Raw genomic sequence first — 72,089 nt, forward strand, 5'->3', positions numbered from 1 at the left:
CTACAATGAATAAAAGTACAATCAGAAAATATTGATAATTTTGTGCGTTTTGGGGTCAAATGTTTATGTCATCTCGAGACATGAGATACCGACATGTACCGCCCGTGATCATATCACTTTTATTCGATCATTCAATAAGATGATTATGTCTGGAAACGAAGAGCCAGGTATATGAATGAGTGAGTGAGCATGGCTTTACGCCGCTTTTAGCAATATTCCAGGAATGCAACGGCTGTCGACACCAGAATTGGGGCTGACACATTGAACCGATGTGAGGAATCGAATCCGGATCATCAGCGTGGCGAGCAAACGCTTTAACCACTAGGCTACCCAAAAGCCCAATCTTACGTTATTATGTTGTGTTGCCAAGTTGAGTAGTCATGTGAGGAATCGAACCCGGGTCTTCAGTGTGCCTAGCGGACGCTGTAAACATACCCCTACCCTCCGCCCCTTTCAATATGACATACCGAGGATGAGTGATATATCCAGCTTATAAGGGACCGTTCATAATTTATGGCTAGGGGGGCGATGATGATTTTTATGGAGAAGCATGTACAATGTGAATTACCCCCCCCCCTAAAATATATGTACAAAATACAAGTGACTCCCCTGCATGTCATGTACAAAATGAATGACCCCCCTCGCCTTCCCATAATTTCTAAGCATATTTTTAAACATATTTTTATGTACAAAATTGCTGACCCCCCAGTACATGTGTACAAAACTGGTGCCCCCTCACCCCCCAACTGGCTCCCCAGAACAAAATCGGTGATCCCCCTTAAAATCAACATCACACCCCTAGCCATAAATTATGAACGGTCCCTAAAGCCGTGTAAGAGACAAGATCATGGGGACACCTTAGCATGAAATAGTAACATGGTCGCAGTATGAAACGAATTCGACGACAGCGGGCGAAAGGAAGATGACGTGCAGCATGCAGACAATACACGTCCGCCACATGATCGATTGGAACCCTCTCAACACCGAATTGCTGTCAAGTTAACGGAAATACCACGGTACTATTACAGATTTTCCGCGGTCTATCTGCGGACATACTGCAGAAACTTTATGGAATTGTCGTGGTAAGTTTGCGGACGTACTGCTCTTTGTTTGCGGATTAAAAGTAGCACATTCGACACATCTTTGCACGTCTGCGGAATTGTCGCTGCACACTTGATGAAATGCTGCAGAACTTTTACAGAAATACCCTCACTTTTACGAGTGAGTGAGTGAGTTCAAAATTTAAAGTCACGTCGGCAATATTTCAGCCATATCGTGACTAAAACTAATTCTAAATTCATAATGCTCACTTTTACGGAATATCATCACTGCATTGCTAATTTGTCTGCAAAACAAATCGCAAAAATGGGACTTCATTGACATTTTAGTCATTGAAATATAGTTCTCTAATTTCAATTAAATTGAAAAGCAGCCCAGGACAATATTATAGTTCAGAACTTCGCATTTCATTTTAATATACTGAGGAAAACAAATAAGGGAACACCACTTCATGGCAATGATCCTCTATTTATTCTCATATTTCCTCCGTCAACGCTATTCAAAGCTGGTGATGAAAACTGGAATATATTAAAGAAACACTCGAATTTTCCTGTGTTCCTTTATTTGTTTCTCTCAGCAGATATTCTCTATTGTCTTGGAGACAGACTAAGCAGTAGGTAATTCATATGCTCCTAATCTGTAGTAATGTGATTCACATTATGAGCCAAATTATCCAACAAGAGAGACATTCTTCAACTGACAACCATTCCTCTGTATTGCAATGATATCTCTGAGCACTTCATTTTCAATCAATTTTGCAAAAGTATCTCGAAAGTATGCAGTCTTTCTGAGAATAATTCAAATGTGTAATGGAGAAATATTTTGACTTTATAATGTGACGAGTCTTCGCTGCAAAATTCAGTGAACTGGTTCCCGTCACATAACTGAAATCGAGTTGGAGTGAGTGAGTTTAGATTTACGCCGCACTCAGCAATATCCCAGCTATATGGCGGCGGTCTGTAAATAATCGAGTCTGGACCAGACAATCCAGTGATCAACAGCATGAGCATCGATCTGCGCAATTGGGAACCGATGACATGTGTCAACCAAGTCAGCGAAACTGACCACCCGATCCCGTTAGTCGCCTTTTACGACAAGCACATCGGTTGCTGAAGACCTATTCTTTCCCGGATCTTCACGGGTCGAAATCGAGGTGGAATCACGTTGTCAAAATGCATGGGAAGACTGTCTTCCACATGCAATAGGCTGTTGTCTTTGGGCGTTTGTATCAAACATGGTGCTGGTGTGTTTCAGCACCCTTGTTTTTAGGCGCACAAAAAGTTGCATTTACCTTCGGGTATAAATGAACTCACCACGTTTAAGTTTATATATGCTGACTATCAAATTTCAGGGTGTTCCCGTACTTTTTGTTTGTAGTATATTTATATACATACTATTTTCAAATATTCGACAGCATGTTACCCTTTTCCGTATTTTCACAATTTGCTGAAATAATTCAAATTGTCAAGCTATCAAATACAAGTCGAATGAAAAAGGGCACAATGTGTTAAACCCAGTTCTGGTGTCCCCCGCCGTGATATTGATGGAATATTGCTAAAAGCGGCGTAAAACTAAACTCAGTCAGTCAGTCGAATGAAAAAAAATAAGAGTGAGTGAGTGAGTTAAGATTTTAAGTCACATTGGCAAAATTGCAGCCATATCGTGACTATAACTAGTTCTAAATTCATGATAAATGCATATCATTTATAAAACCCTGTCAACGAAGGACAGTCAAAATACTGGATTATCACAGATCTGTTAAAACTAGAACAAAGACAACTATAATCACATACTAACACTTAACGATACGAGATTACACTTGGCAAGAGATCGCTAGTAACGGAAGTTAGGTCACCATAATAGGGAAATTAATTTAGGAAAATTACACACATTTTAAGAAATTGCCACGCTTGATGACATCACACAAATCAGTATTTATGAATTAATCAAGAGGTTTAATAAAACTGATAAAATAATATAACAAACAAATTGTTACTGCTAGCATTCCTGATAGATCAGGTGGATCCTGAGTTACCAATTTCAATAAATAGGCAACATCGATCTACATTACTCAGAAATGTGCCAGTTAGATCTACACGTGATCCATAAATGGTTTAACGCGGTGACACGTGATTTTGTGTAAGGTGCATTGGTCGCAATTCAAGTAATGTTAAGATACAGGTTCTTCTGTTGAGACAGTGCTCGACAGCTTAACTCTCAGAGTTTCTTGGTCTTCGGTCCTACCATACACTGAAACACATGGCAAGTCACTCTGTTCCTAATGCTCACCAGCAATGAATGGGTACCCGGTAGGATTAGATTTGAATGTGACTGATCACTGTATGGCGCTTCGCTTGAATTTTACAGTCCCGAGGGAGTTGAGAATGAAATTCAGTGACTGGGTAATATAAAAAAGGGCTATAGGTCGCCAACAACTGAAGGCAGGTCACGACAATAGGGACCATGGGGACTTACAGTACCGTTGCTACCTACATGAACCCTAGTTGGATTTACATCATCCCTCCAGCAGCCGGTGATTGTAGTCAACATTTAGCCATAATTAAAATCACAAAGATTCTACGCTTAAAATTCGGGTAAGTTTGAAATTTACTTGGAGAGTTTTTGGACTTGCGTACCCTCTAAGGAGGACAATAATTTTACAGGACTTTAACCCCCCTTGAGGGTACTGCCACTAACAACCTCAGTTACTTATTTAAATTTCCAATCAATTATATTTATCTATTTACAAATCATTTAACAAATCAAATTATGTTCAAAATGAAATAATTAAATCATAACTTATATTATGAAAAAGATCATTCATAGTTCGTGATTTGAAACAGATATCCCTTGTGATGGAATACTCAACACAGTCAAGCAAGACATGCTTGACTGTGATTCTTTCATCACAAGGGATACAAAACGGAGGATCCTCACCTTTTAACAGGTATTCATGAGTATATCTAGTATGACCAATACGACATCGTCGCGTGATGACCTCTTCAAATCTGACTGACAACCCAAGTAGGTGTAACCAATATTTATTTCATGTAATTTATTAATACCTACTTGAGTGTCCCTCTGCTACTGCATCAGATCACGGATGTAGGTTCTAATGCTAGCCTTGTAATCAGAGTATGGGATAAGAAGTGGTGTCACAGATTTGTTGAGTGCTGCCTTGGCAGCAAGATCGGCCAAAGTATTCCCAGAAATGCCAACGTGGCTGGGTAACCAACAAAAGACGAATTCGCAATGGCCAGTAGGAAGCTCATTATACAATTCAATAATTTCTAATAAAAGTGGATGTTTACAAGAAAGATTTTTAATAGCCTGAAGACACGAAAGAGAATCGGAAAAGATTATGTATTGTTTATATTACGTTGTTTATTAATATATTTAAGAGCTGTTAATATGGCGTTAGCTTCTGCTGTGAAAATAGAGCTGTTATTTGGTAGTCGAGAAGATATTGTTCTGGATCCAATGACAGTGGCACATGCCACCGGGCCACAATCCTACGACCCATCTGTAAGTAAGGATTTGTATGTATCATATTTATTTTATAATTGATTATATGCTTGTTTATAGTGTAATTCAGTAGTTTCTGATTTCTTAAACTTTGTCTGAGTTAGGTCAACTTCAGGCCTCACCAGTTTCCAAGGAGGAGAAGAAAGAAGACAGGAAGGAGATATATTTTCCAGCTCAATGCCGGCAGCAGAAAGGAATGGTTTGACTCTTAATCCCAGAGGCAGAACAAGAGAAGACTTTTTGTAGTACAGATCCTCATAAAGAGGGTTGAAGACACAGTTATATGCAGGGTTAGACTCGTTAGAATAAAGTTTTGTTATATACTGCAAGGATAATTTGATACGGCGTTGTGTAAGAGATGGATCATTGGCCTCAACACATAGACTGTCACAGGAGAAGTTCTAAAGGATCCAAGACATAGTCTTAGACCTTGATGGTGGACAGAATCAAGAATTTTAAGGTTACCTTTGCAGGCTCCACCATATACGATGGAGCCGTAATCAAACTTCGAACGGACCAGTGATCGATATAGATGTAGGAGGGTAGTTTGATCCCCTTCCCCCTTAGAATTGGAAACGACTTTCAACAAGTCAAGTGCCTTCAGGCATTTATTTTTGAGATATTTGATATGCGGAAGAAAAGTTAAATGGGAGTCGAAAATATGGCCCAAGAACTTGGCCTCCTTTGAGGGGAGTGCCAATTAAAGATAGTTCTGGGTCCTTATGAGGCTTAGATTTTCTACAAAAGTGTAGACAATTAGTTTTGGACTTAGAAAAATTTAAAGCCGGTTTCAAGACACCATTTATTCATTTTGTTTAAACGCAACTGCAGTTGCCTTTCAATAGTATGCATATTCTTACAGCGACAATAATATTAAAATCATCCACAAAAAAGTGATCCATCGATTGAATCGTTTAAAACCTTGGATAAGCTGTTGATCTTAATGCTAAATAAAGTGACAGACAAAATACTTCCTTGTGGGACACCCTGATCCTGTTTGTAATGGTCAGACACGGTTGAACCCACTCGGACTTGAAATTGCCTGTCTGATAAAAACTGTAATATAAAAAGAGGCAAATGACCCCTCAAACAAAAATCATGCCATGCTTCCAGGTGGTTCCGTACGTTTTCTCGAGATCAATTTTATCGATACAGCATGTTGTTTATTTACTATAGCATTTTTAACAAAGGATTCTAAACGTACCAAATGATCAATGGTACTACAATTTTTCCTGAAACCACATTGGATATTGGTTATAAGGTTATTGGTTTCAAGATACCATGTTAATCTATTGTTTACCATTCGTTCCATGGTTTATAGACACAACTCGTTAAAGAGATTGGTCTGTAATTAGACGGATCAGTATGATCCGGGCCAGGTTTTGGAATAGGAACAACAATGGCATCACACCACGAAGTTGGGAAATTCCCTGAAGTCCACATTTGATCAAAAATTTCTAAAAAGATTTCTAAACATGATTCGGGCAAATGCTTCAAGAGCTGATAGTGAATATTATCAGCTCCTGTTGCTGTACATATCATGAGCTTGCTCAAGGGCGGTATGGAGCTCATGTAACGAAAATAATTCGTTATAATCTTCACTATTGTCTGAGTTAAAATGGATTCTTTTCTTTTCCTGTTGTTTCTGTTACTTTTGAAACTCAGGGACATAATTTGATGAAGATGAATGCTTGGCTAGAGTTGCACCAAGTTTATTTACAATGTCAGGTTTATTAGTTAATATAGTATCACCGTCCTTCAGATGATGAACAGTAGATTTGGAACCTTTGCCCTTTATTCTTTGGATCAAGTTCCACACCTTTATAGGTGTACGTAAATTTATGTTGGAAGCATAGTTCCTCCAAGACTGACGCTTATTTTGTTTAAATGCGCGTCGAGCCTTGGCATTTAAAATTTTTACTTTGTCTAAATTATGGACAGTAGGATGTTTGCGAAAATATTTTTCCGCTTTCTTCCTGCACTTTCTGGCCTGTTTACATTCATTATTAAACCATGGTTTACGAATGTGTGGAGTTGCAGAGGACTGTGGAATAGTTTTGTCAGTAATGTCATTTCAAATATCTGAAAAAGACTTTATAGGATCTTCACTGTTCCTGAAAAGGTCATGCTTTAAGCGTTCAACACACAGAGCGTCATATTATGACCAATCAGACCTGGCGAAGTTCCTTCTCGATAAAGATGAATCATCACCAGGGTTGATTGTTTTGAGAATGGTTGGGAAGTGATCACTCCCACATAGGTCATCATGGACCATCCATTTAAATTCATCATACAAGACGGAGTCAGCGAGTGACAAATCCAAGGAAGAATATGTTCCCGGGTGAATCATCATTGAAAATACATAAATTATTATCGGAAATGAATTTCTCAAGAATTTTGCCTTTATTATTAGTGTGGGCACTCCCCAAACCGGGTTGTGTCCGTTGAGGTCGCCCATAATGAGACACGGCTTTGGAAGCTGATCATAGAGATTTTGAAGATCCGATTGTCGGATGCCCGAAGAAGGAGGGATATATAAGCTGCACAAAGTCAAGGCAATATGCAGGGTCAGACGAACAGCTACGGTTTGAAGATTGGTATTAAGAGATACAGGGCTATGAATTATACCCTGGCGCACCAAAATGGTAGCACCCCCAGTTGCTTTATCTCCCGGAGGAGAAAGGTAGTGATAATCGGTATACTGCCGCAGATTAAAGTTATCAGTATTTTTTAGATAATTATCTTGAAGACATAATGCTGACGGTTTACAATCTTGTATCAATAAGTGGATCTCATTGAAGTTATTTTTCAATCCTCTGCAATTCCACTGCATTAAAGTCGACAATTGAGTCATAGTGCCTCAACTGGCGATCGTTTTCGTGAATGTGAGGAGGAGCTATTTCTCCGTCTGTCTTGTGTAGACAGGGTAACGTCCATATCTAGAGGCCCAAAAGAGTTTTCCAGAGGAACCTCTGGAGATGAAGGAATGATAGGGATTGGTTTTCTGTTTAGTGTGTTTCCTTTCTTTTTGACTGATTGACTGTCAGGCTGTTTGCCAGACGTTTGTGATTTTGGCTCAGGATGTTTCTCGGTTCGACATCCAGTTGTAGCCTGAATTACTGGGGAAGTCGCTGATGCAACTGAAGCTGAATTAATGGGATTCAAGTCTGTCTGACAGGTTACAGAAGATGTCGCTACAGAGCGAGTTACTGCAACAGAGTATGTTTTATTTGATGAAGTTGAGGTCTCAGTTATGAATAGCTTTTTTGCGTCAAGATAGAATATATCCTTTTCGCATTTCAGTTTCAATATTTTTTACTCTTTTTGCCAAACAGGACAGGATTTGGATGTAGCAGCATGTGGTCCAGAACAGTTTGCACACTTAAACTCATTGTCACATTCTGTATTTTCGTGGCAGTCACCACAACGATGACATGCAAAAGAGCCACGACAGGAGTTGGACCGCTGACCGAACTTCTGACACTTAAAGCAACGAAGTGGACCGGGGACATACACGTCCACTCCAATATTGAAATAACCTGCTTTAATGGATGGTGGTATGGATGCACGGGCAAACGTCAAGAGATAGGTGTTGGTTTTGACAATAGTACCCACTCTCTTGATGGTGAAACGTTTTACAGCAGTTACACCCTGATCGTGAAGCACCATAGCAATATCCTCTTCCGTCATGTCGGATAAACAGCGAGCTCTGTCTCTGATAATACTTCGACAGGAATTTAATGTTCTGTGCACGGACACAGCAACCCCACTAGGTAATTTCATAGATACAATTATATATAGAATTTGAATTTGAACAGCCAAGACCAAATAGTAATATGTTACATATTTGCAAAAATATTCTCCATGCACAGGGCCTGGCGTGACCAGCCGATTGATAGAACAGGGCCCATTCTACCACCCGTCTAGGTGACGTAAGGGGCGAAGTGGTCTGTTGGGCACTGAAACGCTGTTCTTGGAACCAGTGCCCTCAACCACCAGACTCCCCTCCTCCACCGACACAGGGGCGTTACCCAGCACCCACCACGAGGAGGTGGCTCTTCACGGGTGCCGAGTTTCGCTGTAGATGTCGAGCTTAGTTGTAGATATTGCCGCAAGACTTCTCGTTCTTCTCTAAGCTTTCGTGAATGACAAGTTACACAAAATACTGCTCTTCCTGACTTGAGATGTAATGTGACATGAGAGGCAATATATCTCTGATGATTCAGGAATAATATCTTTCAAGATCATTTTGTCTATATCTGATATAAAGGTTAAACATAGTACACCAATGTCCCTTATCGAATCCACACACTAAGCATTTCTACTTGTTCGTTACATGAGTGACTGGTGACGCCTCCTCTTTACGTTTACGAAAACTGTTAAAGAAGTGACATATGCTGCTGTTTTGTTTTAGGAATTGGCAGGTATTGCTGGTGAAGTTAGTTTTCAATGTTACATTCACGTTGGGGGCATGGAGGGGGGACTGTCTAAGGCGACAGGCTAGTGATCCAGCGAGTTTAAGGTGCCGGGATCGAGCCCAACTGGGACCGGGTTTGGAAACGTTGGAGTCGACTTTGTGATGGTTGCAACATGAATATGTGCAAACACCTAGTTGCGGGTACAGCAACGAGCAGTAAAACTTGAATATAAAGTACTGTGACTATGTGTCCCAGTCCACCCAGCTGTGAATGGGTACCTCGAAAGGATGGGAAAGCCACGAGAACTTGGTCTGCCTTGTGACTGCACGAGTTGTATTATCCCCAGGGAGTTTTGATTGAAAAATACGATGTGCCGTAGATGTTGACATCCAATGATCCAGGGAAAAACAAAGCACTTTGAGCATGCTTGTACATGGGGTGGACTATAGCGCTGTATAATACCATGTAATATAATAATAATAGCACTGTCAAACCAGTAATGTGGCTTGCAGCGTGATTTCACTGCCCTACTGTGTTTTCGGACCGCCTCCGTGGTGTAGTGGTTAGAGCGTCCGCTCATAAAGCGGAAGGTCGCCGGTTCGATCCAAACAGTCATACCAAAATACGTTACAATATGGTACGTGTTGCTCCCTGCATGGCGCTTGACATTAATGGGTACAGCAAGGATTGATTGGCTCGGAGTCAGTATAATGAATCTGACTGGGGTATTCATGCTTAACTGCGGCATGGTATCTCAGTCTGGGCTAGTACAAGCAGTCAAACATACACACGCATGAACGTCGTCATATGAGCGAATATTCTTAAGTACGACGTTAAACCCCATTTCACCTCACCTCACATCACCTCACCTCATTGCAATACTTTGTCTTCGATTTAAATGTAATATTCCACTGACAATGTTTAATAAAATGGATGATCAGTTCTGACCGCAGACATAATGTTTCTCATTATTGTTTCCTATGTCAGTCAGTCCTACTTAAAGTAGCACAGAAAGTTCTTACTGCAATGAAACGTTTTTCTCCAAGTGGGGAGAGTCTTAAGAGTCTGTGTTACAGTGAGTGAGTTTTAGTTTTACGCCGCACTCTGCAATATTCCAGCTATATGGCAGCGGTCTGTAACTAATCGAGTGTGTACCAGACAACCCAGTGATCAACAGCATGAGCATCGGTCTACGCAATTGGGATACGATGACATGTTTCAACCAGGTCAGCAAGCCTGACCACCCGATCCCGTTAGTCGCCCCTTACGACAAGCATGGGTTACTGAAGATCAATTCTAACCCGGATCTTCACGGGGTCTGCGTTATACATTGTATGATGTGCAACAATGTTTCAACTGTTATACACTGTTTGCTGTAGCTTCGGTTAGGGACAGTGGTATGACTTTGTGAAGATTTAAACAGAATGATATGTTTAAAAGAAATGCATTCACGATCACTCCGCCTTAGAAAAGCTATATACAGGGAGTTAACTCTCTCATGTCACATTCAACTTCAAGGGACGAGAAGACGAACATGGATACTCTCAGCCAAGCCCTTATTTCCAAGTTGGAGTCTATTTCTTACGTTGTTGTCTGGTTATGGTGTGAACGACCCGAAAGGGCATTGACTTACTATTAGATCAGAAATGCGTTACTTTGAGTGTCTTTAGTCATTTGGGTCTTGTCTCTCAATGACTAGTCAACGAGCTGGACATAACTGAAAGAAATGTTCCATTGTCACAATAAAACAATGGTCAGGTTATGACCTCGCCTACGACTCAAAGCGGGATCTACAAATACGTGTCACGGTCCATGGCCTAGATTTTCGAAGCTCTCTTGGCGCTAAGATAGTCGTAAGTTAATGTTAATGCATGGCACTTAAGCCTATCTTAGCGCTAAGAGAGCTTCGAAAATATAGGCCCAGGTCTAAGATCGTCACATCGTCTCCGCTTGTTTAAGGAGGTTTAGCATCCAGAAGAGCCATTCGTAGACGGACTGATAGAATCATCAGTCCCATCAGTTTGGAGTTCTGTGGTTGATGGGTGAATATTACTATTACTGTCTTTATTGTTGTAAACGCTGATGAAGAACAAGAACTTTCAGTAATGCCACGTTTTTTTTCAGAGAGAATAAAGTGTTGGCTTTCTTGAAGCTTGTATCCTTAATAAAATATATTCTATCACTTAAAACTAACCTTCATTTCTTCAAGACCACCACATGTGTCACTGGTAAAGTTGCCAGCCAGAATGACAATCTTAAACATCTTGCCTTGCATGAAAAGCATGTGCAGCAACTTACAACCAATGAGAAGTTTCAAGGCTTCTTCATAAACTTTAGGCCAATCAGCACAGTTAATACAACCTATGAACTGTGAACTATCCTTACATAGGTGGCAAGGCTCCAAATGAGTGGTCCTGAGGGTCACCACCTCATTATGAAATTAATAATCTTTTAAAGCTTATAATAAAACCCAAACACCAAAACAATGCCAAAATAAATACATTTGTACAGTATTTTGCACCCTGTTACATGTACAGAAGCAAGAAGGATCAATTGTCACAATTAATCACGCTTTGTTGTGTTAGTTGTTAAGTTATATGTCATGTCAGATTATGTCCTAGGAAGACTCGATAACTTAAAACTGTGGTGGGAGACGATCACATTACTTCCATGTTGGTTTGGCCTGCACAGACGCTCGTTTGCGCATGGACCAGTCATTCTACAGACTCTGAGGGAGTAATCATTATTCAACATCTCCCTTTCTTTAGAAAAGTAAAGATAGCAATGACCACACTAACCCAGCAAACGATTTAACTTTAAGCAATGGTCTATTAACTGTTAACTATTAATTCTTTTATTTTTTTTAAAAACAAGAGCTACAATGAACAAAATTAAAGTCAATATCTCCTTCTGAGAAACGTGTTATATCTTCGTCCTTTCTTGCATGAAAGTCTTTTCTCCTTCTGATAAACAGGGCCAGATGTCACATCTTCGTTCTTTTATCTAAGGTACAAAGTGTATGTTAGTGTCACACTTTTACACACATACCCAGTTAACCATTTAGTTTCAACTTGGGAATCAACTCATTCGATACTGCCTTTGCATGTGTACTGCCACTCTAGGATCAACACTTAACACTACATGGTATGGTGATTTCACATTGCCTGGCTTATACTCAAGGGGTTGCCTAATTTATTATGAAAGCTCCGACGTGGTGAAGGCAGTGAACACTTTGTTTTATGTTATGGCATGAATGGCTGGCTTAAGTGTTTACAGTGACTGAATGCAACAAGAAACCAGCAACCATTGATTTTCTGCATTTTTCATAGGACATAAAAGCTTTAGTCTTGTCAAAGCAATATCACATTGAACACACATCGAAAGTCAGTTTATATACTTTCGGAAACTCAGGCCATGCAGATGTCATCGTTATTCAGGCTCGTCTACTTTGTTAGTCTCCCCCTGCTGAGGTACACCACGGCATCCCCATCCTACAAATCGTTGCATGCGATACGCATTGAGGAGTTCGACGGTAAGAAAATACTGCAGTCTGAAATAAATACTTTGCCAAATGTGACAAAGATGTACTTATTTACAGCATGTAGCAGAGAGAAGTACTGTCTAAGTTTTCACTTCTACCCTGATGGTCGAACGTGTGTCACCTTGCGAGAACGTTTTGAACATGTTTTTTATGCAACCTCGACCACCGTCACCGTGTATCAACTTTTCCAGGCTGATAAACATAAGTAGGAAGTTTCTCTCAAAGATATTAACACCATTGTTTTAATGGAATGCCCTCTTATCAAAATATGTGCATGTACACACTTGTCAGTCGATGTGAAACTTGTTGTCATGGACGCACAAAAAAATATCTTATTCAGACATGCAATACTACCCAAAGCACCAGTTCATCACCAGACCTACCTATGTGCCAAATTTGGTGAAGAAATATTGAAAGGTTTTAAAGTTCTGCTCTAGGAGACGACAAATGTGGACGGACGGACGGAGTCCTTTGTAAAACACACACCCCATCCCCACCCCCATCTCTCTCTCAAAGGGCGTTGCGGGAGATTAAAAGCAACGTCTCGACGAACTAGATTGACCATCGGACACTAATTCTGCAAACGTTGATTCCTGGCCTAGATTCCTAGTGATTGAGACTTCCGACTATCTACCCATTAAGCTGAACACATTGGCTGTGTCCAAAGCTGTCCATGGGGTTTGTGGGGAAGTTAATATTATTTCCCATACGGGCTAGGATACACAGGTGATTATTTTTGTAATAATCGCACTTTGCTTTTCAGTGATTCTCAACGTTGATTGGTCAGCTAAGCAGAGACGAAATATGATTGGTTGACGGAACTACTTTTCATGATCCAAGTTCATTGACAACTTTTACCGTTCATTGATAATGAGAACGTGCTGTACTCACATTCCGAGATTTGAAAAAGAGTTGAGTTGGGCTTCACGTCACATCGCCGTTATTCCAGCCATATTGTGACGTTTACATTTATTACCATTCTAAGTCCAAAACTCCCTCCAAAACTAGGTCCAAAAGAGTTTTGTTTTAAAAACATATATTTTCATTACACTACCATGTAAAAAACCAAAAATGTTTTAGCACCAAATACAAAAGCAAGCAAATCGTTATTCTCTTTACAAAGTTACAATTTATAATACAGGTCAGCTTCCCTCAGGTAATTTACAATCATATGCCCGCTCACAGGGGAAAACAGATCTTTCAGATTTATCGCATCATAATGTGAGTCCCTTGCAGTCGAAAAGTCCACACAGTCAAGCAAAATATGCTTGATGGTGAACACTTCGTCGCAAGAGACACACATGGGAGGTCCATCCCGATCCGTTTCCACAGAAAGTCATGAGTAAACCGACTCTGGCCAATGTGACATCCTCGTAAAATTACTTCATCACATCTTGACTGACAAACCAACTGACAAAACCAATTGTTGGCTTTAGTTCATGAAGTTTGTTTCTTCCTACTTGAGCGTCCCACCTTTTTTGCATGAGGTCCTGACTATAACTTTTGATAGTGGGTTTGAAATCACTGTACGGGATCAACAGTGGAGGGCTTGTCAAACTTTAGCTGCAGCATCGGCCTTTGTGTTACCTGCTATGCCGACGTGACCCGGCAACCAGCAGAGGACGATGTCACATTGGCCAGTAGAAAGGTCGTTGTAAAGTTCTAAAATGTTTAGGATGATAGGGTGACTTGAAGTAAAATTTTGAAGTGCTTGAAGGCAAGATAATGAATCTGTAAAAAAATATATGAAGTTTTTTTAGTAGTTCTGGTGTTTAATATAGGTCAAAGCTGTCAAGACAGCTTTGGCCTCAGCAGTGAAAATGGAACTGTTGCCTGGGATTCTAGAGGAGACAGTCTTGGATCCAATGACTGTAGCACTGGCAACTTGGCCATCATCATTGGATCCGTCTGTGAAAATGGATCTATGTTATACTTGGAACGTAACTGTTTGTATTCCCGTTGGAACACCAAAGGATTTGTTTCAGATTTTTTTAGATAGGTGAGGGTAAGATCGATCTGTGGCTTCACCATCTGCCAGGGTGGCGAAGACAGAAGCCGGTAAGGTGCTATGATATCAAGATCAATTATAGCTGCAGATATGTGTGGTTGAACTCTGATTACAAGTGGTGGAATCAGGCTTGGCACTTTAGGAAAGAGGTTTTCGTAGAGAGGGTTGAATACACAAGTGTATGCTGGATTGGACTCATTTGAACGCAATTTAGTGATATATTGCGGTGAAAGTTTAATGCGGCGTTGTTCAAGGGAAGGTTCGTTAGCCTCCGCATATAGACTGTCTACCGGAGAGGTCCTAAAGGCTCCAAGACAGAGCCTAAGGCCTTGGTGGTGGATAGAATCTAATTTTTCTAAACGCTTTTGCAGGCTCCACCACAGACAATGGTGCCGTAATCCAGTTTAGAGCGAACCAATGATCTGTACAGGTGAAGGAGGGTAATCTGATCCCCTCCCCACTCTGTATTTGAAACGACTTGTAGTAAGTCAAGGGCCTTCAAGCACTTTGTTTTTAAATATTTTATGTGTGGTAAGAATGCCAAGTGACGATCAAATATGAGTCCCAGGAATTTGGCCTCTTCTACAACCTTTATAGGCGTACCATCTAAAGATAGGTCTAGATCCTTTTTGGATTTTGTTAAGGCTGAGTTGTAGCTGCCTTTCTATTGCATGCATAATCTTACAACAGCATGAAATATTGAAATCATCTACAAAACGGGACCCATCACCACAACTATTTAAGACGTTAGTGAGGATGTTAATTTTGATGCTGAAAAGGGTGACAGACAGGATGCTGCCTTGAGGGACGCCCTGGCTTTGGTGGAAATAGTCAGATAATGTGGAACCCACCCGTACTTGAAATTGTCTGTTGTTTAAAAACTGGGATATGAACTGGGGTAATCTGCCTATGTTCAGAGTCATTCGGAGTCAGTGTAAACCCTATGTTCAGAGTCATTCGGACTGCAACAGTTTGTAGGTTGGTGTTAAGTGGAACAGGGCTATAGAGGATGCCCTGCCTCACCAGGATAGAAGTGCCTCCTGTAGCTTTAACACCAGGAGGAGAAAAGTAGTGGTATGAACTATACCGACGGGTGTCAAGTTTATCAGTTCTTTTTAGGTAGGTTTCTTGGAGACAAAACGCAGATGGTTTAAAATCTTGGATCAATAACTGCAGTTCATTAAAATTATTTTTGAGTCCTCTGCAATTCCATTGAATCATGTTTTGTGGATTCATAGTGCTTCCACTGGTCACATGTCACATGTCACGTGACCGTGAGAAAGCGTTTGAAGTACTCCTACTGGTGTCAGGTGGGGATGGAGTGACCTCCATATCCAGAGGGCCAAAGGAGTTGTGGACCTCGACGGGGACATCTAAAGGAGAAGTGGCCTTTGGTTTGGGGTTTGGCAGTTGCCCAAGCTACTTTAGTCTCTGTAGTTTCTTTCCTTTCCTTTTTTGGCGCACAGTTTCTGTTTCTGGCTTTGGCATTGGTTCTGGTGTTTGTGATTCAGAGGTTTTGACTTTTGGTTTTGGTGGTAAAATGGCTGAGATGGGCTGAGAAGATGAGACCCATGTCAGATCGGTCTTACACGAGATAGTTGCAGTAGTGATAGAAGGACGGGAGACAGCAGAAGAGTAAGTGATGGTTGACGGGGTTACAGATAAACTTGCAACCCTCTTCTCAGCTTCATGAAAGCGGTAACCAACAGCAGAGGAACGACAGGACTTAGATATATGTCCAAACTCTTGGCAGGTGTAGCACCGGAGTGGACTGGGTACGTACACCCCCACACCAATGCTACAATAACCAGGTTTAATCGATTCGGGAATCTTAGATCAGGCGAACGTAAAGATGTAGGTGTTTGGGGGTTGAACCACATCGTCCTTCTTGATCATGAATCTCTTTACAGCTGTGACAGACTGCTGGGAGAGTCCCTGGACAATTTGTTCTTTAGTCATGTCAGACAGGCATCGAACTCTGTCACGTACAGTGTCTCTACACGTGTTTAGTGTTTTGTGCGCTGAGACAGCAACCTTTACATTGACAAACTCTTGTAATTTCAGTAGGAGCTTTGTGACATTGGCAACCTATCCGCAGATACCAGCGATACCCTTGCATACTGCAAATGGATTCAATTGGAAAGGTTGCTTGTCACAAGCTTCGATGATTAAAAAACGTGGCCAGTAATCAGGTCGAATGGGCGTACTCTCGTCAGACGAGGAAATGTCTTAATCCATATGTCTCCATTTTGAACCGGCGTGTTGGAAAGCCATGTCGTTAGGAATGTGGTTCGCCACCCCCTCACTCACCATGGAGTGTCAACAAGGACGATCTTATACTGCAGCGGATCTCCAAGATGCAAAGACCGAGGATAAGGGGGTGTTATACTCCAGCGAATTTGACATGGAATGCTGTAGCTGTCTACCAGATTAAAGGATGGTTCGGTGCATGACAATCAATTGGAGACGTACAGAAATCGGAGGTCAGCATCACCAGATTGGCCCATGAACCACCGCCTTCTGTGCATAGGTCTGCACGGCTGATTGGTTTTGGCAGAATATCAGTTAACATTTTGTGTAAACATTCCATGCACAGGGCAAGGCGTGACCAGCCGATTGGCAGAATCGGGCCTATTCTACACACCCGTCTAGGTAAAGTTAGGGTCAAAGTGGTGTGTTGGATTATTGAACATGATTGCAGGTTCTGTCATCTTCAACCACCAGACTCCCTTCCTCTGCCAACACAGGGACGCAACCCGCGGCAAACGGGCTACCCAATTTGGTCGCCTCTTACAACCAGCAATGGGGTGTTGTGGACCTATTCGACCCCGGGTCCACACGGGGGCAAAGAGCCATTAGCGTTACCCAGCACCCACCACGAGGAGGTTGCTCTTCAAAGGGTGCCGATATAAAAAAGAAAACATAAAGATTAAAGAATATGAATACTCTTTTTATAAGACATTAACTTGCAATAAAATTGCGTTATAAATAGTAGTCTTGTTAAAATAAATAATCTTACCACACAAAAACAACAATCGTTTGCATTGTTTGTTTACATGGCCGCCATTAGGCTAACCCAGATCCCGAAGACATCTCATCCACACCCTCTTTGACAATGGTGTACCAGCACATCAAGTCATGCAAATGTCGGGCACAAAAAATGTTCAATCAATAAACAGTTACTCTTCAATTAATGAGAAACAAGATCAGTCCATCAAGAAATTGTTGTCAAACCACAGCTCTGCCCACTCATCCTCTGTCTCAGGCTGCCACCATGACGCCAGTCTTTGTCGCATGCCGTAAATCTTCATTCTGTACAAACACTATTCTCAGGCCCAATTTATGGTGCTGTAATAATAATAATAATAATAATAATATATAGAGATTTATATAGCGCCAATATCCAGATGAGTCCTGCTCAAAGGCGCTTTCGTATGAGTCTGACAAGGAAAGAGTCACTCGGAACTGTAACATGATTTGAAAAAGAATGTTTTCAACATTCTCTTAAATGCACAGATTTTCTCTGCACTTTTAATGCCCAATGGGATGTTGTTCCAAAGCATAGGACCTGCTTTTGAGAAACATCTGTCTCCAAATGTCTTTGTCTTTGTATTCCTCTTCAACATCTCGAATGACTCCTCTGTCAACTGACCATCTGCTCCAAAGAGATATATTCTTCCCATTGACTCGGATTCCGAATAGAGTTATCCTTCTTGGAACTGCTGTACTCTACTGGGACCTATGACGTGACTGTAACACGCCTTCCACAGACGAAAATGTTGTTTAATCTTCAGACTTGTTGAGTTTCTTGACAGAAATACGTATTCTAGATGTATTCGTTGGATGGTTGGCTTTTACATTTCCCAGCTTTGAACCGTCGACTTTCCCAAAGTTTTTTTCCAAAGTGTGCATCAACACTACATCGTCACCCGTCACAAGACACACGTCAGTCGTGAATGAACGCTGTCACGGCGCACTGACTTGATCAAATAACGTTTTAGCTGTTATTATGTCCAATGATATTGTCTTTAAAAGATTATCTTCATCATATTAACAAATGTTAATATATTATTCCATAAAAAATATTTCTGTGGTATTTTAAAGCCATTTCACGAGGTACTATTTTCCATTGCGTATTTATGTTATTACCTCAGGAGATGTTAGGTTTAATACGGGCATGAATACGAATCATTTGTTTGAGGTCAGAAGGTCCTCTCTCCGGGTGTTTTTTATTTCGTGGTTCTTCTTTTTAAATTACATTGTGGGTAATAAATAGAATAACCAAATCGGTAAGAGTGATTACAGGAAATATGCCCTCCTTAAAATAATTTTCAGTGCCTCCCCAACTCGGGCATATTTCTCGTAATCACTGGGCTCTAGCTGGGTTTACACCATCCCTTCAGCTGTTAACAATTTAGACAAATCTAGCCAGACATTAAAAAGACACATATACTACGATTAAATGGTGCAGAGTTAAAATTTACTTTGAATGTTTTGGGACTTAGGTACCCTCTCAGGAAGACAATATTTTTACAGTACTTTAACCCCCTTTGATGATACAGCCACTAACAATCCGAGTCACTAATTCAAACTGCCAATCATAAAATATGTATCTATATTGTATTTAACAAATCAAATTCTTTTAAAAACGCAATAATTAAATAAGAACTGTTACTATTAAAAATATCCTGCATAGTTCGTGATTTAAAATAGATATCCCTTGTGATGGAATATTCAACAGTCATGCAGGACATGCTTGACCGTGATTCTTTCATCACAAGGGATACAAAACGGAGGATCCTCACCTTTCAATAGATATTCGTAAGTATGTCTTGTGTGGCCAATACGACTTCGTCGCATGATGACCTCTTCAAATCTGGACTGATAACCCAAGTAGGTATAACAAATACAGGGTTTTATTGCATGTAATTTATTAATACCTACTTGGGTGTCCCACTTCTTCTGCATCAGATCATGCCGAAGACCCGGGTTCGAATCCTCACATGGGTACAATGTGTGAAGCCCATTTCGGGTGTCCCCCGCCGTGATCTTGCTGGAATATTGCTAAAAGCGGCGTAAAACCAAACGCAGGCAGTCAGTCGGTCTTCTGCATCAGATGTGAGTTCTAATGCTAGCAGTGTTACAAATGTCAACAGTTTGGTCATGGTTCCAATTCATGCCATAATTTGCAGTCTGACATCGCTGATGGGATCACCATGACGGCACAGACAGTGAGAATGATCTCATATGAGTAAATTGCAACGGGACACATCTTGTATCATCTAGGCCATACCGTATATGTCAAAGCTTTATATATGCAGGACATTTCCTATCACGAAGCCCCTAAAATGCCTTTACATGAATGAATCTGCAACTCCTTCAAATATCACTTATTCCGCTGCAGTCACCCATTCTATAGCAACGTCGTCAGCTGCATGTCATGGTCTTTTCATCCAAAAAAGCTACTGCCCCAGTTGACGTCTGGGTCTCAGACAGAAATTCTCCCTGACACATCACAACGAACCACTTCACAGCCAGCCAACAATCTATCAAAAGAAAAAAAGGAAGAAAGGAAAAGGTTACATAGAAACCTGCCATCTACTGACTCTTCATCTTCAGAGGTTCCTCTCCAAAATTCCTTTGGACCTCTAGATATGGAGGTCACTAGGCGGAGGAATAGTTCCCCTTCCCATTTTCAAAAACAATCATCATGACTCAATTTGTCAATATAATTCAGTGGAACTACAAAGGACTTAAACATGACTTGTCCGATCGGGTCACTCATGATGAGATATAGCTTCCGAAGCTGATCATACAGATTTTGATGATTCAAATGTCAGAAACAGTCCTTTAGGGTTCAAATGAGAACGACGAATTATTGATTAAATAACTCGAAATAGGGATAAGTGGACAAAACATGAATAAGACACATGCTCCTGAAACCTCTGTACCCAACAGGATCTTAAATCTGACTTTTATGATCGATCAAGTTGTTTAAGAAACTATCATGCAATATTGTCCTATACTAGGCATATAAAGAAACTGTGCATACAAAAAATTAAAGTCTAAATTTATCAAACCTGTTTAGACACATAAGGATTTAAACTCAGAAATTAGTGACATGTATCCAACATGCATGCACGTGCCATGTTCCGTGACCTCAGTGGGTTCGTCCTTGAGACGTGGAATACGTTGTTGCACGTGCATTCCGGGAAAGAGAAACAGAGCAATATGAATGCCACACAATACTGTCAATTTGGAAAGCTCAACCCCTGCCCTTGCGATCGTTCAAAAAATTAAAAGGCTATTGCACAACGTCAAGAGGCCATTGGGATGGTCCGTAGGGGAATGTCTCAACGACAAGTGGCTGCATATCTCCCCTGCCACCGGAACACCATTTCTGCACTGGTGACACGCTACCAGAACACAAATGACGTCATCGATCGGCCACGTTCTGGACGTCCACGTGTAACAACGCCAAGACAGGACAGATGGATAAGGGTGACCCATCTTCGCCACAGGTTTCAGACTGCAGTGATGACTGCCCAACCACCCCAGGACTTCTCGTAGTCTGAACGTTGTGTTTTGCCGTGCAACGTCACCTCTGACAATGTCCTAGGTGAGGTCACGGTCGAAGTTGTGTGTTGGACAAAATAAAACGGTTCCAAGTTCATTTGCCCTTAACCACAGAATCCCTTCCTCCACCGACACAGGGGCACAACTCACGGCAAACAGGTTGCCCAATTTGGTCGCCTCTTACGACCAGCAATGGGGTGTTGAGGGCCTATTATGTCCCGGGTCCACACAGGGGAATAGCTATTAGCGTTACCCAGCACTCACCGCAAGGGGGCTGCTCTTCACGAGTGGCAGCTATCTTTAGAATACAATTGTTAATCACATCATACAGCTTTGATGTGTTGGTGTCACAACTAGTTCTTTTACAGACAGATTCACAGTTAACCTTTTACAGACAGGTTCACAGTTAACCTTTTACAGACAGATTCACAGTTAACCTTTTACAGACAGATTCACGGTTAACCGTTTACAGACAGATTCACGGTTAACCTTTTACAGACAGATTCACGGTTAACCTTTTACAGACAGATTCACAGTTAACCTTTTACAGACAGATTCACAGTTAACCTTTTACAGACAGGTTCACAGTTAACCTTTTACAGACAGATTCACAGTTAACCTTTTACAGACAGATTCACGGTTAACCGTTTACAGACAGATTCACGGTTAACCTTTTACAGACAGATTCACGGTTAACCTTTTACAGACAGATTCACAGTTAACCTTTTACAGACAGATTCACAGTTAACCTTTTACAGACAGATTCACAGTTAACCTTTTACAGTCAGATTCACAGTTAATCTTTCTGTTTCAACTGGGCGGTGGGGTAGCCTAGTGGTTAAAGCGTTGGCTCGTCACGCCGAAGACCCGGGTTCGAATCCCCACATGGGTACAATGTGCGAAGCCCATTTCTTGTGTCCCCCGCCGTGATGTTGCTGGAATATTGCTAAAAGCGGCGTAAAACCAAACTCAGTCAGGCAGTCTGTTTCAACTTGGGCATCAACTCTTTCGATACTGTCTTTGGATGCGTAATGCCACTCTAGGATGAACACTTAACACATCATAGTACGGTGACTTCAAATTGTCTATTTAATTATACACGTGTTACGTAAATAATTATGAAAGCTACAAAGGTAAAAACTGTGAACACTTTCAGAATAAACTGTTTTTGTCTTACTGGTAATGATGGCTTTTACATTATGACAGACAGACAATTTTGTTTTATTTAAGTCTCACCTCACAACAATATAAAACATACATATAAAATATAACATATCCGTGAGCCACCCTTCAAGAGTTATGGGAGACCATAATGCATTATAAACACTAAAAATAAAAATAAAGAACGGTACAGGTATATACAGTATAAAATCTATCAATATAAAATATGTTTTCTTTGTTTTTATGCGAAGGTGTTTACAGTGGTGTGACTGTCACCAGCAACCACTTATTGAATATTTCATTTTTCACAGAACACGTATCAGTGGTTTTCAGTTCGCCTCATTAATAATGGAAGCCCTAACCTGTCAGAGGGATCACTCTGTCACTGTGTTTGAAGGTGTGTAATGTGGTGTTAATGTATACAGCAAGTTATTGATTTTCTTCATACGTGAGGTATTTTAGCCGTTGTCAGTTTATATTTTCGGTACTCACACCATGCAGATGTCGTCGTTCTTCGGTCTCAACTTCAGGTGTATCTACTTTGTTTGTTTCCCCCTGCTGCGTTACACCGCGACATCCCCATCCTACAAGTCGTTGCATGCGATACGCATTGAAGAGTACAATGACAAGAAGATACTGCAGTCTGAAATACATGCTTTCACAAATGTGACAAAGATGGACTGTTTGGTTGCATGTAGCAGAGAGAAGTTCTGCCAAAGTTTTCACTTCTATTTAGATGGGCCAGCGTGTGTCACTCTGCGGGAACGTTTTGAAAATGTGACTGTTGCCTCAACCACCATCCACGGGTATCAGCTTTACCAGACTGATAAACGTAAGTAGGAAGTGTGAGTTTCTCAAGACGATAACACGCTTGTTTTACTGGAATGTTCGTTTATTAAAATGTGTATGAAGAAATATTAAAATGCACAATATTGACTTAATGTTATTCGGTTTATCAAACAAAGCATCATCTTCACATAATTCGTGACAGCTTAATGATGCGGTGAAGCCTAAAGGAGTGCTCGTATTATGAAAGGAGCTATGACGGGGTCGGGCTCATACTATAAGTTGTATGCTTCTCTCGAGGGTAATACGCCTCTTTGTAGCAGTGTGACCCGAGCGGATAGACACTGCTACAAAAAAGCGTACATCAGACCATATTACCCGAGGGAGAAGCATACAACGTATTTATTTTACCGCCATGTTAAATGTACAAAATATCGGCGTGTGTGTGTGTGCGTGTGTGTGCGCGCGCGTGCGTGTGTGTGTGTGTGTGGTGTTTTGAAGATCGATAAAATACCGACTATATGACATGTAAACAAAATGTCTGCCTCTCTGGATATTTAAAATCAGTGAATCATATTCTGACAAGCTTAAACTGCTATAACAATGGTTAATTGTGTTTAAGTTTAGTGAGTGAGTGAGAGAGTGAGTCTAGTTTTACGCCGCACTCAGCAATATTCCAGCTATATAGTGGCGGTCTGTAAATAATCGAGACTGGACCAGACAACCCAGTGATCAACAGCATGAGCATCGATCTTCGCATTTGAGAACCGATGACGTGTCAACCAAGTCAGCGAGCCTGACCACCCGATCCCGTTAGTCGCCTCTTACGACAAGCATGGGTTACTGAGGATCAATATTCTAACCCGGACATTCACGGGTCTGTAAGTTTAATGTGCAAACGGTTCAATGTATAAAATAGTTCAGATAAAGCAGTGAAAGTCAGTAAAATAAATGTGTACATAGTGAACTCAAAAAGAGCTTATCGAACGGTTTTCGATCTCCGTGGACTGAATGCATCATATGATTGTTAGCGATGCAGCTTCTCGACGGAGAGTTTGGCGGTTACCGTGGCAGCGGGTAATAGTTTTTCCAGTTGTCACCCTCCTAGAAGGGGTGACACGGAAACTTTTTGAAGCGACATTGACCAATGAAATCACAGTATTTTACATGAAGGTAGGATAATGATCTATATCAGTCGGGTCCAGACTGATCTGAATGAATACAACTGTTGGCATGTGAGACATTGGCTAGCAGATATCTGTCAGTAAACCTTTTCTGTCACAAATATTATGGAAGACCTGTATATAAACATCAGTGGTCATCACACTAGATTGTAGGTTATGTTCCCTTGTTCCTGAAGGGGGTGGGGTAGCCTAGACCCGGTTTTGATTCCCACCTGGGCACACTGTGTGAAGCCCATTTCAGTGTCACCCGCCGTGATGTTGCTTGAATATTGCTAAAAGCGGCATAGAACCACTCACTCACTCCTTCCGGTGAAAGCAATTTGTCAATGCACGTGTTCGTGTGCGATGCCAGGCTACACTGTTTGCGTTTTGTCGTGTCTATTCATCAACGACTTCTCACAAAAAGGGCGTTTGTCGGTTTCCTACAAACATTGATTGAAAATGCCTTCACAGTATATATATTCTTTATACCAGTATATATGTGTATGCCTTGTGATGACACAGAATCACGATCAAGCATGTCTTGCTTGACTGTGTTGCTTTCTCCATCACAAGGGTTTAAATATTTCAGTGTTAAAAATGTTAATGATGTTAATGATCATTTTAGTATCGAATTTAAAAAAAAATGACTTGATTGATAAATTTTGAGTCATGTGTTAGTGGCTGTATCCTCAGAAAGGATCAAAGTATTGTAGAAATATGGTCCTCCTGAGAGGAAGTCCCAAAACATTCAAAGTCAATTTAACATCTTCACTCTTTTTAATCGTAGAATATGTGTTTTTTTAATGTTTGGCTCGATTTGTCTAAATTGCTAACGGCTGGAGGGATGGATTTACTCCCACTTTGCCAGTTTCTTTGTTAGGGGATTAATTTTAGTTAACGATGCAACAAGAGGGGTAATTAGGATTAATTAAGGATTACCAGAGGATTAAAACAGTTCACCATTTCACATGATACATTTTGATATGTATTACTAGCACTACCTCTTATTTACTAATCAAATGTATAACATTTTCATCCATTTACAAGAACTGTTACATGTTAACACATTTAACATGTTTTTCATTTCATCTTTAACTTTATATGTACAAATACACATTCAAGTACAATTTTACAAACCCACTAAGTGGGAGACAGCATCCCCATACTGGATGGTGGTATAATGTCCATCATGAAGGCGGCGCTCTTTTCCGGTCTCACAGCATCTCCAATGAATACTGTCTCTTTTCCTCGTCTTGACTCTGAACTTATGACCTCTATATACCAAACTCATGCCACCACGACCATTTTGTATGAAGCTAACATCTACCTGAACTTTGCCATCGTGTGATTTCTGACAGATGACAGTGGTTGCATATATAAAGTGTCCTCTGAAATGACAGATTGTTTATGTATGCATATGGTGAACACAGTTCACATGTCAGCACGCCATGCATGGCCCGCTTCATTACCCCAATTAGGGACGTTAATTGTAATCCAATATTCGTTATCTGTGAAGGGATTAGAAACTGACAAAGTGGGAGGACACCGCGGGATGGCGTAAATCCAGCTAGGGTCCTTACAGGTAGCAAAAGTACTGTACGCCTCCATGGTCCCTAGTATGGTGATCTACCTTCGGTTGTTGGCAATCTATAGCATGTTTTCATATTGTATTGTCATGTATAGTTCAAATATTATAAATTTAATTACTAGTTTTAATCTATATCTGTGATACACTAGTAGTTTTACTGTTCTTCGTCAACAGACTTCATTTTCTAATCTTATTGATTTATAATATAATGCTTAATTGTTCTCGTCACGATATGGCGGACATATTGCCGATGTGACGATTAAAACTATCTCACTCACCTCAAATCTTTGGGTCCCTCACAAAAAGCAGCTGGCCATTTCTGACAGTGATGTCCGGCTCATATGAACATGTGTTGTATCACCAAAACGTGTCTAAAATCAGTGCCATAGCATTGTGGATCACCAGGAAATACGTTCAATGGTTTAATGTGTCAACGAAGACAGCAGATCTAAGTTTTGGCACAAACACTAAGAAAAATATACAATAAATCAAGTGATTTGAACAAAAGATCTATGGCAATAATAAGGGGCAAACTTGAGGTCCTTCAATCTGCTAACTCGAGACAAGAAGACATTTACAAGGTCAGATGTGTTGTGAATGGTCCAAACCAAATTTTCTTAAATGTTGCTTAAACATGATATCTGTAATGTATTCTTCTAAAAGGAAAATACTAATTTTCACAAAATACTCGAGAAAGAATTGCTTGGCAAATTGGAAACTTGAAAAACTTGAAGTGTCTTCATTGGTTCGATATTTCATTTGTTTCTTGCCTACCCCGCAATCAGCAATGTTCGTCTCCCGTCCTGTCCCGCCCCGTCTCGTGAAGAACAAGTCCAACATAGATGTCCAGCAACAAGATTATCAAGACTTTCCTGAGGCACCAATGTATTGCTACGTTTTAGAAATTACCATGACAAAAGGTTTTGTGAGTCCCCTTTTAACCAGCAAAATAGAACACAGACAAGTCTATGATATTCAATAATATGTCGAACAAACTATAAACAATGTTACAAGGAATGACAGTACATATTTCCATTACAAGACAGTTGAGTCACAAATCTAAAATATTGGGTCACAAATAAAAAAGATATTAACTCACCAAAGTCTTGGTATTTCTGGTAAAGAACGCATTTTCTGGTTGAAGATTGGTGAAAAGTTGGTAGGTCAGGCCTCGGTCTTGGAACGTCGATGTCAGCAGACAGACGAGCGTAAATCCCATGTAGTAGTCCCTCGTACTCCCACCAACTACCGCTTATATACCTGTTACACATGTACAGTTTGAGACTATTATAGCAGAGACCACGGCATGTAGGAATTACACAGAACTTACAGCATCCAGCGGAAGTAAAACATCAACAAAGCGGAGGTAACTTTAAGTAGTTCCTCAGCTTACTCTTATAATTAAGTGAAATTACATAGCCTTAGAATTTCAAAATTTGAGTTCAAAACCACACTCAGCGCTATAAACTTTTGTGACCCGTAATAACTAAAAGTTAATTAATGTCAAATTCCAATATACGAAACACATCATCATAACAATATCATTCATTTTTACAAAGTAAAACAATAACAGAAAACTTTTGGATGATTTCACTATGTTGTCAATATTCCTTTATCATACTGTCCAATTGAATATATAAGTGTGTTCAGTCTTAACCTGCCTGGCTTGGATACATTACAAATACATGTTCAAAACTCTGTTAACTTTTAACAGGCTGTTAACGTGACGTTAAATTAACACACCTAAGGACCGCCGCTAACTTTTTAACAGTGTGGTGAACTCGCAAATGGCGTCCATGGCTAACACTGCTTTCATGGTGCCAGTTCAGCAAAGAAAGGATAGGGTGTATCGTGGACTGGACTTCGATATTGGAAATTATTCTGAGTGAGTGAGTGAGTGAGTTATTATTTAACGTCACATCGGCAATATTTCAGCCATATCGTGACGAGAACATTTGACATTGTAATAGAATATATATAGTTATTATAAAAACCTGTCGACGAAGGACAGTAAAAATACTAGATAATCACAGATATCAATATAAAACTAGCGAACAAAGCTAAAATATTCCAATTAAAGAAGACAATACAATGTAAAAATGGGCTATAGATCGCCAACAACTGAAGGTAGATCACCATACTAAGGCCCATGGGGGCTTACATTACTTTTGCTACCTGCATGGACCCTAGCTGGATTTACACCATCCCTTCAGCCATTGGCGTTTATACTGAGATTTAGCCATACATTAAAATGACAAAAATACTACGATTAAAAACCTGGTATGCTGAAATTTACTTGAAATGTTTTGGGACTTACGTACCCTCTCAGGAGGACAATAATTTTACGCTACGTCAACCCCCTTTGAGGGCACAGCCACTAACAATCTAAGTTAACAATCTAAACTACCAATCATTAAAATACATCTACTTACAGAGCATATTAATCAAAAATCAGTGATCAAATCAATTTCTTTTAAAAAACCAAGAATTAAATGAACATGAACAGTGTTAAAAAGATCCTTAACAGTTTTAACATGAAAATATTTATCCCTTATGATGGAGAATTCAACACAGTCAAGCAGGAGATGCTTGACTGTGACTCTCTCATCACAAGGGATACAAAACGGAGAATCTTCACCATTTAACAAATATTTGTGAGTATACCTTGTATGGCCAATACGACATCGTCGCATGATGACCTCTTCAAATCTGGACTGACAACCCAAGTAAGTGTAACCGATATTGGGTTTTATTTCGTGTAATTTATTGATACCTACTTGGGTGTCCCACTTCTTCTGCATCAGATCACGAATGTAGGTTCTAATGCAAGCTTTGTAATCAGAGTAAGGAATAAGAAGTGGTGTCACAGATTTGTTGAGTGCTGCCTTGGCAGCAAGATCAGCCATCGTATTCCCAGAAATGCCAACGTGGCTGGGTAACCAACAAAAGACGATGTCGCATTGGCCAGTGGCACGTTGATTGTACAATTCAATAATTTCTAATAAAAGTGGATGTTTACAAGAAATATTTTTAATAGCTTGACGACACGAAAGAGAATCGGAAAAGATTATGTACTGTCTATGTTTAGGATGTCGTTGAATATATTTAAGAGCCGTTAATATGGCGTTTGCTTCTGCTGTGAAAATTGAACTGTCATTGGGTAGTCTGGAAGATATTGTTTTGGACCCAATGACAGTGGCAAGCAAGCTTTAACCGCGCCACCATCCTTGGATCCATCTGTATATAAGGATTTATAGGTATTATATTTATTTCTTAATTGACTAAATTCTTGTTTTATATTGTAAATCATTAGTTTCGGATTTTTTAAATGTGGTTAATGTTAAGTCAACTTCTGGCCTCACCAATTTGCCAAGGAGGAGAAGAAAGAAAGACGAGAAGGAGATATATTCTCCAGCTCAATGCCAGCAGCAGAAAGGATTGGTTTAATTCTGTGCCCAAGAGGCGGAACAAGAGAAGGCTTTTTGTTATACAAATCCTCATAAAGAGGATTGAAGACACAATTAAATGCAGGATTAGATTTGTTTGAATATAGTTTGGTAACATATTGTAAGGATTATTTAATACGGCGTTGGGAAAGCGAAGGCTCATCTGCCTCAACATAGAGACTATCAACTGGAGAGGTTCTAAATGATCCAAGACAAAGTCTTAGACCTTGGTGGTGAACAGAATCAAGTAATTTATGGTTGCTTTTGCAGGCTCCGCCATATACGATCGAACCATAATCAAGTTTAGATCGTACCAATGATCTGTATAAGTGAAGGAGGGTAGTTTGATCCCCTTCCCACTTTGAATTGGAGACAACCTTTAACAAATCGAGTGCCTTCAGGCATTTAGCTTTAAGGGATTTAATATGTGGCAGGAATGTTAAATGGGAATCGAAAATTAGGCCCAAGAATTTGGCCACCTTTACTACTTTGATGGGAGTGGCATTTAAAGATAGTTCAGGATCTTAATGCGGTTTATATTTTCTACAAAAGTGTAGACAATTAGTTTTGGATTTGGAAAATTTAAAACCGTTTTCAAGACACCATTTATTTATTTTATTTAAACACAACTGCAATTGCCGTTCAATAGTATGCATATTTTTACCACGACAAGAAATATTAAAATCATCCACAAAAAGTGATCCATCAATGGAATCGTTTAAAACCTTGGATAAACTGTTAATCTTGATACTAAATAAAGTGACAGACAAAATACTGCCTTGTGGGACACCCTGATCCTGATTGTAATGATCAGACAGGGTTGAACCCACTCGGACTTGAAATTGTTTGTCTTTCAAAAACCGTGATATAAAAAGAGGCAAACGGCCTCTCAACCCAAAGTCATGTAAATCCCTCAAAATGCCATGCTTCCAGGTCGTATCATAAGCTTTCTCAAGATCAAAGAAAATTGATACAGCATGTTGTTTACTTACTATAGCATTCTTAACAAAGGATTCCAAGCGTACCAAATGATCAATGGTACTACGATTTTTCCTGAAACCACATTGAATATTGGTTATAAGGTTATTGGTTTCAAGATACCAAGTTAATCTATTATTCACCATACGTTCCATGGTTTTACAAACACAGCTAGTTAGAGAGATCGGTCTGTAATTAGACGGATCTGTATGATCCTTGCCAGGTTTTGGTATTGGGACTACAATGGCATTACGCCATGAAGGAGGAAATTCTCCAGACGTCCATATTTTGTCAAATATATCTAAAAGTGTCATCAGACATGGTTCCGGTAAGTGTTTCAGTAGCTGGTAATGTATATTGTCATCACCCGCTGCAGTGTCATGAGCTTGCTCAAGAGCAGTATGTAGCTCATGTAATGAAAACACTTGATTATAATCTTCACCGTTATTGGAGTCGAAATTAAGTTTTGTCTTTTCCTTTTGTTTCTGATATCTCTGAAACTCAGGGACATAATTTGCCGATGATGAATTTTTGGCAAGGGTTTCGCCAATTTTATTTGCAATGTCAGATTTATCAGTTATCACCATCCTTAAGATGGTGTACAGCTGATTTCGAACCTTTGCCTTTTATTCGCTGAACCATGTTCCAAACCTTAGACATTGGCGTGCGCGAATGAATTTTGGAGACATAATTTCTCCAAGATTGTCGTTTGTTTTGTTTAAAGGTACGACGCGCCTTTGCATTGAGTATTTTAAATTTATTTAAGTTATGGACAGTTGGATGATGGCGAAAATAACGCTCTGCCTTTTTCCTCGCTTTTCTGGCTTGTCTACAATCTGTATTAAACCATGGTTTTCGTACATGTGGAGTCGTAGAGGACTTGGGTATACACTCATCAGCTATGTCATTTAAAACATCAGAAAAGGTTTGAATGGGATCAGTTATATCACTGAAACAATCAGGTCGCAGTTTCGATTTACAGTTAGTTTGAAATGAAGACCAGTTAGCCTTCGAAAAGTTCCATCTTGTGTACGAAGGAGAATCAGATGGAGTTATTTCTGATAGGATAGTTGGGAAGTGGTCACTTCCACAAAGATCAGTATGAACAGACCAATCAAATTCATTCAGGAGGTTAGAATCTGCAAGAGACAAATCCAGAGAGGAATAAGTGCCAGTTGCAGGATGCAGATAGGTGCTTGAATCATCATTAAATATGCACAGGTCATTATTGGAAATGAAATCTTCAATTATTTTGCCTTTAGTATTAGTGTTAGTACTGCCCCAGAGTGGGTTGTGACCGTGTAGGTCACCCATAATAACACATGGTTTTGGGAGTTGATCATAGAGTGATTTAAGATCAGTCTGTTGAAGTGCCGATGAAGGCGGAATATACAGAGAGCATAATGTAAATGCTACACCCAGAGTAAGTCGCACTGCAACAGCTTGGAGATTAGTGTGAAGTGTAACAGGACTGTGAATGATATCCTGTCGTATAAGGATAGTTGAACCTCCAGTGGCTCTATCACCCAGAGGAGAAAAATAATGATAGGCTTCAAACTGACGTAAGCTAAAATTTTCTGTCCGTTTCAGATACGTCTCTTGCAGACAGAACGCTGATGGTGTTAAATCCTGGATCAATAGCTGTATTTCATTAAAATTTGTCCGTAGTCCTCTACAGTTCCACTGCACGATATGTTTAGAGAGACCTATCTTTTAGGCGGATTAATTGGGGATCTACTCCGCACCGTTTTCGAGGGTGACAAGCTATGTGCCCTAGAATGGACGTTTTCGGACACGTCCATGTCCTCAAGTGATCCGTATTTGTTAAACAATTTGATTTTATCATCTGCCCCTTTTGGGGCTCTGCCACTTTGTTTCTTCAAAGCATCTGGCTTTGGTTTGCCTTTGTTTTTAACTATTTGTTGAACGTTTGACGTTAATTTAGACGTTTGATTCGACTGAGAAGATGTGTCACGGTCATAAGATGGTTCTGATTGGAGTTGGGGTGTGTCAGGAAGTGTATCTGCAGTTTGTGTAGATATTGCAGGTGACAAAATCTTCGGAGAATCTGTTTTTATCCAAGTCAAGTTCGTCTGACAGCTGACAGATGATGTAGTAACTGATGGGATTCTGTCTGAAGATGTTTTGGCTTTAGAAGCATAAGTTTCCTGAATTTCCGATCTCAAGACAAGCTTTTTGGCATCAGCAAAACTGATATTTTGAGTAAACTTGATCTTATTTATCTCCATCTGCTGTTTCCAAACGGGACAATCTTTTGAGAACGATGAGTGATCACCTGCGCAATTGGTACACTTCTTAAAGGTACTGACACAATCTTCTGTTGTATGCGTCTTCTCACCACAGTGAGCACACACAACAGACAATGTGCAAGTATTAACACCGTGTCCGTATTTCTGACATTTGAAACACCGCAGAGGACTTGGGATGTACACATCAACTTTTACATTGCAGTAACCTGCCTTGACTGATGGTGGAGGATTCGGGGCAGAGAAAGAAAAGAGATATGTATTGGTTTTCACAGTTTCATTATTTTTACGGGTTGTAAACCTTTTCACGTAAAGGACTCCTTGATCTTTCATCTCCGTGACAATGTCAATTTCTGTCATATCTGCAAAGAGACGATCTCGGTCTCGTACAATACCCTTACTGGTGTTAAGTGTTCTGTGTGCAGAGACCATAACCGGAACTCCGACAAACAGCTCTGTGGACAGCAGGTTAGTTGCTTGCTGCTTTCTGTGACACTCGAGCAATAGAGCTCCTGTACGCAAGCGTTTAACGTTTTTCATTTCACCTGCTATGCCGTGGATACCTTTTGATACCGCAAACGGATTGAGCTTCAATGGAGTTTTATCAAGAGTCTCAAGAACGAGGAAACGTGGCCAATAATCAACGGATTTTGAGGGTCGCTGTTCGTCATCATCAGTATTGATTGGACGCTTCGTTTTTTTGTTTGGGGTTTCGTAAGCCATGTTGAGTTTATTTTGATTCGTCATCCGAGCTCCCCACCCACCATGGAGTATCATAAAGACAATGCTGATCGCAAGTGGATTTCCAACTTGCAGCACCAAGGATACCCGGATGATATACTCAAGCAGAATAATCAACAAGTAATTATTCCACCAGATTGGCCCATGAGCCACTGCCTTCTGGACATAGGACTCTAGGCAACATATTAAATTGGAGTTGTACAGTCAAAATACAAATATAATATCATAGAGCCGAGACACCTGACAAAATGATTCTAAATAATTTTTAAAATTTGTACAGCAAAATTTACATGTACAGGGCTTAGCATGACCAGCCGATTGATAGAACCGGGCCAGTTCTACCACCCGTCTAGGTGAAGTAAGGGGCGAAGTGGTGTGTTGGGCAAAGGAACACTGTTCCTGGAACCAGTGCCCTCAACCACCAGCCTCCCGTCCTCCACCGACACAGGGGCGCAACCCACAGCAAACGGGTTGGTGGACCAAATATCCCCCCGGGTCCACAACGGGGGGTTGAAGGGCGCTTAGCGTGACCCAGCACCCACCACGAGGAGGTGGCCCTTCATGGGTGCCAATCTGGTGGATTGATCGATTAATTTCAATTAGTCGTCTGCTGGAGTATACCATTTCAGTATCCCCGGTGCTGCCAGTTGGAGACCCACTGGTATATAGCATTGTCCTTGTGATACTCCGTGGAGGGTGGGGAGCTGAGATGGCGAACCTTTTCTAATTAACCATGGCACAACACAAAAAACACAAACGAGCATTGGATGAGTGTTTGTCCTCTGATGAGGATAGCATCACAATTAGATCTTCGGATACATGGAGCAGATTTTTGGTTGTGTCTTCAACTGATGGTGAACCGTTGAAATTAAATCCGTTTGCGACATCAAAGGCTATTTATGGCATTGTTGGTGATGTTAAAGCCGTCAAGAAAATTCGATCTGGCTTTCTGCTCATTGACTGTAAAACAGCCAAACAATCGGCTACCCTCTTGGCTACAACACAGCTTGTAAATACTGAAGTTTCAGTTTCGCCTAACAAGTCTCTCAACAGTAGTAAAGGAATCCTGAGAGACAGAGATCGCTGGCTTGCTGATATGAGTGAATCTGAGATAGAGGAAGAATTACACAATCAAGGTGTCACTCATGTGAAACGATTTACATTCAAAAGAAATGGTGAAACGCTTAAAACAAACACGTACTTGATTTCGTTTTCGCAGCCACAACACCCAAAATCTATCAAAGCAGGATATTGTAATATCGAAGTGGAACAGTATATTCCAAATCCGCTTCGGTGTTACAAATGTCAAAAGTTTGACCATGGAGCCCAATCTTGCAGAAATCGCACTACCTGCTACAGATGTGGTGAAACAGCTCACGAAGGTTGAGACTGTCAGTCTATTCCAAAATGTGTCAATTGTCTTGGAGAGCATATGTCTTCATCTAAGACATGTCCCATCTGGAAACGCGAATACGAAATAATCAAAATCAAACTTCAAAAAAAATATATCATACCATGAAGCCAAACTTATATTAAATGCAACCTCCCCTCAAACATCGGGTAGGTTATACTCTTCAGTGGTTTCTCGACCTCCTGCTCACTCTGTTACGTCTGTTGCATGTCAAACGGATATCACCTGGACTAAAACAGACAAACATACAGTCATCACATCAGCTCCAACTGTTGACCAGACTAAATCATCATCAAGCTGTCAGACTAACATACCACAGTCAATATCGCCTGCAGTGAAAAATCCATGCCATAAGATAGATCACAGCAAAAAAATCTGATAGAGTATCAAAGGGCTCACGTGACCCTGTACAGATGTACAATAAATTTCAACTTCTGGAAGACATGGACGTCTCCCCTCATCCCCGTGCTCGTACTAGGAGCAGTTCGCCCCGGAAGGGAAAAAGTAGATCTCCCGTACTTCCACCCGCTATAACATGAATTCTACCTCCCTAATTCAATGGAATTGCAGAGGACTTAGGAAGAATTTTAATGAATTACAATTACTAGCTCAAGCCTTTCAACCATCAGCATTCAGTTTAAAAGAAACATATTTGAAACAAAATGATAAATTTGAGTTGCGTCAGTTCCATTCTTATCATTCTTTTTCACATCCTGGTGACAAAGCCACTGGTGGATCTTCCATTTTGGTGAGACACGGCATTATACATAGCCCTGTTCCTCTCAAAACCAATCTTCAGGCTGTTGCTGTTCGTCTTTCTTTACAAATAACCATTACCCTCTGTTCTTTATATATATCGCCATCTTCAACACTTCACCAGTCTGATCTTCAAGATGTATTTGATCAACTTCCCAAACCCTGTATCATAATGGGTGATCTCAATGGACATAACCCATTATGGGGAAGTACTGATACCAATGCTAAAGGGAAAATTCTTGAAGATTTTATCTCTAGTAATCATTTATGCAAATTCAATGACGGCTCTAAAACATATCTACATCCTGCAACTGGAAGATATTCCTCTTTAGATCTGTCACTCACTGATTCAAACGTTTATAATGAATTCGAATGGTCAGTCCATGATGATCTTTGTGGGAGTGACCATTTTCCCACAGTACTTACAGCAATTAACCCTACCGATGATCCACCTTTCACAAGATGGAACTTTTCTAAGGCCAATTGGCCCTTATTTCAGGCCACCTGCCTCGAAGAACTGAAATCACACCTTTTCATGGATGTTTTTGATCCAATTCAATTGTTCTCTGACCAACTAAGACATATAGCTGATGATACTATTCCTAAGTCCTCTGTAAACCCACACATACGTAAGCCATGGTTTAATGACGAATGCAAACAGGCTAGGAAAAGTAGGAAGAAAGCCGAGAAATATTTTCGCAGCCATCCTACATTACATAACTTAAATAATGTAAAAATCAGTTATGCTAAGGCTCGCCGAACGTTCAAGCACATTAAGCGTCATACTTGGAAAAAATACGTTTCCAAAATAAATTCCCGTACTCCTATGTCAAGGGTATGGAATATGATCCAAAAATCAAAGGCAAGGGTTCCAAATCTAGTAGTATTCAGCATCTCAAAGATGATACTGACATACTAACTGAAAAATCTGATATTGCAAACATGTTAGGTGAAACTTTGGCTAAACATTCGTCCTCCTCAAATTATAATCCAAAATTTCAGGTCTATCAAACACAACAAGAAAAGAAAAAAATAAATTTTCAATCTGATAATGGTGAAGATTATAATGAGGTATTTTCACTACATGAACTTCACACTGCTTTATCACAAGCTCATGATACTGCAACAGGACCTGATAATATCCACTACCAACTCTTAAAACACTTGCCTGAATCTTGTCTTGAAACTTTACTTAACATTTTTGACCATATTTGGACAACGGACAATTTTCCTCCTTCATGGCGAAACGCCATAGTTGTTCCTATCCCAAAGCCTGGCAGGGATCATACAGATCCATCTAATTATCGACCTATTTCCTTAACTAGCTGTGTTTGTAAAACCATGGAGCGAATGGTCAATAATCGCTTAGTTTGGTTTTTAGAAACCAACAATCTAATCACTGATATACAATGTGGTTTCCGTAGAAACGGAAGTACTGTTGACCACTTGGTTCGTTTGGAATCATTTGTTAAAAATTCTTTTATTAAAAAAACAACATGCTGTATCCATCTTTTTTGATCTGGAAAAAGCTTATGACACCACTTGGAAGCATGGTATTTTACAAGATTTACATGCTTTTGGGTTGAGAGGTCGCTTGCCTCAATTTATAGCTAATTTTTTTATCTGACAGACAGTTTCAAGTTTGTGTGGGATCAACCTTGTCAGACTTCTTTAATCAAGACCAAGGTGTTCCACAGGGCAGTATTTTGTCTGTGACTTTATTTAGCATTAAGATAAATAGCCTTTCACAGGTTTTAAGTGATTCAGTTGATGGATCACTATTTGTGGATGATTTTAATGTTTCTTGTAGAGGTAGAAATATGCATACAATAGAGAGACAATTACAACTTTGTCTCAATAAAATCGACAAATGGTCACTTGAAAACGGGTTTAAATTTTCTATAGCAAAACTAATTGTATACATTTCTGCAGAAAATATAAACCGCATAAAGATCCAGAATTATTTTTAAATGGCACCCTATCAAAGTCGTAAAGGAGGCCAAGTTCTTGGGTCTCATTTTCGACTCACATTTAACTTTTCTGCCACACATTAAATCACTTAAAGCCAAATGCCTAAAGGCACTTGATCTGTTAAAAGTCGTTTCAAATTGTAAGTGGGGTGGGGATCAAACTACCCTACTGCACCTATACAGATCTCTCATCCGGTCGAAACTTGATTATGGCTCCATCGTTTATGGTGGAGCCTGTAAAAGCAATCTCAAAATACTTGATTCAATTCATCACCAGGGTCTGAGACTGTGTCTTGGGTCTTTCAGAACTTCTCCTATTGACAGTCTGTACGTTGAGGATAATGAACCATCTCTTAGCCAACGCCGTATAAAATTATCCTTACAGTATATAACCAAATTATATTCTCACGAGTCTAACCCTGCATTTAACTGTGTTTTTCATCCTCTTTATGAGGATCTCTACAATAAAAAGACTTCTCTTGTTCCGCCTCTGGGACTAAGAGTCAAACCTTTCATTTCTGCTGCTGGTATTGAGCTAGACAATATATCTTCTTCCCGTCTGTTTTCTTCTCCTCCTTGGCAGTTAGTTAGACCAGAAGTTGACCTAACACTAACAACATTTAAAAAATCGGAAACAAACGAATTACAATATAATCAAGAATATAATCAATTAAAAACTAAATATAATACCTACAAATCCTTATTTACAGATGGGTCCAAGGATGGTGGCGCGGTTGCTTGTGCCACTGTCATTGGATCCAGAACAATATCTTCTCGATTACCAAATAACAGTTCTATTTTCACAGCGGAAGCTCACGCTATATTAACAGCTCTTAGATATATCAATAACCACCATAAATATAAACAATACATCATCTTTTCTGATTCTCTTTCGTGTCTTCAGGCTATTAAAAATCTTTCTTGTAAACATCCACTTTTATTAGAAATTATTGAATTGTACAATGAACTTGCTACTGGCCAATGCGACATCGTCTTTTGTTGGTTACCAAGCCATGTTGGCATTTCTGGGAATACTATGGCTGATCTTGCTGCTAAGGCAGCACTCAACAAATCTGTGACACCACTTCTTATTCCCTACTCTGATTACAAAGCTAGCATTAGAACTTACATCCGTGATCTGATGCAGAAGAAGTGGGACACCCAAGTAGGTATTAACAAATTACATGAAATAAAACCTTATATTGGTTACACTCATTTGGGTTGTCAGTCCAGATTTGAGGAGGTCATTATGCGACGATGTCGCATTGGCCATACAAGGTATACTCACAAATACTTGTTGAAAGGTGAACATCCTCCGTTTTGTATCCCTTGTGATGAGAGAGTCACAGTCAAGCATATCCTGCTTGACTGTGTCGAATTCTCCATCATAAGGGATACCTATTTCAGTGTTAAAACTGTTAAGGATCTTTTTAACACTGTTCATGTTCATTTAATTCTTGGTTTTTTTAAAAGAAATTGATTTTATTAATGAATTTTGATTAATATGTTCTGTAGATAGATGTATTTTAAAGCTACGTAGTTTAGATTAACAACTTAGATTGTCAGTGGCTGTACCCTTAAAGGGGGGTTAAAGTATTGTAAAATTATTGTCCTCCAGAGAGGGTACGTAAGTCCCAATACATTCGAAGTGGATTTAAACCTACTACCATTTTAATCGTAGAATGTCTGTTCGTTTAATTTGTGGCTAGATTTTCTAAAATTGCTAATAGCTGAAGGGATGGTGTAAATCCAGCTAGGGTCCATGCAGGAAGCAAATGTACTGTAAGTCCCCATGGTCTCTAGTATGGTGATCTACCTTCAGCTGTTGGCGATATATAGCCTATTTTTATATTGTGTTGTCACCTATAGTTCAAATATTTTAGATTTAATTACTAGTTTTACATGTCTAACTGTGATATTCTAGTTGTTTTACTGTCCTTCGTCGGCAGGTTTTTATGATATCGATATATTTTGTTTCAATATCAAATGTTCTCGTCACGATATGGCTGAAATATTGCCGATGTGACGTTAAATCTTAACTCACTCACTCACTCGTGTGAGTGTATTTATGAAAACATCTGAACACGATTCCAGGCTTATCGGCAACGTTTCAGAATTATTAGTGATTTTATTAAAAACTGATATCATTGTTAATTAATATGCTATTTTTGAAAGTCTATACTCCAAGTAATTATCCGATTTTGTTTTGATATGTCCGTCTGGCATCCCTTCCCATAGATGGATTTTAATTATATTTTTACTAATCATTTCAGCAATAGGCTTAATTTCTTTTTCATTCTTCGAATATTTTAATTGAAGCAAATCATCTTTTAAAAATGCTGTATTAATTGATGAAAACTTAGTTAGCATAAACATTGCTCTCGCAACTGATGTGTAGGAAAATAAACATAACATGATTATGTATCTATTTCTGTTGTGAGTGATATATGCAGACCTACTTCGTAGTCACTTTGATTAAATGTTATATTTGAATATCGAAACCTTTTTGTCACAGCGAACACAACACTATCTCTTGTCATATTACACGATAATATTTGGAATTTGTAACTTATTTTATAACAATATCTGAATGCTAATGTTATACACTGATAGGTTCCTATAAGGGATACTATGGCACAATAGTATTTCTCTGCCGAATCGTTGCAGCGTTCTATAATACACTTATGAAATATAATACATGTTTTCCGTCCTTGAAGAGACCCGTGAAGATCCGGGGTAGAAGCAACCCACACGACTAAAAGACTAAACTCATCGCTGACTTGGTTGATGCATTAAGATGGCTCATGGTGATCACTGATTAATGAGAATATCGAGGAAATTCACCATGTTTATCTATCTACATGGCGGTTCTATAATGAGCACTTATGAAATATAATATATGAATATATGTTTTCCGACCGTGAAGTCATTAGCAAGAATTATGCATTTTCTGCAGTCACTTGTGAATTGAACTAAATGAAGGTTCATCTGATTAATGAGTATCGAGGAAATTATGTTTGTTCAGAAGGGATTCGCCAAAATGCATCCATGTTTGAAACTGTTCATGTACATATCATAACGTGACACCCAAACGCTCCAAAAGGCATGCATATCAAAAAATGCACGTGATCCACATGGGATAGGACGGGGGACAAACACATGTGGTCAGTTAGTTAGTTGGGTCTTAAAATCTCAAGGTGAAAACTTGTGTTGACAGTATCGTGATTGTCTTAGTTTCTTGAGCCCAATTGTTAGACATTCAGCATTTAGAAATTTAGTATTAAGACAATTAAACATTAGTTGAGCATATTTCAAACAGGCCTGAAATTTACTGCATTTTGTGAAGACATTTCTAGTTCAGTTTTCTGGGTCCCTTCAGTTCATTTAGTTGATTTTCAATGTAAATAATATTTACCATAATTTAGTTTTGGCCTAAGGTTGAAAATACTACCTAAAGCCACCCAGTTTAATTTTACTTGCACATAGTTTTCTAGGACCCTTTCAGTTCGTTTAGTTTGGTGTGTTTCCTTTTAGTCTATTTTTTTTCAATAAAGACTTCCACTGTGCATTCCTCCGCTACATTTTGGTAGCAGAGCGTGGTTTGAAACTCATTTTAGCCCGTATATTTAGGTGTTTAGATCACATTGTACATTAGGTTGTGAAACAATATAGCAATGTCTTTAGTCAAAGAAGAAGTGCCAGTTAGTAAACTTGAATCTGATTCAAAGATAGCCGACCTTAAAAAGAAAAAGAGGGCTGCTAAATCGGCTTTAACGAAAGCAACAAACAAACTGTCAGATTTGTTGGAACAAGAGAATCCCAGTCGCAAGACTATTAGAGGAGCAATAGATCAGGTTTGTTCATTACAAAGTAAAGCCGTAAACATTATCTGTGACCTAGCACTTGTCTACCAATCAGCTGGAGAACTTGAAAACTGTAAGAAAACAAACAAAGAAATAGACACAATTGAGGCGATTGATGAAGTGGTCACTAAAGCGCAAGTGTTTTAAACAACACTTTTAGTTCTACTGCGTCGTCACACAGTGGCTATTCAGGTGTTGCAAACTTGTTCAAGGATAAAGCAGTTTCAAAGCAAGTGAAGCAAGGCAGTCAGTCTGTATTAAACAATGTAGATACTGCAAATGTAAAACCTACAAATGTAACTCACGTGAATACCTCTGCTCCTGTTCAATTAGACCAAGAAGTAGGTATTGGCAACAAGAGTCCACAGATTGGGCAGGACTTATGGCGTCAATTAAAGCGGGTTTCTATCCCGACTTTCTCAGGTAAGGTTCAGATGTATGACAGTTGGCGTGCTGCATTTATAGCATGTGTAGACAGTGCACCTGTCACAAATGAGTACAAACTCCTCCAATTAAAACAGTATTTGTCAGGTGAAGCAGCACAACTCATCTCAAAATTAGGTCATAGTTCTTCTGCTTATAATATTGCCCTGGAAAACTTGACAGAAAGTATGGGGGTAAACGTAGGCAGATATCTTTGCAGCTGGAGGAAATTGCAAATTTCAGACCAATACGTCCAGGTAAGATTAAAGACTTTGAGAGATTTGCAGACATGTTAGATGTTGTGGTTGTTAACCTTAGGGAAAATGACAAGGTGGAGGAACTCAGTGACGGCTGTTTGTATGTAATTTTAAAGCAAAAGATGACTGAGTCGATGCTCGTGCAGTACCAACGGTTCATTTTTGAACAACAAAGACAAGAGTCTGTTGAAACCCTCAGGGAATGGGTGTTGCAGGAATTTGAGTTTTTCACAATTGCCAGTGAAACAAAACATGGATTATCTGACAAGTCACGATCTGAGAATAAGGGTTGGTCAAAATCTGATTCATTCTTTGGTGCTGATCCAAAGGTTGTCACCTTTCGTTGTCACAGATGCCAGGGCACAAATCATACTGCACAAAACTGTATGAAATTAAAAAATTTAGATGTTGCCAGTCGTTGGGCTAAGGCCAAACAACTAAGACTCTGTTTTCGTTGTTTGGGGCCAAATCATGTAGGGAAAGCATGCAGTATGAATGAGACTTGTGGTATTGATGGATGTAAAGCTAACCATCATCATTTGTTGCATGCTTTCAATAGAAAGTCATCTGATCAAATATTGGAAAACAACGACAGTACTTTGCTTAAAAAGGAGAGTGATCAAAAACAGGATACTGTCACCATGTCAACCAGCAATGTAAATCGGCATTTCTGTGCTTTGAGAACAATTCCAGTTGTACTGAAGAATGGTAACAGAAGAATAACTGTAAATGCATTGTTAGATGATGCAAGTACGCAGACATACATCAACGATGACATAGCTGCAGAATTAGGTCTTCATGGAACTCAGGAAAAGGTATGTGTTAATGTGTTAAACAACCGGAAACAAACCTTTGATAGTTGTTTAGTTGAGTTTGGTTTGGAGAGTGTTGATGGCTCTGTTGACATGATGATGACAGGCTTGACAGCTTCCAAGGTCACTGGTTCATTAGAAGTGATTGATTGGCAGCAGTACAAAACACATTACCCTCACTTGAACGACATACCATTTCCAAAACTCCCTTCACGTCCAAAGGTAGATATTTTGATAGGTGTTGATTATGCAGTCCTGCATTGTTCCCAAAAAGACGTCAGCGGACGTCCAGGTGAGCATTTAGCCAGACATACGCCACTGGGTTGGTGTTGCATTGGCAGCATAAATCAGTTAGCTGGATCAACATCGAACTCCTTCTTTGTCCAAAGAAATGAAGATAAACAAGAGAGTTCTTTAGAAGAACTTATGCATACATTTTGGGAGGTTGAATCACTTCCACATCCAGGTAAAAATATCAGCATTGAGGATGAAAAGGTTGTAAAATCTGTAGAAAACAGTCTTTGTTACAGCAATGGCAGGTAGTATACCATGGCGTGACAATGTTCACACTCTTCATAACAATTTTGACATGGCACAGAACCGCTTGATTCACACTGAGAAGAAATTGAGTAAAGATGAGGCTATTGCAGAGGCTTATTCAGATGTGATAGAGCAGTATGAAGCTAAAGGGTACATCAGGAAGGTGTCTGAAAAAGAGAAAGCTGAAACACAATGGTACTTACCTCATTTCCCTGTTGTAAAGCTTGATAGGGATACAACAAAAGTTAGAATAGTCTTTGATGCTTCTGCAAAAGAGAAAGGTGTGTCATTGAATGATGTTATACACGCTGGGCCAAAACTACAAAACGATTTGTTCGCCATTTTGCTTAGATTTAGTAGACATGCAGTAGCAATTGTCTGCGACATTGCCGAAATGTATTTGCAGATTGAAATTTCGGAAGAAGATCGAAAATTCTGTAGGTTTCTTTGGCGAAAAGATAAAAGTAGACCACCCGATGTATACGAGTTTTCTAGGGTCATTTTCGGAATGAACTGTTCACCATTCTTAGCTCAGTATGTAACACAGAGACATGCAAAACATCATGTAACTGAGTTTCCTCTTGCAACAGAGACTGTTAATGCCTCAACGTACATGGATGATAGTTTAGATTCAGTTGAGACAGATAGCAAAGCGGTCAAACTGTATCACGAACTCATGGAACTTTGGAATTTGGCAGGCATGCACGCAAGAAAATGGGTATCCAATTCCTTGATTGTCATGGAAAACATTCCTATTGAAGATAGACTCAAAGAAGTCAATATTTGCATGTCCAAGCTGCCTCAACTCAAGACACTGGGTCTTATTTGGGATCCTGAACGGGATCTTTTCAGATTTGCTCAAAGTAGCACTACAGAAGTGCAATCTTTTACAAAGAGAAGTTTCCTTAGAGAGACAGCTCGGCTGTTTGACCCTTTAGGCCTTCTTGCTCCTTTTACTGTCCGAGCAAAAATGCTGTTGCAAGATATGTGGCTACTGGGTGTTGATTGGGATCAAAGCCTTGACCAAGACATTGACAGCAGATGTTGTCAGTGGTACGATGAAATGAAAGACTTGACATCTTTATCATTCAAAAGGTGCATCTTGACAAGAAACAACATTGATGATGTAAAATTTCATGTTTTGTCGATGCCTCAGAGAAAGCATATGGCGCTGTGGTGTATAGTGTTGATGCAAACGCAAAAACATTTGTGGTCATCTTGTTGCTTCAAAAGGTCGAGTAGCACCTTTAAAAAGCTCTTAGCATACCACGAATGGAACTACTAGCAGCTGTTCTTGGAGTTAAGTTGGCTTTGGCAGTGGCTGATGCTTTGAAATGTGAGCTATCATCTATGGTCTTCTGGTCAGATAGCCAGAACGTCCTGAGTTGGATAAGAAACCAAAGCAGATGCTTTAAGCAATTTGTTGCTAATCGGGTTGGTTTTATTCATGAGAACACAATGCCTTCCCAGTGGAAATATATTCCAACAAGTATCAACCCAGCAGATGTTCTCTCTAGAGGTTCAATACTTCAATTTTTGAACAGCAAAACTTGGCAAAATGGACCAGATTTCATTAGCCATTGTGAAGATGAATGGCCTGAACAACCAGAAAGGTTTCACAACACTGAAACTTCTGAATGCAAACTACCCAGTTTGCCTGTCTCTGTTACGTTTTTGACAGAGATTGACAGATCAAATTGGAGATTAGACTCTTCCAATTTTTCAGACTGGAAGAGACTTTGCCGCATAATGGCTTGGACATGTAGATTCCTCAACAATGTTCGTTTGACCAGCTCCAAAAGAACATTTGGAGAATTAGATGTTGAGGAATTACAGGATGCAGAGACTCTAATTTTGTTAGATTGTCAGAAACAATCATTTCCTGATGAGTATGCAGCTTTGTCAAAGGGAAGGTCTGTATCAGCAAAAAAGCAAGTTACTCAGTCTCAAACCATTTCTTGATGAAAATGGTCTGATTAGATCAAGTGGGAGACTGCGGTTTTCTGATGATATGCCTTATGAAGCAGGATGTCCCATCATCCTTCCAAGGAGACACTGGACAACAAAGTTGATTATCAAACACTACCATGAAAAGAATTGTCATTTGGGCACCAATGGCACTTTGGCAGCTTTGGCAGCTAGATTTTGGGTAATCTCTGCTCGTGAGGAGATCCGCGAGTGGGAACGTGAATGTGCCTGGTGTAAACGGAGGTACACCAAGCCGTCTACTCAGATAATGGCAAATCTTCCCAAGGTTCGAGTAAGATCGTCCAAAGCTTTTGAACAAGTAGCTGTAGACTTTGCTGGTCCCTTCATTACCATTCAAGGGAGAGGCAAAAGTCGTACAAAGAGATATTTATGTTTATTTACTTGCCTCACACAACAAGGGCAGTCCACCTAGAAATTGCTTTTGGCTTGGATGCAGATTCTTTTCTTAACGCATTCTTTCGAATGACAAGTCGACGAGGAATACCTAAAGAGGTACTTTCAGACAATGGCACCAACTTTGTTAAAGCTGCAAAAGAACTAAAAGCATTGGTTCAAAGCAATCTGGACTCTGATAAGGTGAAGGGTTCCTTGGCTAACAGAGGTATCAATTGGAAATTCAATCCACCTTCAGCTCCTCATTTTGGTGGAGTGTACGAATCCCCTTATCAAATCAGCAAAACGAGCCATATGTGGAATTTTAGCAAAGGAGACCTTTCAGATGAGGAGCTTATGACTGCATTTATTGGTGCGGAGGATCTTCTCAATTCAAGACCTCTGACTTATCAGAGCTCTCATCCAGATGACAATGTTCCCCTCACGCCAAGTCATTTCCTTCATGGATTGCTTGGAGGAAGTTTGGCTCCTGACATTGATTGTTCTCCATACAACCCAAGGAAACGTTGGCGCCGCATTCAAGAACTTCTCAGACACTTTTGGAGAAGATGGATGCGTGAGTGGTTGCCAACATTAAATCTGCGCCGAAAATGGTGCGAGTCCAGCAGAGATTATCAAGTTGGTGATGTTGTAATTGTAGTGTCGCCTGAAACTCAACGAGGATGTTGGCCACTTGGAAGGATTGTTGGAACTCATCCTGGTGCAGATGGTCATGTCAGGGTGGTGGATGTCCAGGTGGGAAGGACGAAATTCACCAGACCAATCACCAAAATCTGTCCATTAGAATGGAATGGTGAATAAAGAATCATGACAGAATTTCAGGAACATTCTCAGGTTGTAAATAATCTGAAATGTAAATAGTTTTGTTAGTTAAAAATGTTGTCTCATGATAAACAGTATGTTATCATGGAGGGGGATATGTTCAGAAGGGATTCGCCAAAATGCATCCATGTTTGAAACTGTTCATGTACATATCATAACGTGACACCCAAACGCACCAAAAGGCATGCATATCAAAAAATGCACGTGATCCACATGGGATAGGACGGGGGACAAACACATGTGGTCAGTTAGTTAGTTGGGTCTTAAAATCTCAAGGTGAAAACTTGTGTTGACAGTATCGTGATTGTCTTAGTTTCTTGAGCCCAATTGTTAGACATTCAGCATTTAGAAATTTAGTATTAAGACAATTAAACATTAGTTGAGCATATTTCAAACAGGCCTGAAATTTACTGCATTTTGTGAAGACATTTCTAGTTCAGTTTTCTGGGTCCCTTCAGTTCATTTAGTTGATTTTCAATGTAAATAATATTTACCATAATTTAGTTTTGGCCTAAGGTTGAAATACTACCTAAAGCCACCCAGTTTAATTTTACTTGCACATAGTTTTCTAGGACCCTTTCAGTTCGTTTAGTTTGGTGTGTTTCCTTTTAGTCTATTTTTTTTCAATAAAGACTTCCACTGTGCATTCCTCCGCTACAATGTTCATCTATAAATTAGAAGCAGTTTCATGATTATAAAGACATCTTTCCGGAATACGCGTCTGTGAAGGCGGTAAGATAATAACGATATTTTACAGTATTAATCATGAGATTCCTGTCAAAAGTAAGGTCGGATAATAGATCGATTTTATTAAGCTAGTAACATATTAAGTTTCTATTGGTATTGAATGCATATTTCAGATAAAAGCTATGGTATTAATTACACAACATCCATATTGTTTGATGTTAAAAGATTTGGCAATGTGTGGTTATACATTACAATTTTTGACAGACCTGGCAAATAATTAATAAATGATATTGATAGCATCTTCACGACATGGCAATACAGTCATGACAATATAAGGAGTGAAAAGTGAGCGATAGGTCTTGTGGGAATTCAAAGATTCATTAAAGGTCACATGCAACCAAAATATCAAACATAATTAAAACACAATTATCACTTCTTCATGACATATAATATACATTGCTGATTATGAAAAAACATATAAACAAAATTATAAGCGTACAATCGCAAATCAAAAGTGCAATATTGTGTACTTTGGTTTACTTCCCAAGTGAGTGAGTGAGTGAGTGAGTGAGTGAGTGAGTTAATATTTAACGTCACATCGGCAATATTTCAGCCATATCGTGACGAGAACATTTTACATTGTAATGGAATATGTATATATTATAAAACCTGTCATCGAAGGACAGTAAAGCAACTAGAGTATCACAGATATATATATGTAAAACTAGTAATTGAATCTAAAACATTTTAACCATAAGGGACAACACAATCTAAAAATGGGCTATAGATCGCTAACAACTGAAGGTAGATCACCATACTAGGGACCATGGGGACTTACAGTACATTAGCTTCCTGCATGGGCCCTAGCTGGATTTATATCATCCCCTCAGCCGTTAGCAATTCAGACATATCTAGCCATACATTAAAATTACAAATATTCTACGATTAAAAAACGGAAAGTTGAAATTTACTTTGAATGTTTTGGGACTTACATACCCTCTCAGGAGGACAATAATTTTACAATACTTTAACCCCCCCTCGAGGATACAGCCACTAACAATCTATGTTACTAATTCAAACTTCCAATCATAAAATATTTAGTTATTTACAAATCTGTTAACAAATTTAATTCTTTTAAAAAAGCAATAATTAAATGAGGACTTATATTAGTAAAAAGATCCTTCATAGTTCGGGATTTTAAATAGATATCCCTTGTGATGGAGTACTCAACACAGTCAAGCAAGACATGCTTCACCGTGATTCGTTCATCACAAGGGATACAAAACGGAGGATCCTCACCTTTTAATAGGTACTCATGCGTATATCTAGTGTGGCCAATACGACATCGTCGCATAATGACCTCTTCAAATCTGGACTGACAACCCAAGTAAGTGTAACCAATGTAGGGTTTTATTGCATGTAATTTATTAATACCTACTTGGGTGTCCCACTTCTTTTGCATTAGATCGCGGATGTATGTTCTAATGCTGGCTTTATAATCAGAGTATGGGATAAGAAGTGGTGTCACAGATTTGTTGAGTGCTGCCTCAGCAGCAATATCACGCATTGTATTCCCAGAAATGCCAACGTGGCTGGGTAACCAACAAAAGACGATGTCGCATTGGCCAATAGCAAGTTCATTGGACAATTCAATAATTTCTATTAAAAGTGGATGTTTGCAAGAAAGATTTTTAATAGCCTGAAGACACGAAAGAGAATCTGAAAAGATGATGTATTGTTTATATTTACGGTGTTTATTAATATATTTAAGAGCTGTTAGTATTGCGTTTGCTTCTGCTCTGAAAATTGAACTGTCGTTGGGTAATCTGGAAGATATTGTTTTGGACCCAATGACAGTGGCACAAGCAACCGCGCCATCATCCTTGGACCCATCTGTAAATAAGGATTTATATGTATTATATTTACTTTTTAATTGATTATATTCTTGTTTATATTGTAATTCATTTGTTTCCGATTTTTTAAATGCTGTTAATGTTAGGTCAACTTGTGGCCTAACCAATTGCCAAGGAGGAGAAGAAAGAAGACAGGAAGGAGCTATATTTTCCAACTCAATGCCGGCAGCAGCAATAAATGGCTTAATTCTGAGCCCAAGAGGATACAAATCCTCATAAAGAGGATTAAAGACACAGTGAAATGCAGGATTAGACTCGTTTGAATATAATTTTGTAATATATTGTAATGATAATTTTATACGGCGTTGGTTAAGAGAAGGTTCGTCTGCCTCGACATAAAGACTGTCAACAGGAGAGGTTCTAAAAGACCCAAGACAAAGTCTTAGGCCTTGGTGATGGACAGAATCCAGTAGTTTTAGGTTTGCTTTTGCAGGCTCCACCATATACGATGGAGCCATAATCGAGTTTTCGAGCGGACCAATGAGCGATATAGGTGGAGGAGGGTAGCTTGATCTCCTCCCCACTTTGAGTTGGAAACGACTTTCAACAAATCGAGTGCTTTCAGGCATTTAGCTTTAAGTGATTTAATATGAGGCAAAAAAGTTAAATGAGAGTCGAAAATTAGACCCAAGAACTTGGCCTCCTTAACAACTTTGATCGGAGTGCCATTTAAAGATAGTTCTGGATCTTTATGCGGTTTATATTTTCAACAAAAGTGTAGACAATTAGTTTTTGATTTAGAAAATTTAAAGCCGTTTTCAAGACACCATTTATGTATTTTATTTAAACACAACTGCAATTGCCGTTCAATAATGTGCATATTTTTACCACGACAAGAAATATTAAAATCATCAACAAAAAGTGATCCATCAATTGAATCATTTAAAACCTTGGATAAACTGTTGATCTTAATGCTAAACAATGTTACAGACAAAATACTGCCTTGTGGGACACCCTGATCCTGATTGTAATGGTCAGACAGGGTTGAACCCACTCGGACTTGACCCTGCCTGTCGGTTAAAAAACTGTGAAATAAAAAAGAGGTAAACGACCCTTTAAACCAAAATCATGTAAATCCTTCAAAATGCCATGCTTCCAGGTTGTATCATAAGCTTTCTCAAGTTCAAAAGAAAATTGATACAGCATGTTGTTTATTTACGATTGCATTTTTAACAAAGGATTCTAAGCGTACCAAATGATCAATGGTACTATGATTTTTCCTGAAACCACATTGAATATTTGTTATGAGGTTATTGGTTTCTAGATACCAAGTTAATCTATTATTCACCATACGTTCCATGGTTTTACAAACACAGCTAGTTAGAGAGATCGGTCTGTAATTAGACGGATCTGTATGATCCTTGCCAGGTTTTGGTATTGGGACTACAATGGCATTACGCCATGAAGGTGGAAATTTCCAGACGTCCATATTTTGTCAAATATATCTAAAAGTGTCATCAGACATGGTTCCGGTAAGTGTTTCCAATAGCTGGTAATGTATATTATCATCACCAAGCTGCAGTGTCATGAGCTTGCTCAAGAGCAGTATGTAGCTCATGTAATGAAAACACTTCATTATAATCTTCACCGTTATTGGAGTCGAAATTAATTTTTTTCTTTTCCTGTTGTTTCTGATATCTCTGAAACTCAGGGACATAATTTGCCGATGATGAATTCTTGGCAAGAGTTTCGCAATTTTATCTGCAATTTTAGATTTGTCAGTTATTAAATTATCGCCATCCTTAAGATGGTGAACAGCAGATTTTGAACCTTTACCTTTAATTCTTTTGAACCATGTTCCATACCTGGACATTGGCGTGCACGTGAATTAATTTTGAGACATAAATTCTCCAAGATTGTCGTTTGTTTTGTTTAAAGGTACGACGCGCCTTGCATTGAGTATTTTGAATTTATTTAAGCTATGGACAGTGGATGATGTCGAAATAACGCTCGGCCTTTTTTCCTCGCTTTTCTGGCTTGTCTACAATCTGTATTAAACCATGGTTTTCGCACATGTGGAGTCATAGAGGACTTTGTATACAATCATCAGCTATTTGCTTTAAAACGTCAGCAAAGTTTGAATGGGATCAGTTATATCACTGAAACATTCAGGTCGCAGATGATGGATTTACACATAGTTTGATATAAGCCCCAGTTAGCCTCTTCGAAAATTCCATCTTGTATACGATGGAGAATCAGATGGATTTATTTCGAAAGGATAGTTGGAAAATGATTGTTCGACAAAGGTCACTGTGGACAGACCAATCAAATTGATTGAATTTGTTTGAATCTGCAAGAGACAAATCCAGAGAAGAGTAAGTGCCAGTTGCAGGATGTAGATAAGCATTTGAATCATCATTATATATGCACAAGTCATTATTAGAAATGAAATCTTCTAGTATTTTTACCTTTAGTATTAGTGTTGGTACTACCCCAGAGGGGTTGTGACCGTTAAGGTCACCCATAATAACACAGGGCTTCGGAAGTTGATCTTAGAGTGACTGAAGTTCAGTCTGCTGGAAGTGCAGAGGAAGGTGAAAATATACAGAGAGCATAATGTAAATGCTACACCCAGAGTAAGTCCACTGCAACAGCTTGAAGATTAGTTTTAAGTACAACAGGACTGTGAATTACATCTTGTCGCACAAGAATAGAAGATCCTCCAGTGGCCCCTATCACCCAGAGGAGAAAAAAATAATGATAGGCATTGAACTGGCGTAAAGTAAAAGTATCTGTCTGTTTCAGATATGTTCTTGCAGACAGAATGCTGATGGTGTTAAATCCTGGACTAATAGCTGTAGTTCGTTGAAATTTGTCCGTAGTCCTCTACAGTTCCACTGCACGATAGTAGTAAAATGACTCCATCTTTTAGGTGGATTGATAGGGGACCTACCCCTCACCTTTTGGATGGCGACAAGCTATGCGCCCTGGGATAGATGTTGTCTGACACATCCATCTCCCTCGAGTGAACCATATTTATTGAATAAGTTTATTGGATTTTCTTGAACCCTTGGGTGATCTGCCACCAGTTTTCCCAGTTCCCCTTCTCGGTTTGCCAGTACTTTTTGACTCTTTCGAACTCTGTTTCAGAACGAGTCTGTTCAGTAGATTGTGACACTGTGCGTTCTTCATCCTGAACTGTAGATATTATCATAGTGTTAACACTTGCGCCTGAAGTCTGAGTAGATCGCTGCTCAGGCGTGAGAAGTGTAGGGTTATCAGTTTCCAACCCAAGTCAGGTGTGTTTGACATTGAATTGACAAAGTGGATATTTTAGGCATGGTTTCGGAAGGTAATCCCGACGACTGATGCATAAGTTTCGTTAGGTAGTGTTGATTCCACAATCTTTTTTAGCATCAGTAAAGCTACATGTTTGGAGTGAATTTAACTTTGTTTATTTCCATTTGCTTTTGCCACATTTTACAATCCTTGGAGTGGCACCCATGAAGGGCCACTCGTGGTGGGTGCTGGGTCACGCCAAGCGCCCTTCAACCCCGTTGTGGACCCGGGGCATATTTGGTCCACCAACCTGTTCGCCGTGGGTTGCGCCCCTGTGTCGGTGGAGGACGTGGGATCCTGGTGGTTGAGGGCACTGGTTCCAGGAACAGTGTTCCTTTGCCCAACACACCACTTTGGCCCTTACTTCACCTAGACGGGTGGTTGAACTGGCCCGGTTCAATCAATCGGCTGGTCACGTCATGCGCCCTGCATGGAAACTGCTTTCAATATTTGCTGTTTTGAACAATTCAGACCATTTTGACTTTGAATATTCAAATGTTTGCTGAAATTACATTGCCTAGAGTCCTGTGCCAGAAGGCGGTGGCTCATGGGCCAATCTGGTGATATGGATCTCTGAATTCTGAGTTTCTTGAGATTACTGTCATGCGTCCGAACCAGCCTTTGACATTTATTCTTTTAGATTTCTTAGCTATTCATGTCTGTGTTTCTGAGTATAGCCTCCCTGTAACCCTGGTGTTGCAGTCTGGTTTCCACTGCAACATCGTCCATGTTGACACTGATGGCGGGTGGGGGCAGGGTTGCCGAACCTTATTATTTTACTATGGCTCAAAACACGCATTCTGGTTCGTCTAAAACAAATAAAACGGAGACATCTTTCTTCTTCATCTGATGAGGAGGTATCCCCTTTATTGACTGGAATCCTGGCCAAGATTTGTGGTTATCAGTAACTGATGATGGGAGTCCGTTAAATATCAATCCTTTCTTTGCTGTCTCCATGGCATCCAAGGTGTCTGGTGGAGAGGTAAAGAATGTCACCCGCCCGAAATGGTTCACACTTTGGTAGAAGTCGTGTCTGGAGGCAGTAATCTGTCAATCTGCTGGGATTACAGCAGTTTGTGAATAAACAGGTTGTTGTCTCAGTGCATAAGACATTACTGAACACTTGCAGAGGTATTGTGGAGAGACAGGTCCCGTTGTTTATCCGACATGGATGAAGACGAGATTGTGGCAGAGTTAAAGGACCAAGGTGTTACTACTGTGAAGGTTTTACCAGGAAACAAGACTCAAACATTGTAAAACAAATACATACCTATTCACGTTTGGTATGACACAGCTTCCGAAATCCATTAAGGCTGGATATTGTAACATCGGAGTGGAGGTATATGTACCAAAATCCACTCCGGTGTTATAAGTGCCAAAATTTGGACATGGGTGCAAGGGTCTTGCACAGGCAAATCTGTATGCTCTCGCTGCAGTGGAAGTCCACGAGAGTAATGACTGCAGTGATACCATACAATGCGCTAACTGTGGTGGTAATCATCTGGTATCTTCCAAATCTTGCCCAAAGTTTGTATATGAGGCCAAAGTTCTCAAAAATCAAATGTACTAACAACATATCATATAATTTGAAGCAAAGCAAAGTAGTAAATGCAGAGTCTAAATCTTCTACAGGACCAACATACTCAGCCATAGTTTCTTCTCCTTCTCTCGACACCCGTCTATAAACCTCAACCAGTTTCAACCGCATGCCAAACCGTTATATCTTGGGTGACTGATGATCAAATAACCTTGAAATGACACAGATCTAACATCAAACGATTGTCAACGTTCATCAGCCTCCCATAGACTGACGAAACGCAACCAGATAATATAATTCAACTCAGGCAACACAGAGTGTTACCCAACTTTCAAGAAAAGAAAACAAAAAGTTAAGGAAAAAGAACAGAGCACTTCAGCATTTGAAGATTCTCCTTCTTTTGAGCTCTCCTGTGCTGGTTCAAAATTCGTTTGAACCACTTGACATGGAGATTGCTTCTTCACACACAACGTGTAGGAGTGATGACTCCTTTTGCATTCTCGATCTCCAGTCAAACCACCATAAGCAGTTTTTTATGAACTTAATCCAATGGAATTGCAGGGGTCTTAGGAACAAATTTCAGGATTTACAATTATTATCGCAGGATTTTAGGCCATCTGTGTTTTAGTTTACAGGAGACATGCCTGAAAAATACAGACAACTTTGAATTTCGTCAGTACACCATTCCATTCGTTTTCACCCTGGGTGATAAAGCCACCGGAGGCGCTTCTATTTTTGGTGAGGCAGGTCATCTTCATAAAACTGTCCCCCTTAAAAGTCCTCTTCAGGCTGTTGCTGTCCGTCTCTTCGTTACAAATAACCTTCACTCTTTGTTCATTGTACATTTCTCCATCTTCAGCTCTCTTCAGCAGTCTGATCTTCAGGATCTATTCGACCAGCTTCCCAAAGCCTGTATTATCATGCAGGTGATCTTAATGGTCAAAGTAACCCCTTTGTGGGGAAGTACTGATACTAACATTGTAAGGGAAAATCCTCGAAGACTTCATATTTCTAATAATGACCTGCAGGAAGTTTAATGATGGATCAGCCACGTATTTACACCCTGGTACAGGAAACATATTCTGCACTAGATCTATCACTCACAGACCCAAATATTTATAACGAATTCGAATTGTCATTATCGCATGCTGACACCGTGTGGAAGTGACCATTTTCCCACAATACTTTCTTAGCTGTAAATCCAACTGATTATCCTCCTGCAACAAGGCAGAAATTTTACAAAGGCTAACTGGTCATTATATCAGACACTCTTGTACTGATCAGACTGAAATCTGACCTTTTTGTCAATGCTCTAGATCCTATTCAGTTGTGTCTCCAGTAGACTGGAATCAGATAGCTGATGAAATCTATTCCCTAAGTCCTCTCGCGACACCAACACATCTCCGCAAACCATGGTTTACTGATGATTGCAAACAGAATAGGAAGTGTAGCCAGGAAGGTGAGAGAAATACTTTCGCCGACATCCTGCAGTTTCGCATAATTTAAATTAATGTTTAAAATCACTGAAGCAGCAAGTTCCGACGTGTGCTTTTTAAACAGAATAAGCGTCAGTCTTGGCGACATTATGTTTCCAAGATTAACTCACGGACACCAATTTCAAAGGTGTGTGGAACATGATACAAAGGATAAAAGGTAAAGGTTCCAAATCTACTACATCATCTGAAGGGATGGTGATACTTTGTTAACTGATCAGACTGACATTGCAAATAAGCTTGGGTGAAACTCTCCAAACATTCTGTCTTCCTCCAATTATGTCCCTGAGTTTCAAAACATCTGAAACAACAGGAGAAAGAAATGTAATTTTACATCAGACAATGGGAGAAGACTACAATGAATTATTTTTCAATGCATGAGTTACGTATCTGCCCTTGAGCAAGCTCCATGCGATGAAGCAACAGGAGCTGATAATATACACTCATCAGCTCCCTTGAAGCATTTACCGGAAACATGTTTGGGAAACTCTTCTAAATATTTTTGACACAATATGTAATTTCTGGGAATTTCCCTTAATCTTCGTGGCGTAATGCCATTGTAGTCCCTATACCAAAGTTGGCTGGGATCATACATTGATCCGTCTAATTACCTAAACCAATCTCAACGAGTTGCGCTCCCGCAAACCATGAAATTAGAATAATAAAATAACGATTGCACATGTGGTATCTTGAAACCAATAATCTCATGCAACAAATATTCAATGTGGCTTGTGGGAAAAATCGTAGTACCCTTTGATCATTTGAATTTTGATTAGAATCCTTTGTAAAATGCAATAGTCAAACAACAACATGCAAGTATCGCTATTCTTGATCTCGAGAAAGCGCGTACGATACCACCTGGAAGCATGGTATTTCAAAGCATTTCATGATTTTGGTTTAAGGGGTCGCTTACCTTTTTTTATATCACGGTTTTTGAAAGACAGGCAATTTCGTTTCGAGTAGTCTCAACCCTGTCTGACCATTACAATCAGGATCAGGGTGTCCCACAAGGCAGTATTTTGTCTGTCACTTTATTTAGCATTAAGATCAACAGTTTATCCAAGGTTTTAAACGATTCAATTGATGGATCACTTTTTGTGGATGATTTTAACATTTCTTGTCATTGGTGGTAAGAATATGCATACCATTGAACGGCAACTACTAGTTGTGTTTAAGAAACAAAATAAACAATGGTGTCTTGAAAACGGCTTTAAATTTTCTAAATCAAAAAAACTAATTGCATACATTTCTGCCGTAAATATAAACCACATAAAGACCCAGAACTGTTTTTAAGTGGCAACTCCCATCAAGGTTGTAAAAGAGCCAAGTTCTTAGGGTCTCATTTTCGACTCCATTTAACTTTCTTCCGCATATCAAGTCCCTGAAAACTAAATGCCTGAAAGCACCTCGATTTATTGAAAGTCGTGTCTAATTCAAGGTGGAGGATCAAGCTACACTCCTACACCTTTACAGATCACTTGTCCGCTCGAAGCTTGATTACGGCTCTATCGTATATGGTGGAGACCTGTAAAAGCAACCTCAAACTACCAGTGATTCTATCCATCACCAGGGTCTAAGACTTTGTCTTGGGTCTTTCTAAGAACTCTCCCATTGACAGTCTCTACGTTGAGGCCGATGAGCCATCTTCAAAACTTCTAAGTATCAAATTGTCCCTACAATATATCACAAAGTTATATTCTAATGAATCAATCCTGCTCACACTTGCGTTTTAATCCTCTTTATGAGGATTTGTATAATAAAAACCTTCACTTGTCCCACCTCTTGGGATAAGAATCCAACAATATATTTCTGCTGCTGGCATTGAGTTGGAGAATATATCTCCTTCCCGTCTTCTTTCTTCTCCTCCTTGGCAATTGGTTTGGGCCACAAGTCGACCCTAACACTCACTAAATTTAAAAAAATCAGAAACTAATGACTTACAATATAAACAAGAATATAATCAATTCAAAAAGTAAATATAATACATATAAATCCGTATTTACAGATGGGTCCAAGGATGGTGGCGCGGTTGTGCTTGTGCCACTGTCATTCAGGTCCAAAACAATATCTTCCAGATTGCAATGACAGTTCCATTTTCACAGCTGAAGCAAACGCAATCCTAACAGCTCTTAAATACTACAAAATAGACACCCTAAATATAAACAATACATAATCTTTCTGACTCTGTGTCTTGCCTTCAGGCGATTAAAAAACATTTCTTGTAAACATCCACTTTTAATAGAAATTATAGAATTATATAATGATCTTACCCAACTGGCCAATGCGACATCGTCCTCTGTTGGTTACCCAGTCAATGTTGGTATTTCTGGGAATACCATGGCCGATCTTGCTGTAAAGGCAGCACTCAACAAAATCTGTGACACCACTTCTTATTCCTTACTCTGATTATAAAGCAAGCATTAGAACCTACATCCGTGATCTGATGCAGAAGAAATTCGGACACCCAAGTAGGTATAAATAAAATTACATGAAATAAACCCCTATATTGGTTACACCTACTTGGGTTTGTCAGTCCAGATTTGAAGAGGGTCATCATACGACGATGTCGTATTGGCCACACACACGATATACTCATGCGGGTACCTATTAAAGGTGAGGATCCTCCGTTTGTATCCCTTGTGATGAAAGACCCACGGTCAAGCATGTCCCGTTTGACTGTGTTGAATATTCCATCACAAGGATATTTATTTCAAAGTAAAACTATAGAAGGATCTTTTCAATCATATAAGTTCTCATTTAATTATTGCCTTTTAAAAAAATTAGACTTGCTAACTGATTTGTAAATAGATATATATTTTATTATTGGTAGTTTAAATTAGTAACTGAGATTGTTAGTGGCTGTACCCTCAAAGGGGTTTGAAGTAGCGTAAAATTATTGTCCTCCTGAGAGGTACGTAAGTCCCAAAGCATTCAAACCAAATTTAAATATACCATTAGTTTTAATCGTAGAATATGTGTTATTTTAACCTAATTAATTTGTCAAAACTTGTCACGGCTGAAGGGATGGTGTAAAGAAATCCAGGTCCATGGGTCCATACGGGAAACAAATGTCCCATAAGTCCATTTAGTATGATGGATCTACCTTCAAGTTGTTAGCGATCTATAACCCATTTTATATTGTGTTGTCCCCCCTAGTTATAGTGTTTTAGATTCAATTACTAGTTTTACATATATATCTGTGATAATCTAGTTATTTTACTGTCCTTCGTTGGCAGAAATTTTATAATTTCATTTAAATTGTTGATATATATTGATAACCTGCTTTAGTCAACGTGCATGGCAAATATTGCTCGATGTGATCTCTTAAAATCTTAACTCACTCACTCACTACAATCCTTGGAAAAGGATGAATGATTGCCTGAACAATTTGTGCATTTTTAACAGTACTAGTGCAGTCTTCCGTCACATGAGACCTCTCGCTACAGTGAGCACACGTCACTGGCTGTGTACAGGTGTTAACACCATGACCATACTTTTGGCATCGAAAACACCTCAATGGATTTGGGATGTAGACTGCAACTGTGATACTACAGTAACCTACTTTAACAGACTGAGGGAGACTTGGAGTTGAGAATGAAAATAGGTATGTGTTGGTCGGAATCAGTTCGTTGTTTTGCGGGTGGTAAATCGTTTGACATATGTCCACACCCTGATCTTTCATTTCCGATACAATGTCCAGTTCTGACTTGTCAGCTAAGAAACGGTCTCTGTCTCTTATAATGCCTTTGCAGGTGTTCAAGGTTCTATGGGCAGTGACTGAAACAGGGATGCCAGCAAAATTTTTCATTGTCAATAGGTTAGATGCCTGCTGTTTTCTACTGCACTCCAATCAGTAGAGGGCCTGAACGTAAGCGTTTGATGTTCTTAACGTCGCCTGCAATGTCATATATCCCCTTAGAAATAATAAAGGGTTCAACTTGAGTGGAGTCTTGTCAACAGTGTCAAGAACAAGGAAACGTGGCCAATTTTCTGTTAGCGTGGATTCATTCTCTTCATTTTCATTGTCTAGTTGTCGTTTGGTATCTTTTCAAGGGAGTTTGGTGGTAAGCCATGTTGAGTTAGTAATTGTTTCATCATCCGGTTCCCACCCACCACGGAGTATCATAAAGACAGTGCTAATAACAAGTGGGTCTCCGACTGCAGCTACCAGGATACCCGGATGACATACTCAAGCAGAAAAAATGAAAAATCAATTATTCTACCAGATTGGCCCATGAGCCACCGCCATCTAGGCAAAATTTCACAAATTTGAAGATCCATATATCACATATTAGATACACAAAACAAAACAAGTCAATACTGTGTCAAAATAAAACAAAGCCAAATAATATTAGAGCAATGAAATTTAGTGCTCAGGGCTCGGCGTGACCAGCCGATTGGTTGAACCGGGCCCATTCAACCACCCGTCTAGGTGAAGTAAGGGGCGAAGTGGTGTGTTGGGCAAAGGAACACTGTTCCTGGAACCAGTGCCCTCAACCACCAGCCTCCCGTCCTCCGCCGACACAGGGGCGCAACCCACGGCAAAGGGGTTGGTGGACCAAATATCCCCCCGGGTCCACAACGGGGGGTTGAAGGGCGCTTAGCGTGACCCAGCACCCACCACGAGGAGGTGGCCCTTCATAGGTGCCTACTTCCCAAGAAACGAAGCAGCCGGGATACCGAACCCAGTCAGAGCTGGTGGGTGTGCACTCAAGTGTAACGGCTGGTTCATTTGCAGATGCCCTCACGGCTCATTGTGTGTGTATATATAGAGATGTTGGGTTTTGTAAATACATGCTTATTTTTGTGTTTAACATATTGCAATCAACAGACATCAAAACATGTCATGTGTACAAGTATCACACCTGCCTGTCTGTGTAATTACGTAATGTGACAGAGACCGAACTCGGGCCATAAATCAATGCGTTTTGTTTGTGGTGTATAGCCTGATTGGTGGTAAGTTCAAATTGCATGTGGTCAGTGATCGCAGTTGTGTATTGAATATGGTCATTAGCAGACAGGCAGACACATAGGTGTCAATAAAACAGACATTGAGTTTTGTATGTGACAACGACATATCTATATCACAGTTAGAAATTCTGTCAACGCTAAATAATGACATTGCTTTTTAAGTATCGAACTGAGAAAGTGACTCTGTAGGAAGAACGTGTGGTGAAATTTACATGAAATTATATAAACAGTTAATCTACTGTCATAACATATTAAAGCTCGCGCCTATGAAATATCAACAAAACATTAGAAAAAATAGCTCACACCAAAGCCTTCACCGAGTATTCACCGGACAACCCGCCTCCAAGCTGCGCGAACCTATTTCACTGCGCACGTGCTATGAGCGCAGCCCAGCTGTTTTAAACCACTTCAATTCCTCCAAGGCTGGGGAAAGTTAGTGAATCGTTTTAACTGCGATTTCGCGCGGTTTTTTCCATCGCGTTATTTTTCAACTTTATAAGTTGAATTTGCATTTTTGATGATTTGTTTCGTTAAGTCCATACCGAAAGGTATCAGAATCTGCAAGGTAGTGTTTTACGTTGCATGTGACCTTTAAGACTGTAGCCGTCTAAGCGTAACTCTGTGTGTAATATTTATACATTTTCTATCCACGGACAACATGCTTCTAATATTAATATTATTTTCATGGATTCTTCATATTTTATCTATAGCTGTGCTATAGTTTTTTTATTAAAATGTCTTTCTGTTGCTGGATTGAAGTAAGTCCTACACAGAGCTGGGATCATATGTCTTTGAAATATAAATTATGCAAACGGCTGGAACCTTGTGTTCCAATACAAAACGTTCGTAACGCTACTTCGCATGCATATGATAAACTATAGAGTTGGCCTCAACCATTGACTGGATTACATTCTCTTCGTCAGCAGAGAAATTTCGACTTCTCCTTTTCCTTGGGATGCAGGCGACATTTTGCGTTTAACACGTCACAATTTAATTCTGGACTCACAAAAGTCCAGAAACTCTCCGCACAGTGGGCACTTTCTGACAAGGGATTTGACCAAATTAAACATGCAGTTGTTATGAATATATGCCAAGGATGAAAAAATGAAAAAATATTTTTCGAAAAACTTTAAATTTAAACTCGTTTCGCCCATGGGCGGGAAAGTTAAATTTCGATCAGAATTCATGTTTTGGAGGTTGTAAAATGAATGAATGCATCTTTATAAGCATCATGACACAAATTTCAACTCATTTTGACCTAATTCGACTGTCTTAGAGCTATATTAAAACATCTCGCCCATGGGCGAAAAAACATTTTGGCCCATGTTCGATAATATTGACTTTACTCAAAATACATGATTTTCCATGTTTTGAAGGTTGTAAATGAATGAGCGTATGTATTATAAACATCATGACACAAATTTCAATTCATTTTGACTTAATTCGACTAATTTAGAGCGATATTAAAAAATCTTTTTTTTATTTACGGTAACAAGGATTAGCTAATAGCGCATTGCCGGGACACCCACATTCACACGACCACTTAACCATACCCATTGCCGGTTGAGCCAAACCCTTTTCAACTCTTGTTTTCTTAAAAGTGGCTTTTCCGGGATATAACTATCAGCACACCACAATCCGACCATCTGTCATTAATTACCTCTCATGAGCTATCAGTTGTATTGAAAGCTCTCGCCTATTGTTTCATTACTTAATTGTTTCGCGGATAGGTATGTAGTCACTCCAAATGCACCATATGCGTGTCTGTCCTCTCCGACGTCCGCGCCCACCTCTCAACCTAGCAATCTCGATCCACTTTCTGCTCTCTATCAAGCCATCTATAACTTCACTCTCTCTCCAACTGTCTCCCTCAGAGGTCCGCGCGCCTCTCTATTCCTTCATTACTTCAGACCAACTCTACCTCCCAAACAACTACTGCCTCCACCGAGGTACGCGCGCCTCCAGCCACCACCGACCGGTCCCCGCCGCCTCTCAAACACCAACCATAACAAACTCAAGGTCAAGGCCGCCTATAGCCCCTCAATGCCTACTACACTCGCTCAGCCTGCCTTGCCCCTCAATGCTCCCATACCACCCCTTCGCCCAACCCACCCTAGAAGGACTTACATGGTCCCTTCATACGTTGGTGATTGTGCACAAATTTAGCCATCATTTAAAAACACAAGTATCCTACCATTATAAACCTGGTATATCTAAATTTACTTCAAATGTTTTGAGACTTATGTACCCTCTCAAGAAGACAAAACTGTGAAACCCGTAAAGGTCGGTTAGACTTGTCCTTCAGTAACCCATGCTTATCGTTAGAGGCGACTAACGGGATCGGGTGGTAAGGCTCGCTGACTTGGTTGACACATGTCATCGGTTCCCAATTGCGCCGAACCCGTGAAGATGGGGGGTAGAATTGATCTTCAGTAACCCATGCTTGTCGTAAGATGCGACTGACGGGATCGGGTGGTCAGGCTTGATGGCTTGGTTGACACATGTCATCGGTTCCCAATTGCGCAGATCGATGCTCATGCTGTTGATCACTGGATTGTCTGGTCCAGACTCGATTATTTACAGACCGCCGCCATATAGCTGGAATATTGCTGAGTGCAGCCTAAAACTTAAGTACTGTCGGAAATGCTAAAAAAATGCTTTTAGCCTTAATATCTCTTTATAAAGGTGATAAAGGTACTATGTTGTCAAAATATCAACTCGCCTATAGTGTACCTAATTTTTATTTCAATCGATTTAACATTCCCATGAATTGAAAGGGCAGTTTACAGGAGAGAATTTGGTACAAAAACAGCAACTTCAACAACAGAAATCTGAAATAGTCTTTGCATTTATGCTAATAATACAGGTGGTGTAAAAATATGAATTAACGTATTTCCTAAACAGATTAATGTTGAATGTTTGTGTTATTTTACTTAATTATCGTTTCTTTATTGAAGAAATATTAATATAAATGTTAAGTCTTGATAAATAAGTTTCACGTCATGCATGCACATCTTTATCACAGCGTCCACTATGGCCAACGATTCGTAGTCGATTGTTGCAAAGGTTTATAAGTTTTTTTCTGCTTGAAAAAGACAGAGGTAAACCTTTCATTAGTTTAGAAAGGGTTTATTACAGAACTTGTAGAGCTGTTGGTATGTCTTACCAACAAGTTTACAATATTGTAAACAAATCAGACAAGCCAGAGACCGTCTCAAAAGCAAAACCGGGACGTAAAACCATCCTTGACAACTTTGACAAGGGAGTGCTTAGACGGGCGGTCTACAAACTTTATGAGAAGAATAATATATATATTCTAAAGAAGCTACACCAGTGACTTCGTTAAATCTTTGGCCAATGTTCACAACTAGATTAAACTGACCGAATTACATCCATATGTTTTCAATGAAATATACTGTTGTCATGCAAAACATTTATTAAAACGTTGCACATTTCTACAATCAATCGATAAGAAAACACATGATATAGGATTCTTTCCAATGTACAGTAATTCGTATGTTTATTTCAAAACAAACACATATACACAAATGATCCCTTACATAACCAATACGTATACTATACGTACACATATTCAGCATTTTGCAGAAAACATCTATTGATATGACCCCTCGCCCGAGCGTGTGCTCAGGTGTCAATTTCACCTTTCGATACCGTGGATGCTGATGACATAACACAGGCAGTTAATGTTTGTATCAAATAACGTGCCACTACCCCTTATTTTTCTAAGTTTTTGGTATTTTCATCAGTAAAAACACATTTTCGAGCATGTCTCAAAATATATACCCTCGGTCTACATTAGGTAGATGTTTCTTGAAGTGATATTTGTTATTTAAGTAACTGTAATACCTCTAAATTTTAAATATCAGTCAAAAAGCATTTTTTCTAGCATTTCCGACAGTACTTTAAACTCACTCGCTCAATCACTCCAAACTGTGTCACCAAGAACAAAATGGAGTCCCTGCATCAATACATCTTCAAGACTAAACGAATTGATAAATTATTCTAGTCCAATATCTGTACACAAATAATGAAACGTAACTGCAAGTTCAAGGTTCCTGAGCACGTACAATGCACATTTACCCTACCTCATGTAATAATGTCTATCTCTGATTGATTCACGTGACCTTGAACAAATGGTGGACGGAAAAAAGTCATGGAAAAAAGTCATTGGAAAAAAAGTCATAGAAAAAATAACTATTATAAAACATCATGTTCTCCAGTTATTTACTTTGTTTATACTACTTCACTTTCAAGTTAATTATTCCTTTAGTGTGACGCTGTAAGAAATTGGATCTTATCAAAACAGGAGAAATGAACAGATTATTATTTGTTTAGTTCTTAACGGATTGTGGGATTAAAAGTCACATGATTGTTTGTTTAACTAGCTTTGAGCTTGACGATATCACACCGATTAATGAACTCAGTGGATTATCAGTTGATGCTTTTACTCAAATGGCTTCCTTCTAGCAGCTAATATAAGACACGCTGGCCGTAGGACTGTGATCCAAACTCTTCACGGCATTGGCTGGAACATTCGGTTAAATAAAATGTGCTAGGACAACTGACTGATGTAGTGCTGTTGCAGATGAAAGTGTTATGATGATAGTGCATTTTCTGATGTCATGTATTTTACTTGAATGATTACATTAATTTTATAAGTTAGGTTCAAATGTGGTAATTGATGATAATATTGCTATGACTTCTTAAAAAAAATACATTATCAATACTGCCCTTTTTTGAGTTATGACTTTTTTCCTATTACTATTTTTCCTACCCAAATATATGACTTTTTTCTACAACCGAACAAATTACAATGTATGCCGGGTGCACGGTTGTGCACTGCTTTGGTGGTATTGTACAGGTCATCAGGCAGAATAAATCATATAGCTAAGGGCTTTGCGTGACCAGCCGATTGATAGAACCGGGCCAGTTCTACAACCCGTCTAGTTGAAGTCAGGGGCGAAGTGGTTTGTTGGGCAAGGAACCACCAGTGCCCTCAACCACCAGACTCCCGTCCTCCACCGACACAGGGGCGCAACCCACGGCAAACGGGTTGGTGGACCAAATATACCCCCGGGTCCACAACGGGGTGTTAAAGACCGCTTAGCCTCACCCAGCATCCACAACGAGGAGGTGGCTCTTCACGGGTGCCTTCTGTTGGACAAACGATGAGGTGGAGGCAGCTCTATTTTCACACTCCACTTTATATGCACGGAAATGTGTGACTTTGAGAAGGGCTTCATCTTCCATGTAAACTGCCACTCGTGGTCGACTTGAACTCGGACGGCCCTTAAAGTCATTTAAGTCCCCAACCGGATATTTGCTGGAATATCCGTTTGCATAATGAAAGTGGCGCTAAAAAGGCTGGAAACCCAACTCGCTCACTCATTTGAGGAGGCCCATATGTGCTTATGTGAACACTGGTGAAATCAATTGCTGGAATATTTTTCAAAGTTATTTGAGTTGTGTGCTATAACTATAACTTGATATGTGTTTAATGACGGGAACAAGCATTGCAAATATTGTCCTGCCTTTGATAGCATCACGTGCATATCTAAGTTCTACGTATGACAAAGGGTCTAGATAATCAACATAATTATGATATGAATATTAACGGCTGTATTAGTCACAGGTGTTGCGATACATTCTTCCGTGTGTATACATTTTTTTGGATATTAAAATATTTCAACCCATAGGTTGGTTGTTTTTAAGAGACTGTCAAACTGGGCATTTAAAACCACATATGGAGCCTCGTCAAATGAGTGAGCGAGTTTAGTTTTACGCCGCACTCAGCAATATTCCATCTATATGGCGGCGGTCTGAAATAATCGAGTCTGGACCAGACAATTCAGTGATCAACAGCATGAGCATCGATCTGCGCAATTGGGAACCGATGACATGTGTCAACCAAGTCAGCGAGCCTGACCACCCGATCCCGTTACTCACCTCTTACGACAAGCATAGTCACCTTTTGTTGCAAGCATCGGTTGCTTGAAGACCTATTCTACCCCGGATCTTCACTGGTCTCGTGGCCATGAGAAATGCCAAACATATCGATGGGACGTACAATATTGAAAAAACTTTATGGAAACGAAATAAAACAAGTTGTAATCCATAAACTTTCAATAATCCGAAGATACCTTTTTGTACTAATCAGTGGTGAAGAAACAGCAATATCTTAATGTATGTTGTTAAACTATGGATGAGTGTATTCATCGTTGACATAAGATGCATGTTCATTTAATTTGGCTTAAGCACTTATCGATTTTATAGACCATTCACTGAATTCAATTCCACCATAGCTTCAGACGTTGTAGTGGGCTTACCATCAGTACTATAAGCTTTTTGATTATTCACATTTATCTTACTTTCCTGCGAAGATTAAAAGGGATCTGTGGATTCTCAAATTCATCATAAATGGAGTGCTGTCAAGAAAAGAATTATTTCTAGAATATCTCATCAATCTAAAGTTTTTAACCAGATGTTTGAGCAGGCAGTAGACCTTATATACTACCGACAAAAATAGGCCACTTCATGGATTGGAATTATTATATATAATAATATCCGCAGCACTGATAAAATCGTAATAGCAATCGTAATCGTAATTCTTACCTGCGTGCCTTTATGGCACTCCTGATTTATTAGCGAATTTGCACTAAACTATTTCTTTACCGTTATTATTGATCATGCTTTAAAATGAATGTCTAAACAAATTGTGAAAATATTTTCTCGGAAAACGGCAATGTAAACATCGTATAGGAGCGGCCATTATTATGATTACTGCGCATGTCCAAACTGAATTATGTGCAATCTCGGAAGCAGACAATATGCGAGCGTGACAGTGACCCGTGTTCGACACACAAGAAAGGAAACTGAGGTTTTAATTGTCTCTAATCGTGGAACAGCTGAAGATTTTAAAATTCTTTGGAAACTTCAAGTCTTTAAGATCCCTATTTATATTTAGATACGCTTCTGAGTGAGTGAGTGAGTTATTATTTAACGTCACATCGGCAATATTTCAGCCATATCGTGACGAGAACATTTGACATTAAGAAATAGAATATATATATAGATATAATAAAAACCTGCCGACGAAGGACAGTAGAAATACTAGATAATCACAGATATGAATATAAAACTAGCAAACAAAGCTAAAATATTCCAATGAAAGAAGACAATACAATGTAAAAATGGGCTATAGATCGCCAACACCAGAAGGTAGATCACCATACTAAGGCCCATGGGGACTTACAGTACCTTGGCTACCTGCATGGACCCTAGCTGGATTTACACCATCCCTTCAGCCATTGGCGTTTATACTGAGATTTAGCCATACATTAAAATGACAAAAATACTACGATTAAAAACCTGGTAGACTGAAATTTACTTGAAATGTTTTGGGACTTACGTACCCTCTCAGGAGGACAATAATTTTACGGTACTTTAACCCCCTTTGAGGTCACTGCCACTAACAATCTAAGTTAACAATCTAAACTACCAATCATTAAAATACATCTACTTACAGAGCATATTAATCAAAAATCAGTGATCAAATCAATTTCTTTTAAAAACCAAGAATTAAATGAACATGAACAGTGTTAAAAGATCCTTAACAGTTTTAACATTAAAATATTTATCCCTTTATGATGGAGAATTCGGACACAGTCAACCAGGAGATGCTTGACTGTGACTCTCTCATCACAAGGGATACAAAACGGAGGATCAGATACGTTTCTGAGTTGTGAACAATGATAAAGTATACAGGTCAGACAGGCAGCTAATCATCAATGTCTTGTCAAAGTTTGAGGTCAGCAAATATACAAAAATACTTATCTAGCATTGTTCTATTACTCATGATTTAGTAGTGAATGTTATAATACGATTACAACTTTGACAATCACTTCAAATCAAGTTTAATAAACCATGAATTTATGGCACACCTGAAATGGTAATGGCACACTTAAATTATTATGATGGTGCTCATGAGGCACAATTGAAAAAAAGTTCGATCCCTGCACTTGTTATCTCAATATCATTACAAACGGAAATACTTAGATTTCAGTTGTTAACTTTCATGTGGGAACAATGCGATTAATCGAATCACAGTGCAGATTAAGTATCCAAGTGTAAAACATTAGAAGAAGAAGAAGAAGAGTATTTTGTCTTTCGGTTGAATATTGTAACATTACTACCACTCTTTCAGCTTTGGCTACTGTTGGATCTGACTGTGAACTGGATGTGGACTGCATGTCACTGTTCCATGCCCACTGCCACGAGGGTTCCTGTAGATGTAAGGTTGGACATCGCCTTGGTGGCAACATATGTCGCAATTACACAGGTACAGTCGATAGAAATTAACGTTTTTGTTGATCACAGTGCCTCAAGAAGACTAGATTCTTAATCTCATAAAATGTCAAGTCACATTGGTCCCCGTCAATAATGAGTTTAAATATGATCATACCTTTTCCATGGGGAGACTGGGCATTTTAGGAAATATTGGGTTAAACTATACTCGGCGGCATCAGTGAAGGGTCAAATGATATATATGTAAAGGCTGGATATTTTGTCCTAGTCTTTTGCACAAGTAACCCAATATCCTGCCCTTTACCAGTTATCTGATAGGGTTCTGGGGCTCAAGGCACTGGTGCCATGGTCTCCATAGCAACAGTTTTTTAGCCAATCCCCAGGGGCTATGTTGTCACATGACAGGGGCAAGAGGGAGCTTGGGACCCCCAAGCCTGAAATCTTCCTCTTTCTGCCTGCACTGTCGAGGTGACAACAAGCCAGCTTGTTTTTTAGGTAAGAACCTCAGTTTGCTTCGATATTGCAACTGGGTCTTCTGTATTAAATTCCTATGTATAGTTATGTTGTTAGCAGGATAAGTAATTATCTGCGGGTTTTAAATTAATGTATTATTTAATTTGATAAATTACTATTAAAACAAGTGTTGGGTCACTGTCATCAATTATTCTTGCTGTGCCAAACTGGCGAAAGGTCACTCATCTGTGACTGTCCAAACGTGCACTCGATGGCAAGAATAAATGACATGTACTCATTGTAATATATTTTCATCTAGAAATTCAGTTTAGTAAGGTACTTTGTGTGTTTAGCATTAATTTGCTTATTTGACCTGCCAGTCAAAATTGTCTCTAGCTCATTGCTAAATTCAAAATTCCATTTATTTACAACTTGTTGCTGCTAACAACAGAACTCTTTTTGCCATTTTAATCTAAATTAAAAAGTCTCTGTATCACTGTCCCGGTTTCCAAACCATGTGCTCAGTTGGAGTATCACGGTGTCAGCTGGAACCAATTAGTGGCGGTCATGCTCACTGACCAGTGCTGACCTCTCCACTGAGCAGCACACAGCCTGGGCTGTCTTCGGCTCTCCTCGGCATTCTCCGGCTCCCGTCCGGCTCCATTACAAAATGGCTGCACCGGATGTAAACAAAACTAGGGTCCGTCGTCTGCTTCATGGTTATCTTAACATAGCATTGACTACCGGTACCATGCCACTATATCAATCATATTTTAGTATGTTCCCCCACTTGATGTGAAAGTGAAGTCACAGTTTATTCAATAATAATATAATGTATTATATTATATGGCCAATAATATACCTACATATCGTAGTAATATAATTTATGTAATATCCGTTTATTACATACTGTCAATTTACTTACTACAATTAGGTGTTTATCCTGGGTAGCCCCAAGTGGTGTACCTACTGGGTGTATCGACATTCTGTTGGAGCTAGCCTCATATTGACTAGTATGATCATCCAACAGGCAGTCATATCCCATTTCCCTTAGCCACATGTGTCGTACAGGCCAGGTGTCCTGTCGTGGCTATTGTGTATATCAATCAACCGGTTTTCTGTATCATATATTCCAAATGTGTTGGGTATAGATATTGCCCCACTTTGTGTATATATATGTATTTTTATATTTCCCATTGGCCCTTAATATTAATGTGACCTTCACCTCACCCTCAGGTGGGGGCCCTATGTAAATCCTCTGATAGGAGGGGTGTGACGATTCTTTGGGTTATGTAATTAGCTGTATTTATGTATATACTCTTTGGGATTGTGTGCTCATATATGCACATATACTTTTGTACCAATATTGTATTTATTTGTCCTTTAATAATATTGTTGCCCCTATTAAGTATTGTCGTCACATCCTACATATCAGTCGGATTATTGTTAATTTTCATAATTGTATTTGCACAATGGCTCTTTCTGCCTGCACTGTCGAGGTGACAACAAGCCAGCTTGTTTTTTAGGTTTCACCTGGACTGTGCAGTCGGAACTTGCAACTCTGTTAACAAGACTTTTATTTCAATATATATTATTACTGTCTTTTTGTGTTGTGTCATCTTTGACTGGAGCACTTCGCGCAATAGACACACTTGCCCATCCCTTTTCCCGTGAGACGTAATTGTTACACTACCACAGCAATTACCCAAGTCTTACATTGGCGCCCAACATGGGGCAAAGTGTCGGAAGCGTTCATAGTACTCCTCAACGGTCAAAGATATACACTCATTGGCACATAAGGCATAATTTTGTATCTATACTCCTACCCTTAGTTGCCTTAGTCAACTAAGAATTCTCAGTACCTCATCTCCCATTTTTGTCAACATGTCCTCGCTCACGAACTCTGAGCTCTTGGACACTATGTTGTCAATGAAAGTTGACCCAAAGCGATCAATTGGAATAATTGGGCTCCCGGAGGAAACAAAAACGGAGTCGGTTGAGGAGGAGTTGTCTCCTTGCTATGGGAAGGTGCGTGTTCTCCAGGTGCTTGATTTTATTTATCAGCTGCACCTCGTGGAGTTCACGAGCCCTCAAGTCCCTCTGAAGCTTGGGGACACTGTACTCATCAGAGAGGAGGAGTATCAAGTTATGAAAGTGAACTTGGTTCAGGAAGGATCCTCTCTAGAAGACGTCGTGGCCAGGGCAGTAGATCAGGCCCTGGACAGGAAGACAGCCCTGATGATGGAGGCGATAAAGTCGCAGATGCTGGAAGAGTTCCAACTGCTATTACGACAGCATCCATCAGCTACGACCAGCACCGGATCCATCAAACCAAATCCAACAACTCCCACACCTGTTCTGGCGGCTAACGATGTTGCTGCTGCCCACACAGAATCCCCGGCCGCTAGCGACTCTAATGTTGCAAGCTCGAGTGCTGGGGTTGTGGGTAGCAGTAGCACTGTACGCCCAGACCCACAACAGGTGCTGGTGAATTGGGATCGTCCCTCATCCAGCTACTTCAGACTGAAGACCTTCTCTGGTACAAGACCCATCAAAACCGGAGAGGTAGCCTTTGAAGAATGGGCCAAACAAGCGAAGATTGTAATGGAAGATCAGGCCCTCTCAGACACCGGGAAGTCGGGAGTCTTCATTGTCGAACGTCACCAAGGTGAACTGCCTGTCTATGTTGTTCGACCAGAAAATGGAGACGGGCCCTCAAAGACTTACCATCGCAACCTCTTACTTCCTGTTGGTTCATTGCCCCTAGATATGGATGAACCAGAAAGAAACCAGTGTCAGAGGCGGCCTGTTACCAGATCCAAAGCCCAAAATCAACAACCAGAGGACATCTCAGAATCCTCCGAAGATGAACTCCACGCTTTCAATGTATGGTATCCACAGCCTGACACCATTAAAGCTGTACCCACTAGCAGCT

At 39.7% G+C, this 72,089-nt stretch overlaps 1 long non-coding RNA gene across 1 annotated transcript; it reads left to right on the forward strand.

The window, feature by feature from the left end:
- Positions 1–2,220: 2,220 nt before the first annotated feature.
- LOC124263444 lies at positions 2,221–19,697 on the forward strand. Its single transcript, XR_006894843.1, has 3 exons — positions 2,221–2,320; positions 16,696–16,702; positions 19,687–19,697. It is a non-coding gene; the product is annotated as an uncharacterized LOC124263444 (long non-coding RNA).
- Positions 19,698–72,089: the final 52,392 nt, after the last annotated feature.

This window comes from Haliotis rubra, unplaced genomic scaffold (assembly GCF_003918875.1).
Source record: "Haliotis rubra isolate DU_JTF1 unplaced genomic scaffold, ASM391887v1 Scf882, whole genome shotgun sequence".
Classification (NCBI taxonomy): Eukaryota; Metazoa; Mollusca; class Gastropoda; order Lepetellida; family Haliotidae; genus Haliotis; species Haliotis rubra.